Raw genomic sequence first — 71,852 nt, 5'->3', positions numbered from 1 at the left:
TGAAAACTCCAGAATTTTGTTCATTTCTCATTAGACCATCGGTTGATTTATTGATTGAGTGTCACAGTTGCTCAATTCAGTTTGGAAGTTTAATAAAAATTTTATTTTACTAAAATTTTCATCTGGAATTGTATTCCACGTGTTTTATTTTGCATTATTGTGTAACTCGCCTATATACCATTCACTAATTATCACTTGTTGTCTTTTGCAGTGTGCAGGTTTTTGTTATTGTGTGTGCCAATACTAGACTTTACAGGATGGGTCAAATTTTCTATAGTTTAACCAGACAATAGTCAAATTTTTAATATACTAGAGCTCCTAATTTATTTTCATGATTAAAAAAAAAAGCAGTGAAAATGTCAGATTTGATTGTTAATTAGTTTGTGAGATCGTCATATCATGTCACCTCAGATATTAATGTCCGAAAAAAACAAACAAACAAAACAAACAAATTTTTACCCATTATTTATTTAAAGAGAAAAAAAAGAAAATTAATTGATATATGAAGCTGAAATTTCATATGCATGCATTGAATTTTATGCAGATTTTACGCAAATTGGAGACTGTCGAGCAGAAAATGTTCTACAAATTTGCTGGTTTCATTTTGGACTGACCCTGCATCAACCACATGGTAATATTTCCCTCCTAGCTACCTTGAATAGTTTTGAGGCCTAAAACTTTAAAATAAATAGTGTAGAATGTTTTCAGTTTTTATAATCATATAATTCTTCACTTTTTACCTTTCATTCCCAGAGGAGGACCTTAATTCCTCTTTAAAAAATGAATTCTTTGGACGCAGACCTACCACCTTTCATTCCTCTGCTTGTTCCCTACATCCCCGCCTCACTCTCCCCCAAACGCTGACCTACAGTTTATCACATCAAGTATCACACCTCCAAAACTCGCTCTTCATGCATGCATGCACGCCTGCACACGGTGCATATGTATTTTCTCAAAACAAACTCCCGAACACCCGGAGCGAGCATGTGTTGTTAGGTTAGGTGACAAGTCACCGCCTCCGCCCTCTCTGTACGAAAATAAAAACACACAGAGAGGTGGTGGGAGCATGTACACCCCCTCGGTCCATCGCTCTCAGCAGGGGTTATTGATTGTGACGTGCGCTCGCAGTGCACCTTCGCAGTCGCCTGTCAGCCAGATGCATGCTGGCAGGTCCGGTCCCCCCCACCTCCTCTTGACAGCTCCCGCGTGGCAGGGAGGTTGTAAGGGTGGCAGTGCTGCTGGAGGAGGGAGCTGTTTGTCAGGAGAAGGACAGCTGGCGGGGCCCCAGACCTTGATTTCTCCCCTCCATACTGTCGCTGCAAAAGGTGAACCTCGACCCTGCTCAACCCCGGTCTCGTTCCCATCGTCCTGGTTGCTACAAGGTGAGCGTGGCTGCCTCGATGGCTTACCCTCCATTTGAGAATCCTCAGGTCTGTCAGAGTGGCTCTTTTCTGGGTTTTCACCACTCAAAAGCCCCTCAGGCGGCATTTTCCACAATAAACCCTCCCCTACCCTGTGACAACCAAAGCAACCCCCCCCCCATCCACCCACCCAACCATCCACCTGCGCAGCTTGTTTAACGCCAGCGTCTCCAGAAGGTGCATCCTGCAAGCGCCCGGCGGCTGAGGCAGGTAATGAGTTAGCTTGGGGGAGGCCGACATGACTGCACGCGTGTGAGAGTGTGAAATTACCTGACACAGCTTTCATCAGCGTAAGGTGTTTTACCCCCACTCCTTCCCATCCGTGTGCTCACAGCCGTGGGATTTATACACACAGATACAGAGAGACAGAGGAGGGGGAACGTAACATATGCCGTTTGGTGAACACTTTAATCCAAAGCGTCTAATGACACTGTGAGTTTATGGAGAGGCCTTGCTGGCAGCTTGAAAAAGGCCTCAGCGGTAAAATGAACAGATACCACGATTTCTGTTTGTTTGCACGTGTGGCTTTCTAAATATAGAGTCCAAGAGAAGAAATAAAGGAGTTTTTTTGTATCCTCAGCAGCAGAAACTACCTCAGTACAAAGTATGAATCACAGGGTGTAAATCAATGCCAAACATAGGGTCAGCTCCTTTAAATGTAGGTATTTATTATTATTATATCATAGATCACACATGGGCAAAACAGGGCCCAGAGGCCAGGACCAGTTTATTAAATGTGTGATCGCATCATGCCAAATATATATAATAAATAACAGAGCAAGCATCAGTGGAGAGACTTGAGGACTTTTCTTAGTAAAGTCCACTTCTGGATATCTTAAGCCAGTTTCTTTGTTTATCCGGTGTTTTGAGGATTTTAAACTCAGTGTTTTTGAGCTTCTTGGACTTAAAGTTCTACCCAGACATCTTCTCACCTAATTAAGGCTGCCAGGGCTGGGCTGGAGGCTATCCCAGCTGCCATAAGGCAGGAGGTGGAATACACCTGGACAGGTCTCCAGTCTTAAACTAACCCCACGAACTTAGGACTGTGAGATGAAGCTCGAGTATCCACGCAAGCTCAGGGAGGACAGAAACCTGTAAAAGACTCACCCACTTTACAGTTGTGATAAAGGGGGAACTAACACAGGCTGTAAACATGTTTATTTTTCCTGTAAAGTTGGACAAATTTAACATGGGAGTCTATGGCGTTGGCTCACTTTTGGAGACATTAGAAGTCCAATTTCTTCAGTTTTCACCCACTTGAAAAAGATAATCTCTGTCCTGTTATCTAAATTTGAAATGAAGTGTTCACATGGCTTACACTGACCTAATCTGCACATTTCACTAAATGTTGTCATTTCTTGCTGATCCTTTCCCAAGCAACACTGCATAGTGTTAAACAGCCTCCTGGTATCAAAGCGTTCTCAGATAGGTGGCCCGAGAGTTATAACCAGCATGTGTTGGGACAAGCCTGAAATACTAAATGGATCATAAGTAATAATCACCCCGGGGTTGTAGACAATAACCCCCACCCCCTCTCCTCTCAGTATCTCCATCCATTCATCTTGGAAAAGGAAATTACTAAATCCAATACAGTTCGATAAAAATCTGGCCTGTCTGGATCGGCTGGTGGAGGATAATGCAGCCTGATAAAGGCGCTCGTTTCCGGCCGCGCACCATCCGTCATCCGGGGGTCGCTCCCCTGGTCAAGTTGTCGGCCGCTCCAGTAGATGACTGCAGTGACTGCGGAGGCTCGGCCAACTCGTGGCCTCTGCGACCTTGAGGTTGCAAAGTTTGGATTGTTTTATAAGCTGCATGCTGAGCTGGACTAACTGTTGGAAGTACAAGTAAAATAGAAGTGTGTGAAGTGCCAGAAACACACAAACAGCCAGGATACTGCAGAAATTATAAAGCTGGAAAATTCGTATCCTAGTGATAGGTAGTGATCCTAATGTTGAAGGAGCAACAGCCTAGTTTACAGTTCTGTTCTCTGGAGAAGAATCTCACTTATCTACCTTAAGGTTTCATACAGCACACATTTCTTCTACAAGCCTTTAAAAGGTATGTTTCAAGTTGTATGTTCCCTTTTTGCCCACTGTTTTAGAATTTTTATTTATATCCTCCATTTCCAGGAAGTCTTTCCTTCTATAAAGCACTTGATTTCTTATGTGGAAAATTGCAGTACAGCTTACTTTCTGCTTTAAGTTGAAGCATCAAAACTCAAAGTCCAAAACCAGGGGCTAACCTTCAGACCTGAAAGCTGATGCTAAAATCCACAGCACCAAAACCTGCAAATCCTACAACTCTCATGGCCACTTGAACCCGCCTCTAAACACGAGTAAACTTAAAGTGTCCAAATTTACATGCATGACTTCTCTACAGTTGGGTTCCCCCTTCATAACAACTGTACATATTCACCTGGAAATGGACATTCTCCAAGTCATTTAACATGTCGTGTCCACTGGGTTTGCACCTTTTGGAGCGTTTTCAGGGATTATCTGACTTGCTGTTAACTGCAGATAATCTAAGTGTTTTATTTGGCAGCAATTAGTAGATGTAGGCCTTTGTGTCTGACAGAGACTGAGCAGGTCTGGCGGGCGGCCGCGAGGAAGACTGCAGCGGCCACTGAGCAGGTGACAAGGAGCAGCTGCAGGAGGCGGCGTGGGAGCCGGCGGAGACTGAGGAGCAGCTGTAGGACCAGGAGAAGCAGAGGCTGAGGCAGAGGCTGAGGCAGAGGCAGAGGCTGAAGCAGAGGCTGAAGCAGAGGCTGAAGCAGAGGCTGAGGCCGGGCCAGCGGGCGCGGAAACCCCTGGCTGGAGACAGGCCGGGCCAGCGGGCGCGGAAACCCCTGGCTGGAGACAGGCCGGGCCAGCGGGCGCGGAAACCCCTGGCTGAGGCGCAGGAGAGCTCAAAGCTGGCTCTGGGTGCTGTGGCTGCAGGTCCGGGAACTGAACAGGATGGCGGACGGGCGACTGGAGGAGACTGGAGGACAGGAGGAGACTGGAGGACAGGAGGAGACTGGAGGACAGGAGAATGGAGTGAAGGCTGAACAGCAGGTGAGGGAACTGACTGGGGTGGAGATGCTAAGGGCTGAACAGAAGTAGGTGAGGCTGACGACGGAGCTGAGGTTGGTGTGGCTAATGGCTGAGCTACAGACTGAGCTAGTGACGGAGATAAAGCTACAGCTTGCGCTAGTAAGGCTGGTGCCTGGGCAGGGGACAGGTCAGCTAATCTAACTAGGGATAGTGCGAGGGCGTGAAAGGCTGGGTCAGGAGGTGGATGAAGTGGTGAAGTAGTAGGTGGACCGGTTAGCTCTTCCGAGCCTCCAGGAAGGTCAGGCACGGGAGGTGGCTGGACACCAGTCACCCCCACCCGAGAAACAGAAGCGGGTGTGGAGGTAGACTGGGTCGCAGCTGCCCTCCTCCTGGGAGCTGGCACTGGTGTGGGTGTAGACTGGACCCTAGCCATCTGAGGAGGTGAAACGGCTGAAGGGGAAGGCCGAGTCTGGGCCGCCGTGCTGGTGGGAAATGGCTGAGTAATGGGTGTGGAAATAGTTAGTGGGTGTGTGATCCTGGCAGGTTTATTGGGGATTGTGCTGGTCCTTCTGCCACCACTATTTACAGTCTTTGAGGGAGCAGAGCAGAAAAACTCTTCCCAGTCCACATCCTCCAGGAGGGAAACATCCCAGGAATCAGAGATGGGTTTATTATTGGTTTTAAGTGGCGAGTCAAATGAGGGTGGAAAACAGTCGCTGGAACTCACCACCGGGAATTGCTGGAAATAGTCCATTTTATGGCGGCGTGTGCGCAGCTTTCTCCGGGAAGAGGAAGCGGCCGGGGTAAACAGCGGAGCCTCTGGCGCGGTAGCCTCCGTTGAGCCGAGGTGGGAGGCGTAGCCGCTGTGCCGTGGCGAAGGTGGAGGTCCGGCGAATGAGGCGGCGGGTGTGTGAGCGAGGAGCGGAGCGGCGAGAGAGGGAGCGGCCGAAGCGCGGCGTCTCCGAGGCCCGCCCAGAGCCAGACGAGTCCCCTCAAAGACGTGCTCACTCCCTGAGAAGAGCTGCTGTTTCCACCTGAGCTTCTCCGCCCAAATGGAAAGCGTTGCGTCCTGCCGCTCGAGAAGGTCGGAGTCCGCTGGGTCATGCTCGTGTCTTCGTGGCACGCGTCGTGTCATTCTGTCAGGCGTTGTGTGGAGGCGAGGAAGAAGGAACCCAAACGCAGGACTCGCAGGTAGGTGAAGACTGGTGAAGATTTATTATAAGGAGTGGATGAACAGAACAGAGGTAGGAAATGGCTGGCTGACTGAAGGACTGACTGGCTGGCTGGCTGAACGCAGGCGGAAACGACAACATAACATCAATGATACGACAAGGGCTGAAGGGAAGAGAGGGCTTAAATACATAGACTGATGAGGATGATAATGAGAGACCGGTGAGTACACAGCTGAACATAATCTGGCTAATGACACACGAGACGAGCTGACACAGGAAAAGCAGGAAGTGAGAACATGAAGTGGCAAAACAAACTGAACATGAATAAAACTGAAAACACTGGGTCACCGACCCAGGAACCCTGACAACAGACAGCCCAACTCATCTGTGAGACAGATGAGTTGGGCTCTTTGCTATAGGGAACTCAGCTCAAGTGGTTGCCAACTGGTTGCATTATATTCCTACATAAAAGTAACATTGTTATTGTGAATTTCTGACAGCACACAGTTATCACAGTTCATTGCCCCATTATGACAAGTGGACTGAATGGGGTCAAGCTAGCAATTCTATTCAATCACAGCCTGATCGAACATGACTCTGTCCTGTCGCCACCTTGATGCACCAAATTCACTTTGAAGAGGGCAACGTGCGAGTGTGTTTGCAAACCCGGTCGCTGCCTTTAGAATCAACCAAATCGAAAGCGATGAGACTGCAAGTTCATTGCAAACAGTCGCCACCCTCTCATCCAAATACAGTACCTCCTAGCTTAATATTATCCAAAATGCCAGTGCCCAAAACAGTCCAAACGTTAAACCATAAGCTCTTAACAAGAACAAAGAATCAGATAAAAGCCTGAAAAGGAAAATGCACTTTCAGGCTTCTGTGTAATATATTTTCGTACTTTTTAGGACAAGTCTGTCTCTATTTTGCATATACGTTCCCAACACGTGAGTGTTTTATTGCTGCAGTGATGTGAAAGTGAGAGCTTCAGAGCTGGAATACCTGAGATGTAATGTAATCGCAGGTCAAACTCCTCACAGCTGCAGGCATGTGTTGTTGGCAGGAGAGCTGAGAGAGCACAGACACACTCTGAGTGAGGACTGAGGGGCTGCAGACTCTGAAAAATGCAATTTAATCAGGGTTAACAGCCACTCGACACCTTGAATCCCTTAAATCATTGTGGAGTGACTCCTTAAGGCAGATCTGGATGTTGGAAGTATTGTCTCCTCTCAAAGTCCTTTTGCTTTCTTACAGTCCTGAGAAACCCGAAGCAGTAGGGAGCTACACCAGTGCGCTACTTCACTGTGCATAAATAGGGCACAGAAATGAATGCTAATCGCCTATTACGATGCAGATTTGCTTAACAAGTCTCTCTCTGCGGCCTGAGGGAGAACAGGATCTGTCGTCTTTTACTTAAGGTGCTACACGACCTCCACGCGACCTGCTATTAAAGAGGGACAAATGTTGCTGCTGTTAATGAGCAAAGAGCAGCGGAGCTCATAAAAAGATGTAAATATTGGGGCACTATGAGAGACGGAGAGGGGAAAGAGAAGAAAATGTTAGCAATGGAGATTTTAAGCAGCTCTGAAACGAGCGGATAAAGCAGCTCTGAGGTGTAAATGACGAAAGCAAGAAGTCAACATCTACATATAATTTTGTGCATTTTGGTCTTTGAGTAAAGACTTTATTTGTTCTGGGTCACTGGAGTAAAGTATTCATCTCTTAGCACAGCTGAAAAGGTTGACTTAGTTTTGCAGTTTACTGATGTGCATGAACATCAGGCTATACTGAATAATAAACATGGGCCAGTGCTCCAAGTTTCCAACATGGTGGGTTAAGTTTTAATAGCAGTGCCTGAGATGCATCCAATGGATCACAACAACTGTTTGTTGGCAAATTTTGTAATAACTCAATAAACCAATGAAATCAAAATGTGTCCAGAAGCAATGATGCCATTATGAACAGATTAGTAAAATACTAATGACTTTAATCATGAGTTAAATATGTCAAAAACAATGATGGAGCCAATCCCTCATTTCTTTATATGTTGCTAGGAAAATATGGAATAGGTGAAGCGATTTCAATAAGGAGTTGAACATGATTTATTGATATACTGAATTAAATTCTGAATTCTGAATGACAGGGATTTGGGCAGGACCGCCGGAATCTAGACGCTGGTGGTGGAGATGGAGACGGAGGCTTGGATGGGGACTGGCGACGGCTCCCGGGCCGGGCAGATCCCCATGTACTAAATAGAAGTGAAGAAGTTAAAGAATTGAGAACAAGGAGGGAGGGAGGGTGGGGCACGTAAACGAGAATGAACAGTTGCAGAACTGGGGGGCACCTATATAGATCGCAACCAGAAGGAGCGTGTTTAGAGGCGTGGTCACGCTCCTGAAATTCAGATACATAATCTCCAATTAAGTAGTCTTCAGGAATAGTTCTCCGGGCTTCTTGAAGGACATTCAAAGCTCTTCTTTGGATGTTTCTGCCTTTTGTTCTGTTCTCTGTCAACATGATCCCACACTGCTTCAGTAGTGTTGAGGTCCGGGCTCTGGGGAGGCCAATCCATGACTGATAGTGCTCCACTGTGTGTTTTTCTATCTAGGTATGATTTTACTGCTTTGGCAGTGTGTTTGGGATCATTGCCATGATAAAAAATTAAGCCGCTGCCAATCAGATGCTTTTCAGATGGTATTGGATGGTGAATCAAAATCTGATGGTACTTTTCTGCATTCACAATTCATCAGGTTTGACAAGATCTCCAACACCATTCACTGAAATGCAGCCCATGACAGAGCCTCCACCATGTTTTACAGATGGCTATAGACACTCACTGTCTCCTGATTGCCTCCGAACACATTGATGACAATTTAAAGCAAATAAAATGTCAAATCTTTAGTCATCACTTCATAAAACCAGTATTTGTTTCCATACCTCAGCCTTTTCTCCCTGTTTCAGCTCCTTAAAAACAGCTTCCTGAAAGACACTCTTCCACTAAGACCATTTCTGATGGGGCTTCACTGAACAGCAGATGGATCATCTGAAAGGCCAGTTGTATCTCCCAGGTCCTGGCTACATTAATATTGGAAGTAAAGTAATATGAGTATTTTTTTCCCACTTTGTCTGCACACCTAAACAGAAAAAATCAGTACAGTCTGGGGTTAACGTGGGTGGTAAGAATCACAGCTCACAATAATTTCTATCCTCCACTAAACTGTATTTTAATACCGCAAGTATAGACCTTGTTTGTTTAGCAGGACGTTTCACAACTTCACATCATATATTCCTTAAATATCTGATTTTAAAAATGAGGACATTACATGTAAGCATCAAATGTCCATTTATCAAATGTCCCTGAGCAGCCTTTGCCTTTAATTATAACCTTTCTTCTTCCTTCCTGTCCTTTCTTATCTTTCTCCATCTCTGAGTGAAGTAAGCTCTCATTCTTTTCTGTCTCTGTGAAATACAGCTGCTGCACCTTGAGATAGCAGTCACGCAAACAGTTTGTGTGCTCGCTGATATTTGTTGAGCTGACAGAAACATTTGAAATTACCTGCCACTTAAAAACGTTGCTCCTTTTCTGCATGCTCCTCTTCTATATCGCTAGATGCTAAAGTACCACGACCACAACCTATGGACATCCACACTCAATTAGGTCCACTTTAACTCCTGAACATAGCACTATACATGCCTCCATTTAGGCTCAGATCAGTTTGATTAGATTAGATTAGATTAGATTAGATAGAACTTTATTAATCCCTCGGGTGGGTTCCTCTGGGAAATTCGATTTCCAAAAAAGCACAGCACCGACAGAAGTTACAGAGTTATACACACACACATATATATAAATACAGAGACAATATAAATAAAATATACGAAGGGGATAAATAGAATAAATAGGAATAAAAATACAAGTGAATTGCACATTTCAAGTATTGAGTCTATTGCACCGTTGACTATTTACAAAAGTATTGCACAAAAGGTATTGCACAGTGAGGTGAAGAGGCACTACAGCTTAGTTGTTCCCTCCTCCTTTGTCCTCCTGTTTCCCCTCCCTCTCCCCTCCAGAGAGGAGTTAAACAGTTTGATGGCGTGTGGGACAAAGGAGTTTTTAAGTCTGTTAGTTCTTGTCTTTGGGAGAAGCAACCTGTCACTGAACAGACTCTTCTGGTTGTTAATGGCCGTGTGCAGAGGATGCCCAGCATTGTCCATAATGTCCATCAGTTTCTTTAATGTCCTTTTCTCTGCCACTGTCACCAGAGTGTCCAGCTTCATGCCGACCACAGAGCTAGCCCTCCTGATCAGTTTCTCCAGCCTGGATGAGTCCTTCTTTGCTGTGCTGCTCCCCCAGCACACCACAGCATAGAAAAGTACTCCAGCAACCACTGACTGGTAAAACATCCTCAGGAGCTTCCTGCAGATGTTAAAAGACCTCAGCCTCCTGAGGAAGTACAGTCGGCTTTGGGCTTTTTTATACAGGTGCTCTGTGTTGCATGACCAGTCCAGTTTATTGTCCACCCACAGCCCGAGGTACTTGTACTTGTTGACCACCTCCACCTCCTCCCCCTCTATCTGAACCGGCAGTGGACCTGATGTTTGAAGATGCGCAGTGATTTGAAATAAAAATGTCCCTCAGATGTGTAAATCTAAAGTAACAAGCCCGTTTTAAGGTGTGACAAGTAGAAAGTACAGATATTTATGTGGAAATGTAGGAAGTAAAAAAATAACATAAATACTTATACAGAAGTACAGATACTCCAAAATTCTAAGTACAGCAACAAAGTATTTGCACTTTGTTACTTCCCACTTCTGATGCAGAGCAATCATACAATCTTTAAGGAACATCGAACTGACTTAAGAAGTTGATGTCATAATCAGACTCGCAGGATAGGAGATGTGAAAGTTAAAAATCCATATTTTTCTTTTGCATTTGTCACAGAGCTGATCCTGTGGTCCTCTTTGTTTTAGTCAGCATCCTGAGCTATTTGACTCTAGAGGCCACTCTGGTCACCCGCAATAATGTGCGGCTCTCAATTCGATCCACGTCCCTGCCACAGCATTTCAAAAGACACTTAATTTCATACTTGTTTACAGCTCACTCTGGAGATCTAAAGTTCAAAATCGCATGCATTTTTAATTCCAAATTAAACCAGAGAAGAAGAAGAAAGAGGAGGAGGAGGGGGAAGGAAAATATTCCATGTTCACTTCACCACATTTTGACAAACATGACCTCCCCTCGCTGGGGTGGAGGGATTATGTGGAACAAAAGTTGGCCCACTCGCCGTACTAGGGCTTAAGGCTATTGGGGCGACAGATTAGAATATCTTTCACCCTCTCAAAGAGATAAGACAGACACGACCATCAGAAAATGGTGCAAAACATAATGAACCCGTGATCTCCCTCCACCAAGAGCACGTGTGAAGTTGAGATTCATAAACCTTCAAAACAGTAATGCAGATTTGTGGATTTTTCCCCCTCCACTTCTTATGCGTCTCCTAATGCTTAAAACATGATCTCGGTTATCAAAGGCTGGAGAAATCTTCCTGTTCATTGTCTTTTACTCGGAGTCCCAGCCAAATCTATCCGCTCGCTTGTTTTTGTTGCTGTATTCCATTTCTTATTATCCCAGATAATTACAAATATGTCAGATGTGTCACCGTGTGACGTCCACTGACGCCGGCAAGTCAGCTGGCGTTGTGGCTCAAATGACGCCGTGATAGATCTCACCCTCTCCCGCTCTCAATTAGCTCCTGGTGCTCCAGGTTAATGGAACTTTTGATTGGGGAAAACTCTGGACTTCCTGGATGCCCAGTTTCCTTGTAGATGGAACGTATGAGGGGGGTCGACCTCGTCCTTATCTACTGTTGCAGAAAGACGAGTTCCTCTGCTGCTCTTGAGTGTGATTTCCACTGTGGAGGAGCACCTAAATGCACCCAACATCACTGACTTTTTAGCTGGTTTCCTCTGCATTTTATGCTACAGCTCCAATATGGAAAACAGTGCCTGGAGACCGTAATTGTGTGGAATAAATTCTAATTTCTTGAAGATGGGGACCACATCTTCACATCTTCAAAGCACCCTTGTTGCATCAATATGTTGTTGAAATGGCAAAAAGATGGAGTGAGTCTCCTGTCGGTTTGTCTGCAATAACATGCAATCTATAATAAAACAGCGATTTACTGTAATAAATCGGTAAAACTGACATCTACATACACAAAAAGTCATACTACAGAGAAATTCACATTATCACTGACTAATAACCAGAATACAGCCAGCTGAGCCAAGGCCCTTGAAGATTAACTGCATTTACTGATGCAGCAACATGCTGGCAATCTGCCTGTTTATAAATCAAACGGCAAAATTATTTGCAAACCTTTGCTAATCTGTCTCAGAGTGATTGCAGTTAATCTGAGTTTATTTAGAGACATGGTTGCCTTGCATCAGGTGACCTTTGCAATTACCTTACGATTAAAAGTGACATCCTCAACTTCTGTTTGTCCAAGTTGGTTGCCAGAACTACGGTCGCGGCAAAAACAAAATACAGCCTCTGTCAATTCTAAGGTTTTATGTGTCAGGACATAATAAATGTGTTTCTCACAAAATTTTACCTCCTAGGACCCGAACTCTTCAGCAGCATGCATTTTTAATTTCTCTTTGATATTAACAAAGAATTACCAGATTTTTTTTACCTTATTTTTGTTTTTAAGAAAAATAAGAGCCACATATGAGGATATTCGTTAAAACGTTTGATAGAACAGTAGCAGTATAATGTCCTCGTAAAAGGATATCAGGCCCTTGTAGAGCAAAATTTAGTATTTTGGTCTAAATAACCCAAAATGTGGTCCTAGGAGGTTAAAAATATTTAAATGCACATTTCAGATGAACAAAATTAAGTCAAAAAGCAGAATAATATGAAAAAATAAGTACATCCTATGTAGGGATGGGAATTGATAAGATTTTCACGATTCCGATTCCATTTTTGATTCAGTTTAACAATTTGATTCTTTATCGATTCTTTTTTTTAAAAAGGAGAACACTAAGGTTGATTAGCTTGGAACTTTGTTTTATATCTTCTCTTTGAACAAGATAGAGATTTAGGAGTAACATGGCCTTACAAACCCAACAGTGAGATCTTAAGAGATCCACAGCCTATGGCTCTTCAATGGGGTGTCACAGGGACCCCAGGAAAAAAAATTGTAAATGTAAAATATTAATAAAATATTCTTCTGTAGCAATAACAAAGTATAACATAAATTATTCTGTACCAATAACACAAGAATATCCAGTAATGTCCCTGCCTACAATTAAACACATTCACTTACCGACAATCGGGGGCTTCTGCTGTGGCAAGCAACGTGGTGACGTCATTCGGGACGACTTTAATCAATAAAGGAATCGTTTGCAAAAATGGCAAACAATTCCAAGGAATTGAAACAGTGGAAACCGGTTCTTGTTTTTGATTCCCATCCTTAATCCTATGATTCAGGAGCTTGCAGAACCACCGTTAGCAGGAGCAACTTGTAGTAATCAGTTTCTGTATGACTTTATCAGTCTCACATTGATGTGGAGGAACTCTTTTTTTACAGCATTGCTTCGGTCCATTGAGGTTCATGCACAGCTCTCTTAAGGGCCCACCTCAGCATTTCAGTCAGGTTGAGGTCTGGACTCTGCCTGGGCCATTACATTATCTTAATTCTTCTCCTTTTGGCCATTCTGTTATAGATTTTCTGCTGTGCTTCAGATCATTGTCCTGCTGCACGACCCAGGTCACCACCATGCTTAACTGCTGTTATGAGGTGTTTGTCCTGACATGCTGTGTGGTTTTCGGTAAAATGTGTTCAGAGATCTTCACTTTGGTGTTCTCGAATACTTGTTGTCTGTTAACCTGTAACTGTAAAGTCTTAGAATTCAAAGAGGGTGTACTTTTTACCCTGACTGTATTTGAATCATTCTAGTCTTTTCCAGTATTTGAGTATTTATGAGGCTACTGTACGTCTCTGGGTCATTCTAGCATTGTAAAGATGGGTGCAACCAGTATGACGTCACCCACTGAGTTGAGCATTTTTCACCATCTTGGTGTTTTCAGAGATCTGACTTTTTGGAATGACCATAATTTGCACAAGGCCTTCATTAAATATCTTAAATGGCACTACTCTTAGGTTTCACCAAAACGACCAAAAAATGACATAAAATGCTTCCACTAAAGTACATTAATTAGTTGTTTTTGGGAGATTTTTATTTTATGATCCTGAGTGACCATTTAACTCTAAACACAGAGTTTAGAGGGTAAAATATGGATTCCGGTGTGTCCCAGCTTCGCCAAATGACTAGCAGAGAGAGGAAAACCTCAGCCTCACACTGTTTCCTCCTCGGCGGTTGGGCAGGGAGGTCAGCGAGATTACCGGACTCGCAGTCAGCCTCGCGTTCAACATCCCTTTGCACAAACCACCTCCGGCCAAACAAAACCCGCTATCAGAGGATGACACGAAACACCAACCCGCCGGGCATCCTCCTCCTCCTTTTCTTCCTCCTTCCTCCACTGCTCTGGAGCAAACGCATCAGTGAGTTTCACTGCAGCTTGTTTGCGGACATGTTGGAGGCAAGGTGACAAGAGCAGTACAAGAGAAACATTCCTGTAATTTCCAGAAAGAGCTTAAGGTGGAATTGTTCTCCAAGGAGGGGGAAAGCTGCCACCTCTCTTTCTTCATCCCCTCAGTTTACCTAACCTGCCAACAAAACAGGGGGAGATTTACCCACAAACACACACACATAGACAGACACACAAACACACACAGCTCTCCCGAGGAATAGCTGGCGAGCAGGGAAGAAATGCGCCCTGACAATCTCCCCTTCCCTCCGGCAGCTGGATGCCAGAAACGAGCGCTGTTTCTTCCGAGAGATCTTTTACCGAAGATGCCAGGGATTAAGAAAGAAAAGACTGCAGGACACTGCTGTGTCACCTAGCATTAAACAGTCCTAAACTCTCCGGTTATGAGATACTCTGCGCAAAATAGGTCAGGCTGGGCGAAATCACAAGGGAAAAGCAGAGGTTTAGATTTCTTTTCTGTCTTTTTTTTTTTTTTTGCTTTCCTTCGAGCCCTGCAGCCTCTGGACTTTTGTCTCAGTGGATGGTGAATTCACACACGCACATGCATGCTGCACACTGGCAAACGACACGATAAACAAATCACTCGTCTTCGATTTTAAACGCAGAGGAGCCGAATAAGTTTAATAAGTTTTATGTAAAATAATGAAAAGACTCTGGACTGAAGCCTTAAAAGATCACAGTGTTTTTCAGAATCACTGTAAACGTTAAATTTAAAGTTTTGAAGATGATCCAGAATGTTTTTGAGCATTTAAACAGTTTTTAAACAGAATTTAAAAAGATGAGTAAAGATGACTGAAGGATAAATTTTTTAAGTGTAAAATTTTATTAAATATTTGACATATTTACAGGTTTTAACTAAAGATCGGGACTAAACTGGGATCTTCTAATGCAGGGAAAAAAACACCACAAATCCTTGGATCTGATTAGAAGTGGTTCATCCATTAAATCGTTTCAATTTTAAGGTTTAAAAGGCTGTAGTTGGCAATTTGTTCATCATGTCAAAAGTGTTGTAATTTCTTACTTGCTGCTGAACCCCATTTGAAATGGACAACTTGCACTATTTTCTTTTAAAATATCAGCTACAACTTTTGTTTAAGTTTCAGAATTTGAAAGGAAAATCTGTGCCCTGTAATGCCTGCAGCAGTGGAATAACACAAAATCCCTCTACTGGATATTCTTTAAAATCTTTTGTGTAAATCTCCCGAAAATGTGGGCTGCAATCTCCTGCAATACAAATTAATCCTGTCACAAATCTGATCAACCACAGAGAAGCGAAAAAGATGAAGTAGGACAAGAAAAAAACATTTGTTTTTATTAAAATAGCATATGTAAATTTGCTTCTTTGATTTTTACATTTAATTCATGTGTAATAACAACAAATTTGGCCCTTCTATCAATATATACCCTAGTCTATTTCACAAACACGAGTTCTCAGCAAAAGTCTGCTTTCATTGACACGAAATGTTACATTTCTTCATATCTGTGAGTACGAAATACATTTTTTTCAGTGTTTTGGAAAGAAGGAAGGTGTCATCATGGGAAACCTGAAAACAAAGCTTTCAAAGATGAGGCAAATGCTGTGTTTTTTACAAAATGTGATCTTTTTCTATTATTTTTAATGACTGACCCTAAGGAAGTCATTTTTAATGCCTAAATCTCACCAAGCAACATATTTTGGATTAACAATTTATTTAAATATCATACAAGTAATCCACAAGCCAGTTTTAATGACCAGCGCCAGTCCCAAACCCAGATCAATTAGGAGAAGTGCGTCGAGAACGGTGTCTGGCATAAAATAAAACAAACATGCAGATCATAAAGACTTAAAATCGTATAAATGATGTGTGGAAAGTGGATTGAAGGACTCAAGTTTGTGTCAGTGGTATAAAAGCTGAAATAACTTACTTTACTGCCGCTGCTCCAACAGCTACATGTGGACTTATTTGTCTTTTAATTAACGAGAAAAGACTGATGAAAGATCATATTTTATATGTTGAGAAACATGACAAAAAAATAACTGTATTCATTAAATATTGTAATTATATGAGACCAGGTCGCATTTTAGGTTCAGGTTAAAATTACCAAATTTATGACGACATGTTCAAACGTTCTTTACCTTTTCATATACTGCCTTTACATGATGGTATATTGTGACCTATAAGACCAGGCACTTGTTAAAACAGCCATATGGTGTAATGGTATGGTGATTTTTTTTTGCTCAACTAAGTGTAAGGAAAGTGAGCCAAGTTGATGGAATTTTGTTGATTTATTTTTTGAGAACTTTACGTGGGCAAAATTAAATGTAAACCCTTTATATCTTACAGTGTATTGATTGAGGTATGTAAGACCTAAAGAATACCATTTGAAATGAAAGGAAAGCATAAAATGATACGTGCTTGGCCCATTGCTTGAATCAATTAGTTTTAAACATACTGTCAGGTCACGGGTCCTGTTGATGGCTGGATTTTCAACAGGTAACACTTGAGGTTTAAAAGTTTGATTTTCATCTTTCACCTGCTGATTTGTCAGATAGAGACGCATCAGTCTGGATGTTTTTCAGTGCACTTTATTCGCATTTTTATTCGATTTTTTTTTTTTTAACTCAGACATGCTAAAGAAAAATGAAGAACAATGGTTTTAGGATGCTCTAAAGAACATTTTTTAGATAAAACCATCCATTGTTGTTCTTTGTGGCTCTTTAAAGTAGCTTGTGGTCTTTGCTTTTTAAAAGAAAAGCAGCCCGAAGTTTCCTCTTTGCGTTCGGCCCACTTTGAATAATTCAGCGTCTGCCTGGTCGGATGCAAACAAACGGAATAAAACATAGATAGTTATCAGGCCTAAATATGAACAAACAGCATCTAAAAGCATTAAGGAAACAGAGTGTTGGGGCTTTGGAGCGACAGATGAGGACAGTGTGTTTGACTGTCTGGACAAAGCTTCCCCCACTGCATCTACTTCACCTCCCACTAATGATGTGAGGCCTGTCAGATACATGCAGCCAAATTACATTCAGGGCTACAAAGCCTTCGTCCGAGGTTTTCTCTCTGTGTGCAACACCCTGCAAAACAATAACTGGGATTCAGCAGCTGCAAATTGCACTAAAATTTCCCAGTCTCTTTCTGTGAATTATTAATGAGAGCCAAACCAAAAAAGACAAAAAAAAAGAAAAAAGAAAAAAGAGTGAGACAGAGAAGAAGGGAGGGGGTGATATCTACAGCATGCCCGAGCGGTGGAGAATGCTATAAAGCTGTAATTATGCCAGAGAATGAGAAATGGAACAAAGTTGTTGAAGCCAGAAAAAGGCGACGCAGAAACTGAAACTAAGAGCTAGAAATTTAGAGCTCAGGGGGTGAAAAGAAAAGTAGTTTTATTACATATGCAAAGAGCCAAAGCAGCAGGATCGACACAATTAAAACCCGGCACGAACAACAGCATTTGCATCCGTCAGGTTTTTCGATGAAGAATGTAAAGTGTAGAAAGAGGTCAAAATATACAGTCTCCCATAACTGCAAACAGTCCGTGTCCACTTTTTCGTAACGCAGAAGGAGTTTGAAAGCGCTCCCGAGACTGAAGCGTCGGATGATCAAAGCAAAAGAAGCAAAACACCATTTTGGTGACTAAAACGGAATACAGCAACTGGCAAAGTGTGTAGAACGGGATGAGTAAAACTGACGACTTTAACCCCCCCCCCTCCAAAAAAAAAAAACAGATTGTCAAACTCAAAAATTGTGATTCTAATAATTAGAAATTTAAGAGAAAAGTTGAGTGAAGCAGTAAATTTGACCTGATAAATAATCAATTGTGATAGAAGAGAGAATACAAATATTTCATTTTTAAAATAAATGTATCAATTGTATTTATTTTATTTTGCAGATATGAAAATGATATGTAACATTTGATTTCTCTGATTTTCTATAAGGAAAAAAAATACAGTTTTAAGAAAGCAGTGTAAATACCATACATTTTTTGTGCAGCTCTTCCATATATATCCTTGCAAACAGAAATTGGTTTTCAGTTTTATTGGTGTGTATGTCCATATGGAAAAGATATATATAACAGATATAACATCCCTTGAAAAATTAAATAAATGAAACTTGTATGTTTTGGATACTTACTAAAACAATATATGAAAGTAATGAGAAAGTGGTCACTTTCATGAGGAAATCATATAAGTTTTTACTATTTCTTTTCCATGTGGGTGGCTTTAAACATGATTTAAAGCAACACTGGGGAAAAAACAAGATAAATTAAATAAAGCTACTATTTAAACTCTCTTATCTCCATCAGAAGGTCTGTTTGTTTTTGTTTTGTTTTTTACCTATCGCACCACATCTCCTGTCATGAGCTACCATTTTATAGCATAAAAATATTAATCAAAATAGCCTAAGTGAGGTGCTAGTTCCCTCCCTTAGCTTGTAAAAATAAAAAATGCTAAAGGGTATTATGGATTTTTGCTTCTTCACACTCTGGAGCAGCTGCTGCATTGTTGTATTTGTATTTCCAGTCTAGAAGTGTAAACTAGCTAGCCTGTGTTGCTAATAGCCCTTAATTATGGTAATTGACTTTAATGCTTTCTACAGTTAGCACACTCTCTTTAATCATAATTTAACTCTGGTTAAGAATCACCAAAATCATCAAACTTCTGTATATGGCATCAGTTAAGTTTTGAAATTTGAAGATATGCAACAGCGCTAACGTTACTGTTAAAAAGTTCTGCACCATCACAGGAATGCAAAACACCTAGAAAACCACAAATATGTTATAATTGGTTTCTTTATTGAAAATCCGCAGGATTTGTCCCATAACATTTAACACTTTGGAAATCCAAAGCTTTCACATTCTTATTTTTAGAACTACCAGCCTGCCATGCTAATACTAGCACAGATTAATGCTAAGTTGTTGTTTAGCACTAAGTGATGTTAACCATCTCTTTCTGAATTGAGTCTGAGTGTCTGAAGATGGGTTCTTGAGAAATCTCGAAAGATTGAGTCTGTTCATCTGTTTTCTGTTTTCAGTGGGAGAAACGTTTCATCACTCATCCAAGCGACTTCTTCAGTCTCAGCTGACTGCAGGTTTCTCCAATCTTATAAACAGTACATTTGCATAATGACTGAAACCAGCCCACTGAAGGAACAATGGGCTGGGAGGTCAGTTCCTTCACCATGATTTTACAAATTCTCATTCTTTGTCCAGATAAACAGAATCAACCTTTGGAGATTTACTTACCTGGATTATTGAGAATGCATCAAGACATTCTTGAGAAATCTTTCACAGATTAATTTTTTATACTTTTATACCTAACATCATATTTTACATCAGGCGTACTAAGTTTGAATCACAATTTGTTGCTACTTCATCAGGTACACCTGTTCAGCCAAATGTGGCATTGTTGTTTTTGCTGCCAGACAAGCTAATCAAAGTTATTGAGAAACTGCTGGTCTACTGAGAATTTCCAATACAGCCATCATTTGGTTTTACAGACAATGGTCTGTAAAAGAGTAAAACTACAGTGAGTGTCAATTCTCTAGGATAAAAAATGGCTTATTCAGAGGTCAGAGAACAGTAGCCAGACTGCTTTAAACTGATATGAAAGCATCAGTAACTCAAGTAAGCACTTGTTGAAACCGAGGTATGCAGAAGAACATCTCGGTAGCAACAGAAGACCACAGCAGGTGGCACTGTCAACTCAGAGCACAAAAGAGAGGCTACAGTTCATACAGGCTAACCAAAACTGGACAATAGAAGACAGAAGGAACATTCCCTGAGTCTCAATGTTTGATGCAACATTAAGATGGTAGATGGGTCAGAATTTGGTGTAAACAATATGAAAGCATGGATCCATCCTGCCTTGTATCCATGGTTCAGGTTGATGCTGAGGGTATAATAGTGTGGGGGTTATTGCTACACTTTGGGCCCTTTAGTACCAACTAAACAAGTTTAAACACCACAGCCTGCGTGAGCAATGTTGCTGACCAAGTAACATGGTGTCACAAGGCTTTCCACACTTAACATAATGTCACATTTCAAACATGACAATGAGTTCACTGTACTCAAATGGCCTCCACAGTCACCAGATGTCAATGGTGGAACGGGAGATTCACATCATCGATGTGCAGCCGACAAATCTGCAGCAACTGTGTGCTGTCGTGTCAACATGGGCCAAAATCTCTGAGGAGTTTTTCCACCACCTTGTTGAATCTATGCCAAAGAATTAAGACAGAATTAACTCTTAATTCTGTCTTAATTAATGAAGAAGCAAGTCAGGTCTGCAGGCAAAAAGGGGGTTCAAACCAGTACTAGTCTCTTTATTTTAAAATACAGAAGCATTAAAAAATAAACACAGTCTCTATGAGAATAACACATTCTTATTTTTGAGCTTTAAAATGTTCAGATTTGCAGACAATTAGCATTAGTTTTGGCCTTTTAAAAGTCGTGTTGTGCAGCATGAAAGCTGAACTCTCCTTGCATTGTGTTTGCATGAGCGCATCTCCACACACTAACAGACACGCTTGCTGTTTGGTCGTCTTTTGGCACATGTTTGAGAAAGTGCCAGCCAGAGTTACGTCTGCACAAACACACACACACACACATCTACACACAGGGTTCGACCGAGGGCCTGGCATGGATCCCCCACTCACAGGAGGCAGCGGCGTCCCTCAGGGATCCATAACCAACCAAATAGCTCTCAGAGAGAGAGAAAGAGCAGGAGCAGCTCGCTCACCCAGCTGGGCCTCAGCACTTTCTCACTCTGTGTGTGTGTGTGAGGGGAGGAGGAGGAGGATGGTGGACCAGATGACGCAGGCGACTCTTAGAATACAGTGGATGAAATGAGGTCGATCAGCTGATCTGTGGATAGAATATGGAGTCTCTACTGTATGGCATTTGCACTATATGACATGTTAATAGTAATGCTTCCAGGTACAGTCTTAAAGCCTCTTTATTGTCCCACTTTATTTGTAGTCCTAATCTCCCAGTTCCATAAATTGATGCTAGTTAACAAGCTACAGTTCCTTCTTAAACCACAAGCGCTAAAGTATGTTAAAAGGTTATTAAAGATTTTTTTTCCTCTTTCTTTTTGTGGTCCTTCAATAGAATTCTTATTCTCTAGCAACCCCTGTGCTGATACACCTGTGTTTTCAGTCTGAAGGTGGAATCTAGTTTGCCTACTTTGCTAATATCAGTTACTCACTACCTACCATTAACCATCTTCTTCTAATTTGAGTGTAACTTTATCAGGAGAGGTTCTTGTGCTTTAAAAACTTGTTTCAAGAATAAAATCTCATACACGTAATATCAGCCCACCCTTAAAATCTAAAAGCTTTTATTCCTTCACAATATTAAAAGGTTTCAGTAAACTGCTGCACCATTAGGTTTGAATCTTCAGTCTAGAAATGGAAACTGTCTCATATATTTATGCTACAACTTTGCATTACCTATCCTATCACTTTCCAGTATTAGGTTTACTGTCAGGAAGAGTATTTATTCCTCCTTTATACAGTTAAAAAGGTGCTATTACTTTTAAAATTCCAGTCCAATAGAGTAATCTAGGTGGCCTGCTTTGTTAATAGTAGTGCTGATTTATACTTTAGCGCGACCTTAAGTATTTTTAAAACTTGTTTTAAGTATAAAATCTTTTACACTTAAAATCACCCAAACTTTAAAATGATACATTTTACTACAGAACTAGCATGCACATCAAAAAATCTAAACAAAGCTACATAACACAGTAAGAAAACTTAGTATTTGATTAATACTTAAAATATATTTATTTAAAAAAAGAGTGGCTGGTGGCTTGTTCCTTTGAAACATTCAAAGGTCTGTAGAAATCATTGCGTTGTTTTTAGTCTAAAAGTAGTCACTGGCTAGTATCCCTTACTAATATTAGCACAAATCAATGCTAGAAGATATTTAGCACTACCTAGCATTAACTCTCTCATTCTGATTTTAGTTTAACTCTGTCAAGTGCAGTCATTGTATTTTAAAAACGTATTTGAAGTATCAGGTCTTATACACTTAATCAAAGAGGTGCAGTTAAGTTTAAATTTTCAGTCTAACAGTGGAAGCTTGTGCGCATACCTTAGCGCACATCTATGCTAGGTGACGTTTAGCACTACCGAGAGTTAACCAAATTGTTCTCATTTTTGTTTGACCTTTTGTAAGAGGCGTTATTGTTGATATTCAGCATTACTTTAAATGGCAGCTAGACCTTAAAAACTTTGAATTTAAATATTTTTTATTTTATCCCTTGCAGAATATAAATAACATTTTACAAGGGCTTGGGCTGAGGTATTTTCAGACTGTTTAATGCTTTTTTAGCTAAGCTAATTTCCTAAATTTTGCCTTTGTTAATAAGAACATGTTTTTTATGACTTGCCTGGTTAAAAGTCACATTGATTCATTGTGCTATTATTTGGGACAAAGTGCTATAACATGAAAGTATAACCAAGGTCTGCTTCAACTTTAATTGATACCTCTTCAACACATTAAACAGATTTTAGTAAATAAAGCCATAACAGTTTTTTTCTTTCTGTTGATAGGTTCAATTAATTTGGAAAGGTTTTTGCTATTATTTTTAACACTAGATTTTCTGATTAAGGACCTTTAAATAAATTAAACGGGTAAAATAACCAAATGTAGAAAGCAGTGCTTAAAGACTGTAAGTCAATAAAAAGAAATGAAGCTTTCAGTTTGCTTTGAAAAAAAGTAAAATCCTCCAGAGTGAAGATGCCGAACCTGACTAATTTGTGTGTGTTTTTGGAGTCTGGCATATCAAAATCTCAGAATACCTCTGAGCTTTAGTAACACTTTTTGCCCCAGATGCAAATCCAGCCCAGTGACAGTCAACCTCACAGACATAAACATGTTTGGTATGTGAGCATACCAAAGTCCCTGATGTATGAGGGTTTGTGCAGTTGTCTACCTCCTTTATTTACCCAGTCACAGGATTTAATGTTCCTGGGGGTTTCAGCTAGTCATCACTTTTCTCCAAACTAAATATCTTTGGAAGGGTGTCTGCAAACTTTTTTGTCATATAACGTAAGTAAGTAAGTTAATTAATAAATGCCTTTGGAAGGTTGCTGTATATAGATTGCTGAGTTGAGGTATGTTGAGATTAAGATAAACAGTGCATAAATAGGAGCATAAACATAAAAGAATAAAGAAAACTGGCACTCGTTTTTCAAATCAAAATGATTTAAATGACAGATTTAATTTTAATGCCGAGCAACTTGCTTCTTTCTGTCTTTCTTTTTCTTTTTTTTTAATCAAACAAGGACACCAGGGTTTAAAAGAAAGGACTGACCTCCACAGTCAGGCTTTCATTTCCTTTTAAGAGAAAGTGACTTTTAACAGTTCAAACTGAGCTGTTTCTGCAGTTTTTTTATGGAGGCTACAGAGATCTGGACTCATGTGAAGTGTCTTTGTGAATCAAAATGTGATATTTGATCATTGTAATGTTATCTCCAGGAGTCTGAGGCTTCTGATATTGTTTTTATTACAGCTGGGTGTTTTTAACGTGAGAAAAATCTGAAAGTTAAAAAATCAGCAGCACAAAGTTCAAAGCTTTTTTTGTTTTTTTTGGATTTTTTTTAGGAAGGATAGAGCATCTTTAATAACAGAGTAAAGGTAACGGTTCTGAGACCAACAGGTTCCAGCTGATTGGGGTCAAAGGTCACATAGAGCCCCTGTGAGACTCCACTTTGAAAAAGGTTGCTGCTGCTGGTTAGAGTTGTGTGTTTCCCGGTGTTGTCCTGCCCTCTACTGGCTGCTTGGTGGAAGTGTTGCACATGAACTTCAGAGGGAAACTGCTGATTTAAAGCTGCATGTTTTTGCTTTCCTTCAGCCCTTTACTGCAGCATTTTGCATGCTTTTAATTCAGTTTTGTGTATTTTTGCATCATTCTTTCCTTTTCATACTGCTTGCTGTCCTCTTCAGAAACATTTAGAAAAAGACAGCCTTTAAAGAGGGTTAAAGGGTCACTGCAAAACATGTAAACCTTCACGCCCAGAATATGTGTCAGGATGTAAAAACTTTGGGAAAAGTTTTCAATCCATTTAGTTGATTTAAAGTAGCATTAACATATTACGAAATACTCCACATCTTAAACTATGTAAAAGATATATTTGTGTAAAACTATGGTGAGAACAGGTAAAAGTGCTCATTTCTTGCACATATGTATAATTTATATATGTTTATATGTAAAATAAGCACTGTGCAGCTTTAGGTAATTGTAAAATATTTTGTATAATTTCCCAGTCAGATGTTCCCCATTTCTGTGAGTATAGTGGAGTAATATTCAAGTAAAAGCATCAGCACTGAAAAGTTACTTTGGATCTTGATATTTGTAACAACTCAACTTTATAAAATGTGCTACGGGTATAAAAGAAAAGGTTCTTTTAACTGCTGGACCTGACATCTGGATTTGTTATAATAAGCTTGAACCAAATATTTTCTTTATCTATCTGGGTACTCCAGCTTCCTCCCACAGTCCAAAGACATGCATGTTACGTTCACTGATGACTGTAAATCATATGTAAGTGAGCATGAATTGTTGTCTAGGGTGTACCTTGAGGGCTCCAGCCACACAAGGTTCAGTCAAGCTTAGCTGTGTAGTACAAAGCAATTCAGAGTGATTTACAGAGGCACAGAAAAAAACTAAGCAGCTGAGATTTTACTTTACAGCAGTTTAAATGATGATGGCTTTAATAAGGACACTAATGCGAATAATATACAGCACATAGTTAACTCAGTATGTTGGTGTCTGCAGCTCCAGTTAAGGATGGGTATCGAAACCCGGTTCTTGTTGAGAACCGGTTCCCACCGTTTCGGTTCCTTGGAATTGTTTGCCATTTTTGCAAACGATTCCCGTATCGATTCCAGTCGCCCCGAATGACGTCACCATGTTGCGGAGCGTTATTTACCTGGCAGGAAACACGGCGGCTCAAACGCTCAAAAGTTTGGTTATACTTGCAAAAGGGCAACTTGCAATACTTGCAAAGTAGATATTTCATTTAAGGGAGGAAACACTACGAATATGCAAAAGCATTTGCTCACAAAACACGTGATGACCTTAGATGAATGTCGTGTTTTTAATTCCGCTCTCCGGACTCGTGAATCTCAACCCAGCAGCAGCGGTAACGTTTGCACGTCCTCTCCCGTTAATGCGGCAGGTAAATAATCAACTAACAGTGCATGTTATGTTAGCGCGATCTGCCTTATTACAAAACCTGCCATTACTGTGCATTTAGGTGACCATGATGAGAGAGACAGAGTCTGGCTCAGATGCTGGCAGTTCTCGCTGCAGTCTACCGGTAGCGTCTCCTTTCAGGCCAGGATAGACGAATGTCACCGAGCAGTGACTAAGTTTGTGGTCAAAGGTTTGCACCCATTTGCCACAGCAGATGCCCCCGATTTCACTTTGGTAAGTGAATGTGTTTAATTGTAGGCAGGGACATTACTGGATATTCTTGTGCAATTGCTACAGAATAATTTATGTTACAATTTGTTATTGCTACAGAAGAATATTTATTTTATTATTTTACATTTACAATTTTTTTTCCTGGGGACTCTGTGACCCCCCATTGAAGAGCCGTAGGCTGGATTAGGGTTGAGGGTTAGGATGCTAGTAAAGGTTACAAACTGTGTTACCTAATCTGTCATCTTATCTTTTAAGAGTACATCCTAGTCTTCTTTATTGCTTTGCCTCTATGATGTGGCTAGTGTATATTGCTAACTTAGAGAACATGAACAAATAGCTTTTCGTGAAAGTTTCACGTTTTGCTCTGAGACAAGTTTGACAATTCACTCAAATCCTTACGTGAAAGCACCGTGGTATCACTATTTTTATATTAATTCAAACTGCATGATCTTTTCTTGTAAAACAAAAAAAATCTCCTGGAGTAAACAGAGAAAATCTTACAAGAAAATACAGGCTTCAGACTGTAATAAAAAAAAGTTGTGCTCACTATTACAACACACGAGACTTTTTTTCATGACTTTTTTCACGTGTTGCTTCAAGACCGGTTTAAGTTTTTACTCTCAAATAAACCCCTTAATTAAAAGTACTGTGGTATCACTACTTTTACATATTGGACATTGCTGAGTCGTCCATATTGATTTAAAGCTGGACTTTAAGTAAGTTTAATAATGTAGCACATTTAAGCACAACAGACACTGGCCTAAGTGCTGCAGCACAAGTAAAACAATCAATGATAATACAATAACAGATGAAGACAATACAACTTTTTACCATGAAAATAATGATAAAAAGTAAAATAACAGTAGTAAAAAGAGATGAACTGGGGAAATTGATACAACAAACTGAAAATAATCTGAAAATGAAAAAGTTAATAAAAAGATGTTTCCAGTTCAGATTTGAATACTGTGACGTGAGCAAGAGGACCTAATGTGAGGAGGAAGATAGTTCCAGAGTTTCGGAGGTACGCCTGGGGATTCCCAGTCACCTGTAAAAGTAAATCTGGAATTTGGAATCTGGGACTAGAAGTTGCTGATAAGTGGGCCAAAGTGAGCGGCATGGGCCTTAGGATTGTAAAAGATCTGATAGATTAATGTGAAGAAGTCTGTGCATCATACTGAAACTGATCCTGTACTTCACAGGAAGCCAGTGAAACGATTCAAGAATGGATGAAATTCAATCACACTTCCGTGTAGCTGTCAGCAGCACCATTTTGAACCAGCTGCAATCGAGATGTGAGTGTTTTGCTCAGTCCAGTATATGATTAATTTCAGAAATCCAGTCTGCATGTAATAAAAGCCTTAACTGTACTTAAAAGTCTTAACATTTATTTATATTAACGTGAATAATAGGAGTGATTTTTTATGCTGTACATAAGTAAGTAAGTAAAATTTTATTTATATTGCTAGATAAAAGATCACAAAGTGCTTTACAAGGTATATCATATATATATATATATATATATATATATATATATATATATATATATATATATATATATATATATATATATATATATATATATATATATATATCTATCTATCTATCTATCTATCTATCTATCTATCTATCTATCTATATATATATATATATATATATATATATATATATATATATATATATATATATATACATACATACACACACACACACACACATACATACATACACACACACACACACACACACACACACACACACACACATATATCTTTGATTATCAATTGTAAATTTGAGGCAGAACGCGTTCAGAAAGATTAAGTTTTACCGATAACTCAGACTTGTTTGGTCAGTCAGGCTCTGATGAAACACAAAGTCACATGTGTGAATACCAGTGACTCCAAATATCACTGGTTATAAGCTTTAAAAAATGGTGATGTATATTGAGCTCACTGTTCTACCCTGAAGGGAGGGAGTTTGTAATTGGGTCCATTTTTTGTTTGTTAGCGGTGTAGCATCCACAGTTTTCAAGATATCATGTTCAAATTTCGTGTGATGGTAGATACCAATAACAGTCCGAGCTGATTTAATTTAGGTGAAAATTGGGTTAAGGTTGTACCAAATGTGAAAATCATTAAAAGTTTTATATTACCCACGATGTTTTATGGATCATTTTCAACCTTTATAGGCCTTGGAGGATATGACTACCTAGGTTAGCTAAGTATTTGAATCTGACCTTCACTTTTAGCGCCCAAGGTCAAAGCTGGCCTCGAAAAAACTTTTTAAAAAAACACAGTAATAGATCATATGAAAGCGCACGGAGGCGTCATCGCAGTGTAATAAAAACATCATAAATAAATCAAAGTTGTAGTACAGCCCTTGACGTGTGCTCACTTTTAGTTGGAAACTGTTGCTTGAAATCTGAACTGAACCTCTGCCCTGGCACTCACATCTCCTCCTCCTTCCACCGCTTCCTCCAAGAGTTCAAGGTCGTCGTGTGGCTATTTCCAGCTCGTCTCCGCTTTGATCCGTGTCGCAAAATGACAAGGTAACGCAACTCGGGGGGTCAGCTGTGTTACAGGAACGTGTCCACGGATCGAGAGAGAGGAAATCAATCCTGCCTGACAGTGTCTTCAGGATACACTGACCTGACTGAACCATCGCGCACACACTCATGCTCGGATAAACGCGCGAGCTCACGCAGATGTACACAAACAAACACTCGCAGTTTAAATATAGCGCTCACGCTCTCTCCAGCTGTCTGTCAGCGTGACACAGACGACCTCTGTCAGCTCCGGTTTGTCTGTCGTCTTGTAAAGGTGCATCGGAGAGACAAGGTGTCTGCACAACAAGTTGATCTCAGACTAACCGTGTCTGAAAAGATGTTTTCAGGGATGAAGGGGGGCAAAAAAAGGAGAAAAAAAACAGAACAGCTGAGATTTAATATAATTTCAGGCTCAGATTAGAGACACTAAGCTTATTTTTTATACCAGGCTGATGATATCAGATGAACTGGTAACAGGGGACTTCCCCTCACTACTTGTTCTGATTGGTCCCTACATGTTTTCTACAGAGGTGGTACTATATGGTATTATTTTGTTTATTTTTACCACCTGATGTGACAAAACAACCATAGATTTATTCTTTCTTTCTGTTGTCTTTTCATTTATCCTGTCACCTTGTCTTTGTTTCTTTTTCTTGACTATCTTTCTCTCCTTTGTATTTCTCTTTCACTTTCTCTTTTACATTCCTACACTTTCTTTTCTGTTTAGTTTTTGTTTTACTTTGTGTCTTTATCGCTTTCATTTTGTGTCACGGTCCGTGGAGATAGACCGTGTGGGAATGTGTGTGTTGGACCCAGACGCGAACACAAGCGAAGATGCAGGAGTGGATTAAACAAAAGCGAGCCTTTTATTATGGCTGATAACAGAACAAACCAGAGCGAGGGCAGTATAAGGGTAATAGTTCAAACAGAAAACCTAAACTGGACATAAACTAAGAAAAAGCTATGGCTGGAGATACGGAACACAGGGGGTGGTAACACAGACGACGCGACACAGACTACATGAAACACAGAGACTAAATACACAAGAGGGATGATCAGGGGAAGTGGCCACACATGGGAACACAGCTGACACAGATAAACATAACAAGACATGGCAGGAGTAAACAACACTGACGGGAGACTGTCAAAGTAAAACAGGAAGTACACAGGTGCAAACAGGAGGAGAGAGAGAGCACGGGCATAGTGGGCTGGGGAAACATGGAATGAAACAAGGAGGGGAGATGAGGGCTCACAGATACATAGAGGGGCACACAGGGGATAAAAGTCACAAGGGGAAGTCAAATAAGGAACACCACAACAGGACAACTTAGGAAACATGGCCTAAATAAGGAACGAAATACAAAAATACAAGAAACTAAGAATACTGGGCCCACATGGCCCAGGACCATGACATTGTCTTTGTTGCACTCACGCTTTCTTTTTCTACTTTTCCTGTGTTCTTTCTTCCTTTCTATCTCTTTCCCCATATCTATTTTTATCTCTTTTATTCTTTTTATCTTTTTCTCTACTTGTCTTTTTTCTAATTTTTCTCACATTTTCTCTTTTTATTTCTTTTTTTCTCCATTATTCTTTGTTCTTTTAACCTCTTTTCCTTCTAACTTCATCTTTTTCACTTACTGCTTGTCCCTGCTTTTCTCATTTCTGTACTTTTTCTTTGCTGATTTTTTTCTCTCCTCGTGTTTTGATTTTTCTTTCCTTTTCTGTCTTTCTTCGTCTTTCTTACATTCTTACTTTTTTTACTCTTTATGTTCTTGAACTTTCTTCCTTTCTTGTTCTTTTCACCCCTTTTCTCTTCCATCTATCCCTTTCCTTCTTTGTTTCTCTCTCTTTCTTTATTGTTTTTTCCTCCTGGCTGTTCTTACTTTCTTCTTCAGTCAGTCTGCAACATGGGACCCTCCAACTCTCACATGCTCAATACATGGTAGTAAAAAATCTGCAGTAAACAGAGAGCAGCCTCGGGTCACCTGGTTGACAAACATAAAATCCACCGACAGGTGAGGCAGACAGCTTCTTCTTAAACTCCAATGTTCTGCTGGGAAACCTTGTGAAGGTCTTACTTTGACAGCTATACCAAACTCCCCAACAGAGCATAAGAATCCTCCAAGGCCTCAACCAAAAACTCCACCCTCCTGGTGCTACCCACTGCTGGCGACCCCCAGAGGTCCCATGTGGGGGTTAACACAATATAAGGCTATATTTTGTTTTAGTTCTTTTCAACAAGCGATCTTTTGTGATTAAAACAAATGCAGTGAGTCTAATCTAGAAAGGTCTGCACAGACGTTACAATCAAAACATTGCTGAAGTCTGACAAGGTTGCACAACCCCATCAAGGAAAAGTGGTGCGAAAAGCCTTTCATGTACCTTTGTACTTGCATTCCCACTCTCTACCTTTCCATTTTGTTGCACACACACACCCCATCAGCAGAGCTTCTGTTGTGTCTGCAGCCAAAACAATACCCGTGAGCAGCGGACGCCATTCGACTCCCCTCACAGGTCGCCGAGCACTCCCTGCTAGCTAATTACAACAGGGTGCGTGTGTCTGTCTGCACCCCTCCCTCCTGCCTGAAAACACAGGGCATCTGCAGAGGACGGCGGGAGGGTTGCGCCAGGGTTGCGAGGGGGACGTATTTCTGACAAATGTGCCATCTCCATAATTAGCTGGAAAGCAACATATGAAACATTAAACACGCCGGGCGCTGACGACAATCAAAACATTTCATTTGTTGTCAATTATTCATTACTTTGAAGGTTCTGAAGGGGTCGTTAATATGGAAATAAGCTTGCGATGCTAACAAGGTTGTAGTATCTGATTCCAAATCATCTGAGCACAGAGCGCCCCTTCCCTTGCTTCCTTTCTTTTTTCCTTTTTTCTTTTCGGCTAATATTTTGCCTTTTTTTTTTTGTCTCTATTGTGATTTCGTCTCTTATTCATGAAGCCTGCTCTTCAAACAAAACCCTTGAACAACAAGCTGCTTTTATCCACTTTAAACTCCATTTGATGGAATTCTTTGATAGCTCCGAGTTCAGCTCTGCCTCAAATGAAGTTAAACCACCCAAAACTAATCTAGTCCCATTTTTTAAAAAAAATTTTATTTCACCATTTTCATTCTTTACCTGACTCTATTAGTGGGTGCTTCCCCTCGGCGGCTGTCACAGCAGACCTGCCAAGAGAGCGGTCAGTAAAGTTCCCGTCTGTAGCTTTTCACGGTTTAGTTGCTCTACAATTAATTAATGGGATGAAAAAGTCCCACACAGCACCTCGCCGCCTCTGGAGCAGCAGCAGCTACCTTTGCCAGCTGTCAAATTGGAGAGACGTGGACTGGAAAAATAAGCCCGAGGCTGTGGCTATTTAAGGTAATTAGTTCTGATTCATGCAGCTCTCAATCCCTATTACCTGTTAACTGCTGCCACCATCAACCAGCGTTCAGCCTGGGGAGTTCAGCTTTGCGTGTGCGTTCATGTGAAGACTGAAGGCACGGAAAGCAGAAGGATGCCAGAATCCAATCAAAGGTTTGGGTTATTAAAATATGACCAGTGATGTTGTCTGGGCGAGGCAGAAGTACAGTCAACCTGAAATAAAGGTCGATTGTGTTTGAGTGAACTTTTAGGAAGCTCTTTTGTTGAGTGCTCTTAATCAAATTGGATTCTGAAGCTTCCTGTTCCTAAAAATCTGACATTTATGGGATAAAACAGCCGAACATCACGGTTTAAGTTTATTTTCTGCTTAACCAACCCGTCAGGAGACATTATAAAGTGTTGTTTCTTCTTCGTTTCATTCATGGCATGTAGTACTGTGCAAAACTCTTGAGCCACCCCACATTTCTTTATATTTTGAGATTTTCTTGTCATTTATTTAGTTCTCCAAGCTTTTGTTGTGTTTAACAAGTAGGCCAATCCAGAGAGAGTTGACAGGAAAGCAGGATATTAGTGAGGGGGGAATGACACACAGGACATGGGTGAACTTCAAACTGGGTCATTGTAGTAGTTTTTGGCATATGGGTCACCTTCTCAATCGGGGAGCAATAGTGGCAACCTGTTTTCCAGACTTCTTCAAAGACATTCAAAGCTCTTTTGTGGGTGTTTCTGCTTTTTGTCCTGTTCTTTGCTGCTTCAACAATGGCCCATGTAAGATGCTGGATTTTTTCCTGTGTCTTAAGGACTTGGCTTATCAGCTGTAGATACATTTTTTTAAGAAAGCACAGCACGTCATGCTGAGATATGCCAAGTTTTCAGCTAATAGTGCTTTGAGAATCACCTTGTTGGTGCAAAAATACTATTTTATGTCTGAAGAAATGGGAACAAATGATGCGTTTTTGTGACTGGCTACAACACCTAAAGATCTAATTACGTGTAGACACAACATTGGTTCTTTCTTTGAGTTAGTTTCCAGTTTAACTTAAAAGAGATTAACATTTGGGGATATCGGACTCTTTTACATCTGCTTTGACTGGAATCCATAAAATATCTTTGTATGTGATAACCAATATTAGTTTGTGCTGCAATTTTAATCATTTGGCAAGATTTTTTTATGCGTTCCTACTCTTAGTATTGGAAGTACTATTCAAACTCACAACACTGTATGTTGATATAATCGACATACAGTATACTGCTGTATAATCAATGTGTTTGCAAAGATTTAGAAAATATATGCATTTACCCATTTACTCATACTGGGTACCGGGTAGGACATCTCTTCCACTTTGGAAACTTTAAAACAGCCAATCCGTCCTCTGTACTTTGTCACACTTGGTATAGTCCTGCGCCCTGAATACAACTGCCACTTCCTGTTTGCCAGCCTGGCCTTTTACCTGGATTTGTTTGGGTGAAGCACAAAGAAACAAAACAATTTGGGTAAGTATGAATGTGAATCTGAAGTCGGTTTGACTGAATGTGCAGCTCTTTCATTAACTTGTGAAATTTATTAGAAACTTAAATGTTTAAAAGGTTTGCTAGAATAAATGCTACCCTACAAGTTCTGTTGTTCAGCTGAAGATAGCAAATGAAGTATTTCTTTCACATCTGAACCTACTTCTGCCTCTAACACTCATCTACATCCGCTCCACCCTGCCTGCACTCTCTTCTTCACCTCTCTTGCACTGCAATGTCTGTTGCTTCGAGTGGTTGACCCCTAGTATTTAACCTCATCCACCTTCAACTTTCCACCTGTCTGCCTCTCATTCACCCACATGTATTCTGTCTTGATTCTACCGACTTTCATTTCTCTTCTCTCCAGAGGATACCTCCACCTCCCCAGTCTTTCTTCCACCTGCTCCCTACACTCACTGCAGATCACAGTGTCATCATATTCCATGGAGACTCCTGTCGGACCTCATCTGTCAACCTGTCCGTCACCTTTGATGGGCAATGTATTAATATGTCATCAGCTACATCGCCACGGGATAATGTAATGTTTTTTTAAGTACAGCATTTGCAAACAATGTTAATAGTTAATCTACGGCTTCAGTACTTGGCAAAGTAATTTTATTAAAAGTCATCCACAAGTAATAGTAATAGTTGTGTGTTTGCAGACAACCATGTTCCATCAGGTCAGAGGTTTGATCTGATTTCTGGCCAGCTTGCAGTCTTTCTTTTGGATGTTAAACTCCAAAGTTCACTTTTGTCTCTAAAAGCCGAAACTATCTTTTTGCTCTCTGACCTACTAAGCCACACGCAAGCAGCTTTTGGAGCATTTTTTACTTTGGATATTGGACTTAAAAAGTTATGTTTTAACTGTCAGTTGATCACACAACCTTGAACTCCTGCCAGACCACACCATGCCCAAGCTTTTCTTGGAGCCGTGTAATTTTCACAGAGTTGAGCAGTACACAGAATTCACTGGCTCATGGTGACATATTCATTGAGAAACTGAGACTTCATAGTGCGAGTCTTTCTATCTTTTTAGTGCTGGACATTACAGTTTAGAAACCAAATTTTAACAACAAGTTTAAAACTAACTCGGGAGATATTTTTGTCTTGGTGCTACCCAAGCTAAGCAGTTTTTTGCCCCCTACAGCTTTCAGTCTTTTTCTGAAGCTCATCTAAGAAAACATGTTAAAAACAAAGAGTACTGAAGTATCTTGACTAAAACTCTGACCTGAATTGGAGTATTTAGAGGTGTAAATATCTCACTGTAATAGCAAAAAAGCTCTGTAACCATTGGAGCAGTTTCATAAATGTATTTTAGAACAACATTGCATCTCTTTATTTTATGTTCATTCTCCTGAAAATACTTCCTGATCTTAACTTAAATACTTACATTTGAAACTTTCATATGTAAGTCACTGTAAGTTAGTTATACACTGCCCTTCCTCTGGGGCAATTTATTTTAGCAACAAATTACAATCTACTGCAATAATTTTAACTTTTTTTAATTTTAGGAAAGCTCAATAACATGTTGGAAATACTACTTCTATTACACCCATGTTTTGATGTTTAAAAATGTTTTAATCTACCCATAAGTGCTTAGATCTGGGGTATATTTCTAATCCTCCTCTACTGATCATGAAAAACCTTTCAAAAGTGCCACAGTTTGTTTTGCCTAACTAAACCTTACTTTGCCAATTCTTTGATCAAAACTGTCCACTTCCCTCAGCAAAGACGGAGCTACTTTGTATTTTTTTTTTCCCCTGCATGTGTGTGTGAACCCAGCAAGCCGGCGGTCATCATTAAGACAGTAAATCTGCATATTCCTTCTCTCGCTCTCTCTTTTTTTTTCTCCATTTTACAGTACAGTCACTGTAAGGTTAAGTAGCCCCAGGAAAGACAATACCAGCCACTCTTCAATTATTTATTCTCACATCATCCCAAAAAGATGACAAATGCTAATTTTGGTCCATTCCCCAGCTGGGCATCCAAGTGCTCATTAGTTTTAAAGAAGGTTAATCCATTTAGGTTTTGCATATTGATATGCCAATTATGTCTAATCGTGGAAGAGGCATCCGTCAAGGTAATAGTGCATAAACACATGCAAGAACATTAGGGAGAAGTCAACGTTATAATAAAGTAGGTGTTAATTGGTAAGGGGAGGACTGTCGGCTAACTCATGTGTGTAATGTACAGACGGGTGAGGAAGAGAGAGGGGGAGAAAAAAAGGGTTTCATTAGATTCCTCCCTCACAGCCCAAATGAAAAAAAAAATGCTGTAATTTGCAAACCTCATGCTGTGAGCTCGCTGGGTGTCGTGCCCAAATGCTCCACCGAAGAGGAGGGTCACAGGGGTGAGGGGAGTGAGAGCTACGGCAGCATTCTGATACGGGCTGTTCAAAGAAAGTGTTTTTGCAATCATAATGTGGGATCTAACTTTTGTTCAATATAACTGCATCATCGTGTTTCCCCATGTGCTGTTGCGTTAAGCCATGACAATAAGAAAAATGTCCTCCAAATTAAAAAAAACTAAATTTTAATTTGCCTTTTGACATAGAAATCACTCATCAATCATTAATTATTAATAAATTATATATAAGTGTACAATAAACAACCATGGGGTTGTTTCTTAGTTTTCTCCTACTTATACAAATAGTTCATTATTTGAATAGCATTGAACTTTTGAGAATTGTCACTTTTTTAATGAGATGTTTATGATCATTTATATAGAAGAAATATACAGAAATATAATTGGTGTGACACCGGTGTTAACACCTTAACACTAATAGTCTGTTTAGATGTGATAAATACTACGAGAAAAGACTTGTATAACCAGCAGGTAAAAATAGCAATAATAATAATAACTAAGAAAAAATCATTACTGATGTTTTTAAATGTACTTTTTCACACAGGGCCAGGTACTTGAGTTATCCTTGTCTAATATTACATTTTATTTGATCAAATAGCAACAAGCTAATAAATCAAGAATGGTTCAAATACTTTTTCACACTTTTTCACATCACCATATGTATAAGAAAATATATTAAATATCTATTAAAATCAAAGGATTTATATCCAATTCGCTATTTTAAATGCAAGCGATACATTTCACATCGCTGTGGTGTCATAGAATTGTGTAAATAGTTTTCTTACCATTACTTAAAGCCACAGCTTTAAAACTGAAGGTTAGTTGTCTCGTAGCATTTGGTCACATACCGATTTCATGGTGTAGTCTTTGGTTGATAACATGGTAACTGTGCCAACCTGCAGGTTGAAGAAGTATGTGAAGCACTGATGTACTACTGATGTACTAGTAGTCACAGTTAGAGTGTATCTCCTGTCAGAATCAGCTTTATTGGCTGAAAACCACAACGGCAATGGATAAAATTGCGAATTTGGGACTTTCCAAAGTAGTGGGTCGTGCTTTGGTGAGTACATCCATCTTTTATTTTACTGCAGCTAGTCATGTATTCAGTTACTGTTCATGCAAAAGCCCTGTGTCATATTACATTAATATAATTTATTAAATAATAAAAAATAATTTTCAAAAAAACAATAAGATTGCAAAAATTTGCAATAAGGCTTTAAGTACTGGTGTGTTAGGTAGGTATGCAAAACAAGCCATATTTTATGTGCAATTTCAAAGAGAGACCTAGAGAACAAAACAAAGACCAAGGGAACGTCAGGGTTCTCTCTCAATCTGAAGGCTGTTCTCAGCTTTATTTTAAACTGTCACCAAAAATATTTTACTTCTGAGAATTTATGACAAATATCTCTGCAACAGATAAAAAAAAGTTTAAAAATACAGTGAAGATAATGAGGCTCAAATGGTTCCAAAAGGCACAAAATGAGAGACCTGAGGCGTTTAAAGAAAGCATGATGCTTTACAACCTTCCTAATAACCATGAAAAAACACAGGAGTTTGTAGCAGTCAGTTCCTCTCCCAATCTTGCTTGCTGGCGGCCAGAGCCTCTCCCAGCGCTCTGATGAAGCGATGGACATCACTGAAGGAGTTGTACATTGGCACCGGAGCAACTCGCAGCACGGTGGGCTCCCTCATGTCACACTATGAGACAGGAAATGACAAAAGAGTTCAAAATTGTTCAGGTGGTCATTTTTTGAAGCACAAGGAATTAAAGTGCCAAAAACTGGAGCTCCTCCAATGGCCACTGTAGGCAAGTTACAAAAGCGAGCATGTCCCTATAGTTGTTTTTATGAAGTTAGTTGCTAAGATCCTCCACCAGTCTGTGCTCTGGTTTTAGTGAGTTAAATGCTAATGTTTTATTTGTATGTACTTGGCACTAATGATCAGGTATCGGTTTATAAAAACAAGCTGAATTCACAAACTTTGGACACTTCTGGCTCCAAAAAAGAAAACAAATACAAAACTGAACTGGCTAAGATGCCAAATACGTGACCAACCCCTTTTCTAAACTTTTGATGATAACAACACAGAACTTAAAAAGACAAAATTTACATTTGATGTTAAAATTAATTACATTCTTGTATTTTTACCTGATTAGGCTTGTACTAGAAACAGATATCGGGGTTTATACTCACAGCGACGCCCCTCTTCTCCAGCTCCTCGAAGACTCTTTTGATGGGAACAGAGAAGGAGAGCGAAAGCTGGCAGCCTCTCTGCTGAGGGTCCGACGGTGTGATGATGTGGACGTGAGGTTTGTGAGGCTGAGCCGGGTCCTTAGTGTAGTAGTGCTTAATCAGATACTCCAGGTAGCCCGTCAGTAGGAGGGACTTCTTGCGCAGAGCCTGCATGGTGGTCATGTTAAACACCTGGCAAGATTTAAATCGTGTATGAGGAAAGAAAATGAAAAATAGATGTTACTTCAGGCAAATGTTTTTTTTTTTCGTGTACAAGACTATGCTGATATATTAAGGAAGCCTGAAAACAGCATTTTTCCCTTCCATAAGACATGATTTTAGATTACTCTCTCAAATTTTAAAAAAGGAATTTTCTCAATTTTTCAGTTATTTCCATAAGTTTGAGCAATTAAGGCGAGATAATAACCCAAATTTTGAACTTATGTATGGCAAAAAATGCTTGTTTTCAGTGGCAGAAACAAGTTTCCATAATAAATAATAAACTGCTGAAATAAGCAAACACTAAATAACCATTAAATAGACATGTACAACAATTAAACAATGAAAGAGATGAATAATGAACACATATAGTTTTTTCAAGCTGTGTATTCAACTTGTAATCGACTACAGGCACTATTAGCATCACTGTTTGATAAACACTTACTTACAGATATGCATGACAACAATTCCAGTTACCCCAAAGTGTCAGTGCACTACATACATACATTACATACACGTAATGACAAAAACATACACATAACACTTGTAATGTTAATAACGGACATGTAACTTCAATAACCTGCACATAACACACATGTAATGTCAATGGTTTGCATATAATGTCCACAACATACGTGTAATTTCAATGGCGCGCATATATTGTACACGTAATATAGTTGTCGTTTTGAGATCATTTACTACACAAACTACATATAATTTGTAACGATTCACAATTCCCGAACACTAAATAGATGCTAATAATCCTTGAACCCTAGCAAGCTTATGAAATACGTTTCATTCAGGTTGATTAACATGTCTAGAAGGAGTACCTCCAGACTGGCCTGCAGTGGACAGACCAGCAGGATTGGTTGGTTCGACAGCCTGAAGCCGCTCACTCCAGGCTGCAGCTCCATCACTAAAAACAGAAGGAAAAAGTCAAGAACCCTTTCAAAGCTTCAGGATCCATTCAGTTCATTCAGAGCCTGAGAGGTGTGCTCTTTACACTCTAAACATAAAGGTCTCCAAATAGGCAGAACTGCAGGTGTAATGTTCACATGAGACCACAAGATGGAAGCAAATAGCAACTCTAAAAGCACACAGCAGGCTTGAGAGAGGTACTGAGGAGGCAGAGGTCAGTGAGGAATCTGTGATGAGTTTTACCGTTAGTCATCTGAAACCGAGACTTCAGGTCATGTCCCCACCATCCCATCAGCCTGAAGGACACGGGAACAGAGAGCTGTGTTACTTTATTTAATCCAATCTTTAATCCTATGTCTATTAACATATTTTGACTAATTTAAGAGAAAGATACTTGAGTTTGATATATTTTATCATTTGATATTAGTTTCACTATCCTAGATGTCCCACATCTGGCTGTGACTGACTCAAGGTGTCACTTGCCAGTGCTGTGACTGAACCAAGAGTGTCAAAATTAGGCCAAGGATATCTGGGATACCCTACCAACAAAAATCCCCACCAGCTAAAATGTCTGTGAGGAGTGTTTCTTACGTTGGTTTGATGGTATGTTTGTGTTTCTCATGGATAAACGCCCCAGCGAGACCACCAGCACCTGAGTTTATATACTGCAAACAAAAAAGCCACAGTCATCACAAAGCATTTCTCATTTATACTTTTATCTGATAATTGTACTGAAATCGCCTGCAGTTCATTAACAGGGCAGTTAGTGAGCAAGGTAGTCCTCAGTAAGCTGGAGTGAATGGTGATAAGGAGATAAGTATTTACCGCTGCCTTTATGATACATGAATAAAAAAGTCTGTGAAATTTGTCTGAAATTAAGATAATCTCGGACATTTTCACATGCCCCGTTCTGTCCTTTTAGGCTGTTCGCTCTGCTCTTACATCAATTTCTCTTTCAAACTGTCCTGGATTACATGTGAAGGATTATGGCAGTTAACAAGCAGTTTTCAGTTTAAATGATCCATAGTTTTCAGCGATGGCGCTAAGGTAGATGTAACATCACTGCTGCACAGAGATCAGAAAGTAGCACTACAGAAGTTATTGAATGGGAGATCAGCTGAATTACCTAAGGCTTTTGATCTTTAAAGGCCCCTTCCATTGGTTTTTGATAAAGACATCCCCCATGGTCATTCATAAACCAAAATAAATAAGTAATAAACTGTTAAATGACAGGTAGTTCCAGTTTTTTCAGTATCTGTTATAGAATTGCATGATTTCTTACTCTTGAGTTCAGAAAAATCTAACCCTGATAGGTTTGTGTGCTTAATTTCTCTCATGAGCTGCTTTGTGCATCCTGGCAAAACAAAGAAATATTCTGTATATTAACAACAAAACTTTGATTTTATAATAATTACATAATTACAGGACAGTGTGGACAATGAGACACCAGAAATTTTCTGTAATTCATTTCTTAAACTTTAAGCCCAAAGAGTCATGCTGCCACACTTCTTTCCTTTACTACAGCACCATTTCTTTATCAAATAGAAAAACAGATCTATTGTTGAAGTTCTTTTTCTTACATTAAAATATCTCAGGGATTAAATGGGAGTTTTGCTGGTCCGGCTCACTTGAGATCAAAGTGAACTGTATGTGAGCCACGATGTAAAATGAGTTTGACACCCTGGTATAAGCGTCTAAAATCGGAACTGGTTGTGTTGTCTCAACCTTTGCCAGAAAGAACATTAATATTCCTCAGAAAGGACATTTGTCCTACAGCTCCACAGAGTCTCATTCACTCTGGACTGTGTCTGGATGAAACAGTGAGCAGGACTTTAGAAGTCTCCTGTCAGCTGACCTTGTAGGAGCACCAGCAGGCGAAGTCGACACCCCAGTCGTGCAGTTCCAACTCGACGTTTCCTGCCGCGTGGGCGCAGTCGAAGCCGACATAACAGCCCTGACAGACAAACAGAGGACACAGTAACAACTTAATATACAGCACAAAGCAAAAGTCTCGAGAAGGCCCTGATTAATTTTTCTTTTGCTTCCAAGATAACAGACTTTCTTCACATTTTTGTAAGTGGTCTTGAGCAATAGCTTTCCAGGACTTCTAGAGACTTCTAAGTTTTCTTTGGACATTGACTCTTTCCACAATTCAAGGAAACATTTGGTCAGGCCGGAAAGTTTCACAACTGAAGAGTTGCATCAAAAAATATGGGATTTATTGCAAATAACACCAATATTTCATAAAATGATGGCGAGATGCGGTGAAAATTTGAGATGAAAATGGGTAAAAGATTTGGGTGTAAACACACAATTGGAAAAAGGGAATAGCGTTGTTGTTAACGTTGGTCAGTCAGAGTCACAGTGGGCAAAACTCACTCAGTTAAAAAATTGTGCATCAGTATTATTGTTGGCCCATCAAACTTCGCACAGTGGGTGTGATACCCACCAACTCTAGCTGGAAATGCAGATCTGCGATTGGTACTTTTCTCCATCTGTTCTGTTCTTTTGAACTTTTTTGGAAATAAATAATGAAAGCACCGGGAGAAATCATATACATGCTTCTTTATGTAAGTGTCAACTCTCATTTAAGTAATACAAGAAAATCGGAAAGTTCTGGTGACTGGAAGGCCTCATTGAAACATCATTAAAGACTTTTATCTGAGTATTTTTTGCTTACAGTGGTTTCTCTTTTTGCTAGGCCCCCCTTTGTTTTACAAGAAAATCTGTAGCTTTACTGTATAAAGAGCTAACATCTCCAAAATTTCAGGAGTAGTTAGTCATTATAAGACGTGTTTGTGAACTAATCAAGAATGTGGGATACTGTTTGTCCGTGATTTGGACAGCCCAGCGCGTGTTCCCGATGCAGGGGAAACAAACTCTGCCGGGGAGACCTACCTTGGCACTTGTGCAGGTAAAGCCAAAGGCAAGATATGCTTCACCATATTTTCAAGTCTTTGGCTTGGAAGGGAGTTGGTTTGGAAACATATTTGGCGATGCTTCATCTTCTGCTTTGCGTTTGTGTGGGAGCCCCGTCAAAAACTTGTTCATTGTGCTAGCAGTGTTCAAGCATTTTTTTTTTATTCATACTGCGCCCCCCAGTAATGTGCCCCCCACTTTGGGAACCACTGGGTTACAGTATCCTCTCCTCACCTTCCTCTGGCCAGCCTCAGTGATGCGGGCCATGTCGAACAGCTGGCCGGTGTAATACTGAACCCCGCTAAACATTACCACTGCGATAGAGTCGCCCTGCTTCTCGATCACCTCCAGGATGTCCTCGGTTTTCAGGGTCTCTTCTCCCTGAACACACAGAAAGTGCTCAGCATTGTCATTTAAACGGTGTTTAGTTTCTAACTGACACAGAGCTACAGACACGTTTGTTCATATAACAGCATGAAATGCACTCAATAGGTCGGCAACTGCTCTTCATCTTTGAAAGTTAAGATGCTGTGAAAGTTTTAGTAGTGATATGCTAACACGTGACGTGAAGTAGATGACCTGAGGATTTGCTTTGGGGAGGAAAACTATCCATCAATTGTTCCTCCATGGAGAAATTAGTTTAGATAAAAGTGTGCAGTGTGTTACCGGCTTGGGTGACAGCAACAGCATGCTGTCCTTAGGATCGAGTCCTCGCAGACGGATCTGCGACTCCACAGCGTACTGAGGAAAGAGATTCAAGAAGGACACTGAAGATTTAACCCTCCTGTTATATTGCAAGTCAAATTGAACCATTTTAAATTGTAAAAATCTAAAATAAATAGTTTAAAGTATTTTTTCAGTATGAAACTTCTTGTGCTTGGCTTCATAAAGGTAATCAACATATAAAATAAAAATTGTGCATTTTCACATATGTACAACCCATGTGTTACCCACATGTCCCAGGACAAGTGGGTAGGACAGGAACCTTTTACGGGCAGCATGTGATGCAAACACCAGCTATACACTGAACATGCAGGTTAACACTGGGAAGCTGGCTGGAAGAGCCCCAGAGAAGAATCATGTCACAAAGGTTGTGCTTGATATGGCACAAGGTCTCAGGGGCACAACATAACCTGTGACTACAACTTGGTTCAGGAGCTTCTAAAGAGAAAGCTCACAATGGTTAGAACAGTCCGAAAGAACAGAACTCTCTGCTGAGCTGCTGAAAACCAAGAACAGGGCCCCTCAGTCTTCCATATTTGCCTTCACAGACACTACAGCCCTGGTACCTTATTGCCACCAAAAGGGGAAAAAAGTTGTGCTCATGAGCACTTTGTACAAAAATGCTGAAATCAGCACACGAGAGGACCAGAAATGACTCTAGACTGCAGTGCCACCAAAGGGTGGGTTGACAACTTGGACAAAGTCACAGGGTCCTACAGCACCAAGTGAATGACTGCACGCTGGCCACTTGTCATCTTTTACAACATCGATGTATCAGCCTACAACACATTTGTCATTTGGGCGGAGATCTTTCCTGAGTGATGAAATGTCCCTCATGTGCTGTGTAGACACATGCACCTTGTTCATTTCCACCTATTAATTTTTGTGTATTTCTGGTTCTAAACACTGGATAGTGTTTACTATTGCAACATGTAACGACATGTCACTTGTGTGCTGTGGAGACTCACAGACACACACACTGTGTTCATATTGCTATCCCTTATTTTGTTCTTTTGTTTCTTTCTAGAGTTTACTTTCAGTACAAATCCTCTTGAGTCATTAGTCTTGATTTTAAGTCAGTTTGACCCAGAACAGAAGAGATGTCACATGTTACTTTCTCTACATCACTACATACAAAGAAAAAAAATGTAAATTATAAAACAAAATTTTAAAATAATCAATGTCATGTAAAACTATTGTGTTTTATATGCAGGTCTTTCTAATGTGCATTAAAAATGTTTTAAAATGCATTTTTTATGAAAAACAAGTGAATTACCCTCATTGAACCACGATCTGTGAGAGGTAAAAATAAACACCATTTACACCAATTATTGTTTGAAATGGTTAATAATGGAGTTAATAATCAGGTATAAACATAGTAAACATGCCCTGGGTCAAGTTGACCTACAAACAGTGTTCCTGAGAAACGAACATAACAGGGCGGTTAATGACCAACTTGAACTGAGGAGACAAGAGATTATTTACACTATAGACAAGTAAGAGAAACACTGAGTGCAGGAAAAGACTCCGTTTAAGCCCTTTTAGGACCCTTTAGGTCCAGTCTGCATGCAAAAGTATTGATGGGCAAGATACTGAACCCCAAGTTCCTCTCTGATGCATCCATTAGATTATGAATGTTAGATAGAAAACACCTAGCTGTAGAAAACATGTGCTGGTATGGCATATTGCATAAAGCACTTTGAGTAGAAAGTTGAGTGGAAAAGTGCTGTATGAGAACCAGTCCATATGTTCAACTATAAATAAAATATGGGTTTATGAGATTTGCAAATCCCTGCATTCTGTTTTTATTCATATTTTACACAGCTTTTTCAGAATTGGTATTGTACTTAACAAACATAGGGTCAAGGGTATCTCTAATGTACACTCTGGACAGATCTCAAAAACCTTCCTCCTTCAATTAATGTCAGTTCTTTGGGCTAGAAATGTTTCTCGAGTGTTAAAACTGGTGCGAAACACAAGATCAGACCCCAACTAATCATCCAGTGAAGTTTAATTTTTCTTTTGAGTTAGACAAAACTAGTAAAGCTGAATTCATGGATCAGGGAAAGAAAAATCCCCAAAGGGAGGATTTGAGAGAAAAATGTGATCATGTGTGGATGTACTCACGTGATCAGATGGAAAGGCCTTGTCCTCTAGAAGGATTTTGTGTCGAGTTTTAGTGGGTTTGTAGAAGGAAAGCTGCCGAATAATTGAAGGACATTACTGTTCAGTTTGAAAGTTGTTGAACTATGTGTGTTATGTTTGTATATCTCATCATTTAAATGGGGTGAAACAGTAAGTGATTGTATCATACCAGCAGAAGATGTAAATTTACTGTCAGACCATTCATCAGTGCCACTTCCTCAGTTTTAGCTCCTGTCAAAAACAAAAGAAGAAAGACAATATGAGTCATGTTCTTAATTAATATGTGAATGTTTGAGAAATTTCCCCAAGGCTTTCATTTCATTTCAGTAACAGCAGAAATGAGGAAATCCAGGTTATTTAAAGCATAGTAGCTTTTGTTGAAACCTTCAGTTCACAAAATGGTCAAACTATCCGGTCGTTAAGTGATGACGTGACAAATCCTACTTCCGGGCCTAAAGTAGTCTGCGTTTAATATGGCTTTTGTGTTGTTAACATGTTTAATGTTATGTATTTTCTTCTATTTAATCTCAAAAAGCTCCTAAAACAGTCAGTGATCACTGTTGACCTCCCTCGGCTTTTATTACGCTAATCATTTATTTAAGCTCAGTTTTTAAAACCTTAGGATGTAACTACAGCCCAGCCCATGCAGCAGTATATGAATGACTAACCTCGTATTGTGGATGGATTATCTCAGTTGTTCTCCTGGCTGAAGTTTGGTCCTTTTACAGCATCCTGCCATGCGATTACATTTGTTCCTGACCACCGAGAACACTCACGTTAACTTTTATCGAGTGGAAAAAAAGTTAGCTTGTTTATATTATGCTAACATAGCTGTGTCGCTAGCGGTCACATAGCACATCATTATATACCAGCTAGCCAAACTTCAGTAACCCTACAAACATCACTGCTGTTTAGTTTTCTGTCTTCATTTATGTTGGAAGTGAAAGCAGAGCTGTACGTTTTAATTTGTTTCCAAAACCCCGCAGTTAGGACATGCTATATTGTATTTAGATAGAAGCTAGCGAGCTAACTTCCTGCTAACTTCTAACTCCGTTAAATGTCATAAATTCCGTTTTCATGGATGCCTGGATGTTAAACTCAATTGTTACACCTGGTAGAGCAGAACGCTGATCATTTTATTAAAGATGAAAGACTTTAGACAGTTTTTCAACTCTCAGTAATGACATAGTGATCGTTTGATATATGGACCTGCAGCAAGTTTAGGCCCAGACACGGTTAGTGACGTCAGACTTAACGACCGGATAGTCATCTTTATCTGAAGGACTCAAATGATCACATGTATTCTTGTCATTGTCTTCCTCATCCAGAACTTGTGAATGAAATCACAGATGGACTTTGCACTCTTCAAAACAGGCCTGGATGGAAAAGTGCAGTGACTACCAGCTAAGGTAAATGGGACAGACTGTTTTAAAACTACAGCTGTGTGTGAGCATCACAGAAGAACACACAAATGTGAAACTCTAGATTGAACCACCCAACACTTAGCTCAAGTTAAAATGGAAGCTTTAGAAAACATTTTTATTAGGACCACTATGAGTATTTTCAGTGAAAAGGAGACTTATTTCCAACTAAAATCGTTGGAAATAACCATCTTTCCTTTGGCAGGTTCTGCTCTTGGACCTCTCAAGTCCTTTCAAAGACGCAGAAATGACTGTTGAACAAAACAGAGCAAATTGGGAAAAATAGTCGTGGGTGTAAAGCTACTTGCAGAAGAGCTCCAACGGTGGGCAGGCTAAAGCAGCTTAGGTCCTAGTCACACGGGCCTAGAGACTTGTCAGTGACCATCTTTGAAATCCCTGGTTGCTAGGAAAAAACGTTATTCCTCAGCTGTTTGCTGGCTGTTGCTGTGAAAGTATTTGCTAAAGCTGCAATCACACAGGCCTATAGACCAGTTTGTGAACCCCTGGTAACCACCAGTTGCTAGGGCAATATGTGTACCCCATGACCGTGGTAGCTTGCATGGATGATGGCAAGTTGTCTGCAAATTATGGTCTTCCATAATTTCCTTAGGGATTAACAAAGTACTCTGATTCTAAATTTACTCAACGGTATCAAAACTGTGAGAAGTGCAGTGCTAGAAAGTTCCCAAACTCCTTCAAAAACGCCAATTGCCTTTTGGGTTTTCTTAATCAGTCAACTGTTACAGCCATTGTCAGACTAGTTCAGGTGAGCCAAAATTTGCAGCTTTGGAAAACATCGTGTTCTCCAAAAATCCTGACCTACTTTAGAGGGACCAGCCAAGCGTCAGTGTTTCTTACCTACAACTTTGGCCATCAGTTCCTCAATGTTGTTTTCAGCCCATGCCCAAGGTCTCGCACCCATTGTGTGTCCATGGATAGCACTGTAAAAGAATACATCAATACATGCCACTGTGCCTCATCCTTTGGTTAAATATCAAATGTAAGCATTAACATACATCTTGGCCCACGTGTCCAGTTCCTCTTCCAGGTACTTCTTGACATTTTTAGGCTGCAGCCCCAACGAGTTGCCCGAAAAGTAGATGCAGTCCTTGGCACCATTGACCAGTGAGAGATCAGCTAAAGAAACATCAACAGAATTAAACAACTGCTAATAACAAATATTCTTCTCCATCAACCTTAATGAAACATTTTTCACTCACAAGGCGGCAGCTCTGTAATTTTCGGCACCAGAAATTCCTCCCTGAAGTGTCGCAGTTTGTCATGTTTATCGAAGTAAGCAGCCACTTCTGCAGAGGTTGGACTGCAGCCCAGAGAGTCAGACACTCGTTTCACAGTTTCGCTGGGAGTCGAGCCGTCAAACTCATCCATTGTGGAGGGATCGGTGGGCTGCTGACCTGCAGGAAAAGCATCAGTTAGGGAAGACATTTTATCTTTATTAGGAATAGGGTTGCAGTCTCTGGGTGCGTAGACTTCCAGATCTGTTTTTTAGGTGTTTACTGACATTGTCTGACCTTCCTCCCCTTAAAGCTAAAAGTCTGCCTTCAGGGTTTAATTTAAAATCCTCTGTGGTGGTGTTACAGATACATGTAAAGGAACAACAACAAAAAAAACAACAAAAACCCAAGTCTGGTGTTTCTGGTAGTTAAGCTCACATGTAGACAGACACTGTGTGATTCCTTGTTTGACCAAATGTCCCGAAAACAGCACTAACTCTAAGGGCAAGTTAAAGTTTAGTCACAGGTCTCTTAGTTTAACATCATCTGTGGTCTGAAATACACCCAAAGTAAACTTTAAGTGTTCTTAGCAGAACAGGTCGTTTGTTTTGTTTTTTCTTAGAGCTCATGTCAAAGGTCCAGGTGCAAACTTTAGGATTCGTCCACCTTTATAGGGGCTTATTATTAGCTACTCTTTAGAGTGGCTAGTAATAAAGGAATAAACTGTTTCAAGGGTCCTTTTTTTTTTTTTTTTAGATCTGATTGCTGTAGAATTGTGTAAAGATACAAATTAGTTTGGGTTGTCCTATAATCACAACACTGTTACTCTGGAAAGATTCATTATCCACATGGGATCATTTGTGTTGTAAAGGACATTTTCAGTCTTTCTTTTAAATCTCTTTCTCTGCATCATTTTAATATCATACGAACCCCAAACCTGTTCTGTTGAAATGTGAATGTTATGTTTTAGTCATAGGTCTGATTGGTTATTTACCTTTGTACACCTCTATATTCAATGCACATGCTACAAGTGACTGACGCTGGCCAAGGCAGGGCTGCTGGCATGCTGGATTCAATTCTGAGCTGTTCCTGCAGCCATTAGAGTACCGTCTCTGATCTGACTGCTCTTAGTGGAAATCTGACTGGACAGAGGCACTGAGATGAGGTGCTCCAACCTAGTGCCATTCTTGCAGCAGCACTCCACCCTGTCTGTACCTACCCCCACATATCCTCTGGATTCTGGGCATATCCAGACATTTCCCTGGCCTAAATTTAGCCCCAATATGTCTCCTATGGAACACAACGGGGTTATGCTGGGTTAATGTGTGACCACTGGCCAGTAATGGAGAGTCAACAGCAGATCAGGACAGAAGATCCATGCAAAGACTGGTGACTACTTGCACATCCACGAAGCAACCATATTAAATGTTGTATGTTCATATTTTAAAGTGTTGGTCTGTCAAATCAATTTAAAATACAAACTCGTATTTCCTTCTGTTTTTCTCTTTGTTTTCCTCTGTCTATAATCAACATCCATCAGCTGAATCACTAAGATCTTTTCAGAGGGCTTGTCTGCAATATCCTCCTAAGCTAACATAGACAGAGACTTTTGATCAAAGCTGAGATCATTAGGCTCCAAGAGTCCTCAAAAGAACAAACTAGACAATATATAGAAAGAAATTTAATTTTTGATTTTCCAGAGTTGGTTTCTTCATTTTTAAACCACAAATTTTTAAAAAACCTTTACCAGGATTTTTCTGTAACATGACATTCTGCAAGATTAGTACACCCAAACACCTTTAAAATGTTTTGTTTCACACTGTCTAAGCACAAGGCAGCTTCCTTTTAATATGCCTGATAAGTCTCTGCGTTCCTTATCAATAACACTGCAGTTCTTTTACAATTAAACACTGAGTTTAGAGGCTTTTCTGCTGACAATTGTTCTTGTTAAAGCATTGCATGCCTCATTATTTATTCATTCTGCTGTAAAGTGGAAGTTTTCGAGCTCTGAAAGCTGTAACTCACAGTTGGATCAGTTGGTCTGCAGATGAGCTTCCTCTATGCATTCAGCAGTCAGACTGAGTGAATCGTGTCCTCTGCAAACGCTCTTTGAGCTCTTTGTTTGCACTATCAGGTTAATCATTGTTTTCATGAACTATGACACATACTCAAACACGCTCTTTAATATCCTGTCATAAGTTCGCCTGTGCGCACACACACAAGGCAGAGCAGGAAAGACTTCCTCATTTTGTGGTTTCTGTTTCATGTATGAAAATGGAACAAACTTACAGAGCGAAGTTCCACGTGAAAACAGAGCTGGCCATGTGATCAAAAGACGTTATTCTGTAGCTGCATCAGTGTCCGCTCTTCTGCTTTGAGACTTTCCAACGGATGCTAAGCCAGGCTGTGTGAGGATTTACTCCCATCCAGCGCCGGAATCAAACTGTAAACATTCCTTTATTGATTTTGTGTCCATGCAAAAAAAGATTTTTTTTTTATTTCTTCCTTCAGCATGCTCTCAAACTGCTGATTTATACAAGTATAAACACCACCAAGTTTGACTTGAGTTGCACGGTGATGAGCTGGAGGCTGTCATTCCTTTTCTTTCAGGCTTCTGCCATTTGTCCACTAGATGGCAGCAAATCATTATTAACAATATGTCCCATGTCTGGTCCATTCCCTTCAAACTCTGACAGTGGTGAAAGTTTAGTCACAGGTCACTTAGTTTGGCTACAGCAGCGTCCTTCACAGCCACTGTATTCAAATATGGTGGAGCAACGTGGCTGCTTCCACAAAGTGCAAACCTGCTCCTGTGTATTATTCATACATTGATTATAAGTATTATGAGAACTCAGTTGTTGGGAGACATCATTAAACATTAATCTGTGTGTATATCTGAGTACAGAATTACTGACTGTACCTTTAAGATGCCATAAACCATTTTTAAAAAGTGTGTGTGTGTGTGTGTGTGTGTGTGTGTGTGTGTGTGTGTGTGTGTGTGTGTGTGTGTGTGTGTGTGAGTTCAAAACTTCTGCTTTTCTTTATGCTGCCTCAGGCCAATGTTGTGCAGTGTTGGGAATTTTTCCAAACATGCTTGCTACCACTGTTTTTGAATGTTATCGCGTGCATGTAAAAACTATAAACTCTTTTAAAGTTTTATTGGTTTTAACGAATTTTGATAGAATAAAATGGACACAAGATTTTTGTCTGGGAGAAAGGAGCAGACAAATCCCCTCTGAAAGTGAGGACAGTGAGCAGAAGTGAAAAAGCAATCAGGGTTTTAATTACTGATTCTCTGGCTTTGTTAACTAAATCAAATCCGTTGACTGATTTTCTGTAACAGACATTCTGCCAGCATGTTCAGAAGTCTTTCAAATGATAGATTCATTGAGCAGAAGGAGTTTTTTAAACATCTCTTATAGGCACTACACTAGTCAAAGTCACCTTGCAGTGGCCCGTGTGTCACAGGAAGGGTGCTGGCTGGACAACACTAAGTCATGTTTTAAAGGTGTTAAGTTGTACACCTCTGTTTCACTGCAAGACGCAACTTTATTCTTGAATCAAATCCAACATGTGAAGATGTTTGAGGTGGGTTTTTCCTTTTCACCTAACAATCAGTTGGTACTTTTAGAAGATTTTATGATTTTGTACACCTTGTCAATACTGGCGTGAATTTTCCGTCAGAACTGTTTTAATTCTTCATTATAGATTCAATGAGGTGCTGGAAAACACTTTAGAGATTTTGTCTCTAATTATGTGATGACATTACAAAGTTGCTGCATATTTGTCAGCTGCACATCAATCATATGAATCTCCTTTTCCACTCCCAGATGTGCTGTATTGGATTGAGATCTGGTGACTGTGGAGTACAGGAAGCAGCCATCAGAAGATGGGTACACTGTAGTCACAAAGGTATTGACATGCCCCTTCTGAGCCTGGCTCTACTGGAGGTTTCCTCCTGTTAAAAGGGAAAAAGGGTCTGAACTGTTGATGCAAGGCAGGATGGATCTATGCTTTCATGTTGTTTACATCAGCGGTCCCCAACCTTTTTTGCGCCACAGACCGGTTTAATGTCAGACAATATTTTTCACGGACTGGCCTTTAAGGTGTTGCAGATAAATACAACAAAATAAAATGATACGACCAAGAAAAAACCTGTGGTGTTTTGTAAATATAATAATAAACACGAATTCACTGTGTAATTGTGTAACTTTATTAGCAGCGTCCTCCTGAAATGTGCCAACAACAATGAGAGTAACATCCTCCTCTCTGTCCCTTAATGCGCTCTGGTCGCTATGGTAATGCGTAAATATTTCTTGCAAAACAAGACACACAACTACAACACGGGAAAAGACCCAGGGAAACTGAGTTAACGATAAAAACCCTGAAAACCATACATTTCACAACCGAGCCCCAACTCTCGTAGGCCGGTACCAAACGACTCACGGACCGGTACTGCTCCATGCCCCAGGGGTTGGGGACCACTGATTTACACCAAATTCTGACCTACCACACAAATATTACACCAGAAATCAAGACTCATTAGGCGAGGCAACGCTTTTCAATCTTCTATTATCCAGTTTTGGTCAGCCTGTGTGAATTATAGCCTCAATTTCCTGTTTTTAGCTGACAGGAGTGGCACCCAGCTTGCTCTTCTGCTGTTATTGAGATGCTCTTCTGCGCTGGTTTTAACAAGTGTTATTTAAGTTACCTGTTATTTAAGCAGTCTAGCCATTCTCCTCCAACATATCCAAGGCAATTTCTCCCACAGAACTGCTGTTCACTGGGTAGGTTCTCTCTTTCAGATCATTCCCTGTAAACTCTGGAGATAGCTGTATGGGAAAATTCCAGCAGATCAGTAGTTTCTGAAATACTCAGACCAACAACCATGACACGGTCAAAGTCACCTAAATCACTTAACATTGTATCCTTGAAAATCTGTTACAATCTCTTGGCGGCTTAAAAATCACATCAGTTCAACTCAGACAACACCTATCTCAAGCTGATTGACCTCTGACCTGAGATGCTGAACAATAACTTTCTAGTTGTGATCGTTTCCCCCAGCGCTACAATGAAACGCTTTAGAAAACGAGCTCCTCATTTGTGTTTCCCACAAGGGCTGGAGGCAATAATTGCCAATTAGCTTGTCGTAACTCCTCTAACAGATGTAAACAAAGCAATCAGTGATCACATTTTCCTCTCACTGCGCTCTTAAAAATGATGTAAAGCTTTTGATTCTTTCCCCAACAGAAAAGATGTAATCTGGTGTGAAAAACATGCCATGTTTAGAAGTAGCCAAGCTTGAGTTTATAAAAGTCAGACTAGCAGACATGTCGAGAATGACTCACGTTTTTTTAAGAGTGCAAAAGCGGTATGGTTGCAAGATGTTTGGGAGCACTGTAGCTCCAGACAGGCCTCCAGTATGTTCTTCCCTTGTTTTTCTCACAGTAAAAGAGGATTTGTGACATCTGGAAGTGCTCAGGAGGCAGGAGCTCGAATCCCCCCGCTCTTGTCCTTTCTCAGGGCACAAACATCAAAGGAGGCGGCAGATAATGTTTTCTAACCCGCCAGGAGTTAGCCACCACCGGTCTGCAGTCTAATTTGGATGAAATGTCTCCAGGACAGGTGTGAAAAAGATGACTTACCAAACAAAAACTGTGTACAGTATGTTTGACAACATGCTGTACACAGTGATATTACTGGTACTTTAAATGTACTTATGTCCTATCTTGTTTTAAAAATACATAAAGACCTGTAAAAAAATGCCTATAACAGAATTTGAAGAAAGCACTGAGACGTCTTCATGTCTAAAACATCTACGTGCTGCAAATTAGTGCCAGGCTGCACTTTTATGCAATACCAATTTCTGCCACAAGATGGTGCAGCGACTTACTGTTGTATTTATTTAATCAGGCAAGTCGCTGGAAGGCGAAAGAAAACATCAACTGGTCGTACTATGGAAGATTTTTTTGGGCACTGGAAAAAAAAAGTCATCCATAGCTCAGAATTTCAAATTAATGAGTCAAAATTTCGACTTATTGCCACCAATCAGATGAATAAATGTATATTATTTCCTTTTTTTTTTTATATATATATATTATATTATTTCCTTGTTACCTGAAAGCAGAAGGCGGAAGGATTCAACTGTTCAACAGTTTAGCATTCAATACATCTCGACAAACATGCTGGTAAAATGCTGCCCCCTGGTGGATGTTAATGTATTTTGCCATAAGCATTAAAATATTGAAAACACCTGTTTGGGCACATTGTGACGTTAAATGTATTTTTCGAGTTTCTTTGTCTTTTTTCTTCTTTAAATTGGCGTCACACAAATGAGGCAGGATAAACAGAAAATAACAGGCAGAAAGACCTCAACAAATTTCCTCTTAAAGCAGGTTTTGTGTTGAAGGAACATTGTTGGGTTGAATCTCAGCAACCATTTTTAAAAGGTTACTAAGTTAAATGTAATACTTCACTGCTGCAGCACCATATATCAAATAATACGTTCTTTCGCCATCTACACAGAGACACAAATTATACAGTTTTCACAATGTTTCTGCTACAAACATCCACCCCTGTGAGTCTGAAAGCTAAAGATCTGAGATTCTCTCACAGAGCTGAAGTCTCAATGAAAGGGGGACTGCAGAACACCTGCTGCTCCTCTCAGCTCTTTGATTTAGTGGAAAGGTATGTCGTTCTGTCTCCACGGGCTCCAGCACCTGATATTTACTCTAAACTCAGGAGGGCAACCTTCTATGTTTCTGCTCTCCGGGTTCATGCTTCCCCCCCGCGGCGAAATCATCTCAGTCACAAACTGTTTTTAGTCACATGAAGAGATAATGAACAGAGGCTTTCCAATGGCTGCTATTCAGAAGGGCTTTCCTATCATGTGGCACACCAGAAGAAGTTGAAGGCTTTTCCCACATAATTCAATCCCTTTCGTCTGATATGTGTTTATGGGAAAGAGAATGAAGAAAATACTAAGTAAAAAGAGAATCCGAGAGAGTCTAGGGGTTTCAGAATAACGTAATTCAGTGCATGAGCTCCACATCCACAGATGCAAAGGTAAAACTCAAAACAAAGAAAGAAAAGAAAAAGAATCCAGGAAAGTCACCAACTTCTCTGAGTGTTTCCTACATTCAAATAAAGAGCCTTCCAACAAAGGAAAATCACCAGCAATGATTAGGATTTTTTTTTTCTTATATTTTATTTAAAACAATTATTTACACAATTTACTCAGGCATAAAATACAAATTTATGTATTTTGATTTTTTAAATGGTTTAGTTAGTTACATTGTGACTACTTTGCTTGCCATAAGACTGTCCGCCGTAAATTTCATGAAACTACTTTCTAAGATGTAGAGGAACTGTGACGTGTCTGACGCCTATGAAGTAAAAGTTCCACCTTTTGAAAGTTGTTGATTTCACACTTTTTCAAGATGCATTAGTTCAAAATCCGAATAAAGAGTGTTTCCTCGGTATGCAACAATAGACCAGGCTTTCCTTACAGACAGCATGGTGATACAGCTTATCCAATGAAGTTCGTTGGTGACCAAAAATCTTTCTGGTACTTCTGACAATCCTGTTGAGAACTGCCTGTTTGTTCCTAATCGCCACAGTCAGGTTACCATAGGAGACTGGGATTTTAAATGCTTTCAGTCAAGCCGAGTTAAACTCTTTCCAAAACGTTGTGGGTAACTCCAGAGCCTCTAAACGTCCTGATAAGAAATGATCTCTGATTCGTTTTCTTGTTGAAGGAATCAGTGTTATCCATAATCTGTGGCATCTACCAGCGAACTCCAAAACTTTGGAAATACAAATTTTTCCCTAGCGACCAAACGTTGCTAAGAGGTTGCCAAACTGTCTCTAGACCTGCATGACTGGTCTAAGCTAACATTGAGTTGTTAGCTGTAAACTCTATGCAGACTAGGATTGCTTTGGTATGAACGTCAACGGACGATCTGATATCCTCGTGTTGGCGTTGTTCCCACATCATCATAATTAATGTTTTTCCAGGGTCCACATTACAAGTGACCAATCACCTTCTTGTGACGTCATACTTTTGCGACTTCGAAAAATACCCGCCTTCAGAAACAAATGTTCTTCGAGAAACCGCCTTTTGTCCGCCGATCCAGCAGTTTGAATTCCACTCAAGATACTTTTCTTTAATAAACGGTAAGCATTATACATATATTTTCCTTGAAATGGCTGAAATGGATAGCTGTTTGTTTGCTAGTGATAGGCTACTTGCGAACCAGTGTTCTCCAGACAGAATTGCATGTCAATGTATTATGATATATAATAAATGTACAGGTGAATATAGCTGTCATAAAAATGTTGTCAGGCAAAAATGCAGTAGCTTCCCTGATCATTTTACAAACATAAGTGAATAGAATTTGAACTAAAAGGCCTAGACTAATGGTTGTGTGCTGAATCTATGAATCAAAATATCACCTGGAAACGTAATTAACTGGGACACCGCGTAAATGTCGTCCCTGGGACAACAATTACACGATGGCCCAGGACAAATTTGTTAATTTCTGGATTACTGTTAATCTCCATGGAATCAAGAACTCATGTCCAGTTTCACAGCTGTGGACCAGTTAATTATGTTTCCAGGTGATATTTTGATTCATAGATTCAGCACGCAACCATTAGTCTAGCCCTTTTAGTTCAAATTCTATTCACTTATGTTTGTAAAATGATCAGGGAAGCTACTGCAATTTTGCCTGACCCAACCCCTGCGCCACGAAACACCAAAAAAGTTGGGGAACGCTGGTCTAGAGAACACTGGTTAGCTAATGCTGTCGTCAAGTAGCCTATCACTAGCAAACAAACAGCAAGCCAAGTGAGGAACATATGTATAATGCTTACCGTTTAAAAACTATCCTAAAAGGACTTCAAATTCGGCGGACAGGCGGCGGTTTCTCGCAAGTGAAGTGGAGCGCTGGATTGACAGACAGAGGCGGGCACAAGTGAAGAAAATTTGTTTTAAGGTCGAGAAGTCGCAGAAGTATGACGTCACAAGAAGGTGATTGGTCACTTGCAATGTTGAACCTGGAACAACATTTATTATCATGATGTGGGAACAACGCCAACAGGAGGATCGTCCGTAAGTCAACCCCAAAGACCCACTCTGAGCCAGGAAACCCCTTATTTAGGTGGACTGAGCTGATTGCTGTGAAGTGGGAAACTAATAAGACGAGAGGGATGATCTGACTTGTCATCAGGTCACACTTCAAAGCTACCGTCCATGTTGGTATGTGGGTGTGTCATTAGCGCGCATGCCAGACGTAACATGCACATCTGCGAAGGCACCATTAAAGCTGAACGACACTTATCCAGGTTTGAAGCAATATGCGCCGTCATCCTGAGGTTTTGTTTTTTAACAGAAGGTCTTTCTTAGTCCAGCATATTTCCTGCCAAACCTCTTGCAGTCCAGACTCAGGGAACAATGTAAACATTGCAAAACAAGAAACATGACAAAACAGGTCCTAAAATCTGATATCAATTAAGAATGAGAAAACATTTTGGGGCTCTCATGTGCCCCCTGTGCCAACAGTTTTGAAGCATTTGCTTGGATATATGCTTCTAAATCAGTGCATTCTTTGTTTATCTGCAGTGTCCCAACCGATGCTAACAACCTATGAGTTATGAGTAACTCTGTTCATTTCTCGTGCATCATTTTATAATCCTGTTCCTCTAAAGTAAAGCCTGACTGGACGTTCACTTCCTCCGCAGCTTCACTCGTGCTCTCACTGCATGCGCTGAGTACATACAGCTGCACAGGAGCGCACATATGCACTGCAGTTACACAGTGTGCGCGGTCTGCTGCAGAGATATTGTCTCTGCGAAAATTTGTGATGTTTTTGCTCAAAAATGCGTGTTTATTTCATTCATGTGCAGAAAGCGGCAAAACACATAAAATGGGATTTAAAGACTTAAAAGTAATTGCGCTGTGGTTGAGGAGGGGAACGTTACGAAACATGCACATGTTCTCCCTGGTGGGCTTCTGTGACCCTTTTTAAACTGTTGTTTTAGTTTCACTTTGCTCACACTGACTCACAGCTTTGCGTCCCCAGGCTCTCCAGCCGTAGGTCTAAACAGCCTGCAAGGAGCACGGCGTGTTTGTGCAGCTCTGACGAAGACGAATGGGATGGATGATTAATTTATTTGTGGCCACGTGATGTTTCGGGGGATTACAGAGAAGAGGACCCACCTACCATCTCCGTGATTTACTCTCACCCCCCTCCCCTCCTCTTCTTATTCTCTCTCAGTGATCTGAAAGCCAGTCTCCCGCGAGCGGAGCGCAAGCTTTCCTCTAATCACCAAAACGCGAATGCGCGGAGGAGAGACAAAGTGCACTTTGCCCCAAATTCGCCACATTTCTCCAAACTTTCAATGGGACCCGTGGACTGGTCCGAGCCTGCTGCATCTGTTTAACCTGGAGCCGCAGTCATGGTCTGTTGCGCATTTGGTTCAGTGCGCCTGTCGTTCTTTGGATTTTTACGCATCGCTCTGCTGCTGGGGGTCGTGCAATTAGCGGCAATAGCGCAACATGGTAAGTGCATGCCTTGTTTAAACGCACCGGGTCTTTTTAAAGACTAGTTTGAAGACTTTGCCGTGATCTGAGCTGAAATAGAAGCAGATGCAAAAAGCGAGACTGAGAGCGGACTTCGAAATGTGTTCTTAAATGGAATGCAGAGATAAGAAAGTGTTACGTGTAAAAAGAAAGAAAGAAAAGAAAAGAAATCTGCGTGACTTGGACTGCATTCCCATCACTCAGCTCCAAAGGGTTAAATGCATCCTTCAAAGGCACCAGAACACAGCCAAGCCAATCACAAAGAAACAGAGAGAAACAATAATTAGATGTTTGAATCTGGAGAAAAGATTTTTTTTCTCTCCTTCTGATCTAAAGATGTTTTTAAAAGATTCTTAATTGGTGCAGAAATTATTATCTGATCACAAGTTTATTTTCCCTTTCATGCAATGGGGTTCTTTTCCCATCATTTAGAGATAAAGTCATGCATGTGTGGGCTTTAATTCACCAACATGGAGCTGATTATCATTTGGAAAAAATGTGGCAAGTTGAACCCAAATGGAAATAAAAATGTCAAACTGGTGAAGAGAGCAGGAAGTTAAGTGGTCATAATTGAAACAAGATCAGAACACAGAGTTATGACTCATTAAAGAGTATAATTCACTGTTACTTAATATTATACAGTAATTTCAAGGGATTGTTGCTCTCCCTGGTCTTCTTCCCTTGCTGGGATTTCAAAGAGGACTGTAAAAAGGTGCGCATAAAGGTCAGATTTGGTGAGCTGCTGTTTTCCCAGCTGTCAGGATTTAGGATGGGAGTGAATGCAATGACCAAAACAAAGAAAATCTTGGAGCTGCAATTGTGCCGATTACGAGTCCTGACTGTAACAAAAATGCGCTCAGTTTACTCCAACCTGTCACCCTGTCTTGATCTCGCTCACATCTTTGTCTGCAGGGCGTCCAGCAGCAGATCAAAGCACACCATTGTAAACTTTAAGTCATAAAATGAAACACTGTGGGGTCTTCCCAGAGGTTTCCAGACATTACTGTGCCAAAGCAAAGTTTACCACAATTTGAGCACATTTTGTCCTGTTGACAGCAGCCTTCTATTGATTTGTACGTGACATTCAGTAGTAAAGAAAAGAAAAAGCTTATCAAGTAAAAAACCTGCATTTAACCTGCTGACCTTGCAGATGTACCATGAACAAAAAGTGTTAAAACCAGCTGAACCTCCAACAACCATGCCACATTTAAAGTCACTTAAATCTCATGCTCATACTGAACTTTAACCGTTCATCTTGACTTGGCTACATACCGAAGTGCATTAAGTTGCTGCTATGTAATTAGTTAAAACGATGTGCCTAATAAAGTTATCATTAGGTATATATGTGAATTATAAGTCTCAAGGTTTTTAGCGTGTGTGTGTGTGTGTGTGTGTGTGTGTGTGTGTGTGTGTGTGTGTGTGTGTGTGTGTGTGTGTGTGACAGAGAGAGAGATTGGTCCCCTTTATGAACACAACAGCATCACTGTCCAGTGATAAAAAGGTTTTACAGGTGTGCTGCTCAGAACAAATGAAGGTTGGGTTCAAAGACAGGTGAAGGCCGACCTGTGAGTACAGAGGACTCATGTTGTCATGTAATAATGTCCTAATAACTACCTGTTCTTTACACAACCACTTGTCCTCATCCTCTTCCTGAAACATCCTGTTGAAATTCCTGTCTTTTAAAGTTCTTCCTCCCCAAGACTAACTAGAGATTAACAATCCAACACAATGCGAGACTTCTTCACTTTCCCTGAAGTCTGAGGTTTTATTAAAGAGTTTCGGGGTCTGTCAGTAGTATAAATGCCACTTTCCAACCTCTTTAAGGAACTTGTGGCAAAATATGTATTTTCTGGTTATCTATCATTACTGCTTCAAACCGTGTTTTTAAATAAAGACAATGAAGCATTATAAGTGTTACCCTTCACAAAAAATGCTTTCATCAGTGAGAGTAACTCATCATCATCCTATCATTTTAGTATTTTCACAATTCATTCAGGCTCTTTGCCCTTTCCCTGGTGGTCTGACTGTGTAGTTTCTGACTGTGGGCCCTCTGGGAAAAAGGCCAACAACTCCCTTGGTGATAACACAACACTTTTGCTGAGAAACTGGAGTAACTGGAGTATTCCCAGTTAAGTCCCTGCACATCTGGGCTCCTGAGGGTCTTCTCTCCCAGTGGGATAACTCTAAACCCCCCAGGGGGGCTACTCATTTACCTCCCCCACTTCTTTGTAAACTCATTAAGACGCCAATTGGAACAGTTTAGCCAGCAGCACCTCCTTCCTGAAGCCCTAGTTGTTTGGACAACCTGTGACCTCGAATCTTGTCAGCGGAGCTTCCAGACGAGGTGGACGCTCAGACAGGCGACAGTGTAAACAAAAGCATTTGGTTTCAAGAGGCTGTCAGCACGCAGACCAGCCGGTAAGCCCTTGTTTAGGCTTGGGATCACTGGCGGCAACTTTACCCTGCCCAATCATGACTTTGTGGCTCCTAAAACATCCTAAATACCCTGAACATTTGTTTTCCCTGATGTGACTTTACTCATCTGCCTCTAAGGTTTGTTAACAAAGACCTCTGCTGACAAGTTTGACCTATTTCACTCCACAGATGTAGAGCTTTTGGGAGTGTGGCGGTGTGGAAAAGTACGTGTTTGGTGGAAATAATTCCTCCGGTCTTCTCAGCTTCCAGCTGCAGGCGGTGTTCAGAGGCCTGTCATGTGCCGTCGGTTTTAGCGTCCTTTCCTGGGGCGAGTTAAGAGAAGCGAGAGGCTCACTGGAATTTCTGTTATTCTAGGCAATTTAGATAACCTGTGGCGGTGAGATGTTCAACACCCTAACACAAAACAGCAAATTGTTTCTGTTTGTCACCTTTTCCTTTAGACAGCTTTGAGTTTTGGTCACTTACTGGTTCGTCACATAATTCTTCTGTTATAATAAACACACTGTTTTCTCACTCCTGGGTTTAGAGATCAAATCAGAAGGTCATACTGAAGTTAAAACTAAAGCCTGCTCAGTTAAATCCTTCATCCTCAACTTTAAACCGAGGCTTATGTCCGTTTAGTGTATAACTGATTGTTTTTTCACCTTTTTCTGGCTTTGCAAGACTGAGAATTAATTAACTTTGATATTGAGTGTACTTTAGTGTGCAAAAGTCTTGAGTTCGCTAGTTCTCCAGGCTTCTTGAAGGACATTCAAAGCTCTTCTTTGGATGTTTCTGCCTTTTGTTCTGTTCTCTGTCAACATGATCCCACATTGCTTCAATAATGTTGAGGTTCAGGATCTGAGAAGGCCGATCCATGACTGATAGTGCTCCACTGTGTGTTTTTCTATACAGATATGATTTTACTGCATTGGCAGTGTGTTTGGGAACATTGTCATGATGAAAAAAGAAGCTGTTACCAATCAGATGATTTCCAGATGGTATTAGATGGTGGATCAAAATCTGATGGCACTGTTTCTGTGTTCATATTCCATCAATTTTGACAAGATCTCCAACACCACAGACTGAAATGCAGCATCAACAATGACATAGACTCCACCGTGTTTAACAGTTCCCTGTAAACACTCACTGTTGAACATTTGCATTTTTTTATAGATCCAACTAAAAAAATGGGAACAAACGATGTGTTTTTCTGAAAGGCTGCTAGTAACATAGTGCCTAAAGATACATTTTAAATCAGTTTCTTTTTTTTAAATTGTCTATTATGTGTAGATACAACGCTGGTGCATCACTTGAGGTGGGGCCTTTTTTATCCTTGAGTGATTCATAGGTCAGTGTGAAGTGGCGTAGGAAACAAAAAAAGAGTAAAAGTTAAAAGTTTTCACCCAAAGTCTTGTGATTTTGTTTTGTCTACCTCTGCAATGTCTGTCTTTTACACAACTAAACAGCAGGACTCTGACACAGATAAAGACCTGATCTAATCATGTCCAGTTTTCATTTAATTTAGCTCAAAGCAGATGGATTGAGAGGAAGGGGTTTAAGGTTTGAAAACACTGCTTTTTCCTGCAGAGGCAAGCTTCCAAGAGAACATCATCAACTTAAGGTTCTCATAACATACGCTCTCTGTAGCTTTTTGTTTAAGGCATATGAACAAATTCTTTTCCACATTATTTTGCCGTCTTTACCCCTTTCACGAGTTCTCAGTTTGACATCTTTGTCGTTCTTGTTCTCAGCTCCAGAGTGTTACCCGGGAGGTCATCGGAGTTTGAGCAATCCTTATCGAAGTGTTGACTTTGACTCCACTGAAATCCAGAACACCGCCATCCAGGATCTGATCTGTGACCACTCGCTGTCACCAGGCTGGTACAGGTTCTGGATCAACAACAAGCCAGCAGAGATGCCGACCGCCTGTGTTGAGGTAAAATGGTCAAAATGACAAGCAAGTTCTGTCACAGAGGTGTCTGTGCTCACATTCCTTCAAGTCTCTACACTGACTGCTTCCTTCACTGCCAAAAAGCACCATTAAATATCTATCATTCAAACAAGTGATATAATAGACACCTCCAGTACAGGTGCAGGGTATAATAACCACCTCTATAAAGGTAATGACTGTTTCTGTTTGCGGCCTCTTGCAGATGAACCGCTGTGGTACCCAGGCTCCGGTGTGGCTGTCACTGAAAGACACCTCACTGCCACGTCCTGGCGAGATCCGCCAGCTCTCCGCCTGTGCCACCTGGCAGTTCTTCCACGGAAGTTCCAAAGACTGCTGCCTTTTCCGTATCCCTGTCAAGGTGCGAAACTGTGGAGAGTTCATGGTTTACTACCTGCAGCCAACGCAGGGGTGCATGGGATACTGTGCAAAAGGTGAGCATTCATCTGCTTTATTTTTGCTGTAGAAGTTCAAAGTTTAATGAAAGTGTTGGAGCTGATGTAGATGGAAATATCAGCAAGACCCTAATAAAGGAAACCTGAGGTTGGATGGTTTGGCCAAGCCACTCTAAGGGATTCATTTGGATGAGAAAACGAAAACCTCACTGAATTAACTTTATTCTTAGATTACAGAGATGAATTATGGTATATGTTTTTAGCCTAATAGTAGAAAGATATTTGATGAATCTCATCTTTCAGTTGCTTCAGATTTGGGGCCCAGGCTATGCCCAGCAGGGGAGGTGGAAAACAACGGTCAATGCAAAGGTACAAGACTCTTAAAATATGTGTTCATCTCTGTATAAAGAAGGTCCCTGCATCCTCAATTTACTGTAAAAAATTAAAAAGAAAACCAATTATTGTGACTTCAGCAACTGCCCAAATCTGCTTTCAGAGGCCGTCCCGTCCCTGCCCTCCCGACCGGTGATCACTGCGGAGCTCATCGGCCACAGCGTCCACCTGAGGTGCTCCTTCGTCTCGCCACCATGGAGCCAGACGCTGGGCTTCCAGGTGGTTTGGGCCAGACACATCAGCAATAGCATGAAGGCCGAGATCAGACAGGAAGCCACGCTGAAGCCCTTCTCTGTGGTGGAGATGGATGGCGTTCGCTTCAGGCTTGGAGAAACGGTAATTCCTGCCAGACTGTGTTGAAAGTTTTGGGGAGCACATGTGGTGGGTTTGACCTCCTCGAGTGGCCCATGATCATGCTGAACTGATTTTTTTTTTTTCATGAGTTCAGGCTCACAGAGAAAACGCAGAGAAGCAACATGTGTCATATGCAGTCGAGAGAATGCAAGAAAAGGGTGGGGAAGTTAAATCAGTTGCAGTTTGGAAAAGCCTTGCTCCATATGTGTCCCATTTAAGCCGATCTCCATTCACATCTTCACAGTGAATTCTAGGAAGTTATTTTTACATGAACCGACGCACGTATATAAAATAAAGCTGTTTCTTACGTTAAAATCTTGGCAACTCTTCATTCATGCAGTAGTGTAGCTGTTCTTGCACAACGATAAAGGAAGTGTTTGGGTTATATTAAATATAGACATTAAATATGGATATTTCTTGTGAGATACCATCTTGTCAGCTGTTTGGATGATGCCTTCTTGCAGACGAAGAGAAGTTTTGCACGTTATCATTTGCCTAAATCCCAAAATGTGTATTTTTTCTGGTTCCAGAGTTGTCCATGTGGCTTTCCTTTTTCAAAATTCTCGAGTACTTGGGTTTTGGGGCTGCCAAAGTTTTCCTTTGTTTGTTTTTTTATCCAGTTTCAGCAGAAAGATTGCATTATTAGGAGGCCCACAAAATGTGTTTATGCAGATGTTCCAAAAAGCAAAGGGAAAAATAGCCCAACACTTAATTATCTTGAGAAGGGAAAAATGGCTTTGAAAAATATCACACAGAGGCAGACCTTACAGTATCATTGCACACCAACGCAGGGTACCCACTGGCTTGTCTGCATCTTGTAATCTGGTCATTTCTTGGGGTTTGCGACATAGCCACCAGATAGGTGGGTCAAGATGTCCTCCTGGTCATTGTTTAAAAATGTAGATTTTTTTTAACAGGCAACAAAAAGCCAAATGAAAGTTTATGATTTCAAGATTGAATTAAGCAAATGCAAACCCTGTTTTGTCCTTCGCAGGTAGTGTTTGCTATTTTGCTACCAACACCTTCTCAACTGTGACTCCTCAGCAAAACTCTACAAAAAACAAAAAGTGTCCAGCACCAAGAACCATCTGCATTCAGGGCTTAGGAGAGAGCAGATTCACAGTAGCACGAAAATACCAGATACATTTTATGGTTTGTTGTAGTTCTGGGTTATTTTCAGAATGCTCCAAATTATTATTAATAATCAAATCAGAATGCCAGCAGCTTTATTTCTTTACCAGGTTGCCTTTAGGGCGATGGAAAGAGTTTATTCAATAAACCTTAGCACGTGGATGTTCTTTGACGTCATCTTTGTGTCCTAGGAGGATCGAATTTAGCTTTGTTTTGAAAGCTCAGTATGCAAGACAATAATCAGAAGAACTGAAGATTTACTAGGAAGAATAATTGCTAATAGCACTAAAACCAGACAGCAGCAAAAGAATAAAGAAATCCGAAGATTGGTTAAAATGACAACTAAATATGAGTAGCTGTCGACAAGATTGCCTTCTTGCAGCTGAAGCTGACGCTGAGTCGCTGCACTCCTGCCCTGCACTGGAGTAAAAACTGTTATGATTGACCTTTGTCTTTCCAGGATGTCAACACGCTGCTGCACAGCCTCATTTCCATACAGCCAGACTGTGCAGGCTGCTGATAGCTTTCATTTCCTTGAGAAGTGATATGTTGCTAGGAAACACAAAGTTATTTGATTTTTCAGCGTGATACCATTTGACACCGAGGTGATGTCACTCCCAGTTTTTGTCATCTTGCAGCTGTGGACCACGTTGCTCCCATGTCTGTACACCGGGGTTATGTTAGTTTGGTCTAGCAGATGTTATGCAGGGCTGGGTTTGCTCATGGGGCTCGTCTTTAGCGTGTGTTGATATAGCAGCTGGGCAGGGTCAGAGGTCATCTTCATTTCTTTTAAACCATGAAAGAGAGTTAAATATTAGTGCTTTTGGAGCATTGGTTTGTTGTGTTATGAGCTATATCTGGAAACATTTTGATGAATCACCAATACAGTGACAGTTGCACACTGCTGGTCTTTTTCATAACACAGTGTGAAAAGGTAATGCACTCTTCCACTCTCGTTTATCCACATCAGTTGACAGTTACATAGCTCAAGTTTGTTTGAGCAATCAAAATGTGAAAGGTGGTTTCAAACTCCAGTATACCTTCATCTTTTACTTCTCTTAGATCAGTGATTCACAGAAAGGGCTACAAGTACCCCAGTGTGTACTTCTGTAGCAGAAGTAGATTAGCTCAACTGATCTGAAAAAAGACAACAAGAAAAAAGTATATGAAGGACAAATGTGATGATGGGACTTGAACAGCAGAAACTGCAACTGAAAGAAAATAAATGCATACATGAGTTAAATGAAAACAATTATAAAATGAAAATACGTTGGACTTGGTCACTAAAAGAATGCTAACAGCTGATATTGCTGGCTAAAAATATGAAACTAGTAAGTGTGTAAAAAAACTAAAAGCAGTGGAAATCAGCGGCGCATTTAGATTTTGAGCCAAACATGCACGATAAACAACTGAAAAACTAGTTAAAATGTATAAAATGTTAGACATTATTAGGTAAACCGACTGCTGTAGCTAACAGTAAAGAATTGGATAAATGATTTATTTAAACATCCAGATTTAGTGTTTCTCAGTTTTCAGATTCATAGTTTAACAAGCGATGTTTGCTGATGCTAACACAAAGCTAGCCAAGAAGCCAGACTGAGGTTAAAGTTTGAGTGAATGCCGACCTCTACGTAGACTCACTGTAGCCATCGCTTTAAAGTCTCTTTGTTTTTTTGTTGTCCATTATCAGTATCTAGCATGTTTAGGTTTAGAGACATAGTCCAACCACTTTTGCTCATTGTTTGGTTATTTATCTATTTGATGCATGCGTTTATTTGTAGCTACAGTTTCTGCTGTTCATGTCCCATCATCATGCTTGTTCTTCAGTAGCCACTAAAGGTAGTGGATAAATGGTTTAGATAAGAAACCAATAGTTATGGATAAAGAGATGAGATGGTTTTCTAACCATAAAGGGGTTTTGGGGTCTGGCTTTGTTGTTAAGTCGGATGAAAAAATGATTTAAAAGCAGCTGATTCAGACTTCATGCTTCAGCTGATATTTCCCCTGTAGTTCTCCTGCAGTGTGTCGACTTTCAGAGCCAACTCCAGCCACACAAGATCGACTTCAAAAGACAGTGAGAGTTTCTACGCTGGGCTGAAGGTAAAGCCTCCTCTGACTGTTTTAAAACCCCAGTTTGGTTTCATTTCTCAGTGAGAACCTCATAGACTCTTATTCCTTTCTCCTCAGTTCTCTCCAGATGTGCTCCACATAGCAGAGAACAGTAAGGAGCACGAGGTGACTGTCCACAGTACCGTCCCCATCCCCTGCTTCACCTCCAACATCGGCCACCAGTGTGGAGTCCCTCTGGCTCTGACTGTCAACAATCCAGGTCAGACCTGTGGGAAAACAGGAGATAGAGTCTGTGTCATCACCTTTATCTGCAAGGACATAATAAATCTACAACTTGAGTATATTTAAGGTTAACCTGCAATTTAGTTAAGTACTGCCTGCAGCAACCACTACAGTTGGACAAATATTGCCCCCATTTAAGCATTAATGTACCCGTTATTGGGTAATTAACAAAAATCACCAAACACAAATTAGAGCAGCTGAATTAACTACTGAGGCCACAGTCGCGCATTAATAAAACAATCAAAACAATTTCAAGCATTTCTCATTTCCTCTGGGATCTTATTATTGTTATTCCCAGACTCACCTTGTACATCATCGCATTGAAGCCGGCTAAGAAAGACATCATTACAGTTGTGCAGGCAGCTGTGTGCTGTCTGTTAACATTAATTTACTGCTGTGTTGACATCCACAGACAGCCTGGGCCATGAGGTCTCCAACGTGGTGCTGTCCGCCTGCCAGGTGCAGCTCCAGCCAAACACCTGCAGTGAAGGCAGCTGCGGTTGGGCAAAGTTTTTTGTCACTGCTGTGACTGATTTCACACGTGATGGGAACCGCATGAGCCTGATCGGTGCTTCGCCTGGACCCTCTGCACCACGCCTTTGGAGAAGCTACGTCCCGACATCCCTCAAAGTGAGTGAGGTCATTTAGAACGACAGATTGTTCTTGTGGATAAAAACAGAATAAAATATGATTATATGAAGTTTTCAAGTCATTGCATTCTGTTTTTATTTACATTTTATGTGTACAAAGTTTTGGAAATGGGTTTGTTTGTGTGGTGAATACAGAGTCTGCTGGGATCTGAAGAGCTAGAAATTGCAGCTACAGTTGTCCTACACAATATCCTTGAGGCAGATTGAGAGATGCTTGACGATTTTTCCACTTTTGAAATAAATTTCAAACCATTCGTGAGGATCTTGGAAGGAAACCCTGAGGAGGTTTGGGCGACAGCTGGAATCTGAGGCATGCAAGTTAAATGTGGCATGTGGAGCAACCTTAAGAGGACTTTCTTTTTTGGAAAAACTGTCACACAAAGGCTCTCCTCTGGCCCTTGAGGAGCTTTTAATAAGATCTATAGGGTCACTAGTGGGTAAAAGCTGGGTTTGTGGCACCATGGATGCTTTGTGCTAGGGTCCTACAATAAACACAGTCCTTAAATGGGTTCCTGGACTTATTCAGGATAAATAGAGGGTCTTCAAGTGGCATTTCAATGGATTCCATTATGCCTAACAGGAAGAGAGGACCAGCTTCTAAAGCTAAATGTCGAATGAAAGTATTACTTTAATTAAAGAGAAGTACTACAATGGCTCCAAATAGCAGGTTTTTCCATCATACTGTTTACACATACACACAATTATACAGTTCTTTTTAACACTGAAGGAGAGGTTGTGGTTCAGGACCAAACATGCACTTGTTTGATGGTTTGACATAATACTTAAAGAGCGCCTCTCTAAGCGGTCATTAGTTGTGTCCATACAAGCGGTGACATTATGTAAGATGTGATGTCAGCCCTCCAGACACTCTGTCTCTGAGGAGCTTTTTCATCTGTGTTCAGTGAAAACATCAAAGCCTAAGACCACAGGGTCAGAGGGTATAGCCCCCTTAATCTTTCTTCTGGTGACCTCTACCTCCCACCCCCAGGTCACGGTCCAGGATATTCCCACTTCCACGTGCTACTCTTTGACTGACCCGCATATCATTACACTAGATGGCAGGTAACTTACCTCCAGCTTTTGTTAAATGAATCCATTTATAGGGCAGTTAGTGCAACAGTTAAAGTCTTCAAATTCTTATTAAAAAATCTGCATTTCCTTTTCAGGCGTTACGAGAACCACCAGACTGGCACATTTGTCCTTTACCAGAGCCTCTCCAGGGAATTCGAAGTCCATTCTCGCCAGTGGGACTGCAGCAGTCGACACTACTCCGTTGCATGTAACTGCGGCGTTGTAGTGCGAGAGGGGAACGAGCTTGCCATCTTTGACATGTGCAATGGGCAACCGCAGGAAACGAGGCCACAGCTTGATCTTAAGAACCTCGGTGACAGTGAGGGGAGTCGGGTCAGGGTGCTGGAGTCCCACCAAGGGAAGAAGGTCACCGTAGGTATCTGGACATTTGGAAACTGGTGTCTAGTTATTTGGCTAAATTCATGGTAAAATCATGCAAGAATGATCTGTCCTTCATTCAGATCTGTCATATAAGTTGAATTTTTAATGCATGAGGAGACTATGTTAACTAGCTGTTGGATGTGACTCTCCTCTTGTAGTTGATCTTTCCTTCCGGGGCCTTTGTTAGGGCTGATGTTGGTGATTGGGGGATGAGCCTGTCTGTCCGGGCACCCAGCGTAGACTATGGAAACACTCAAGGCCTCTGTGGCACCTTCGACCGGAACGGCAACAATGACTTCCAGGCCTCTGATGGTGGGTTCTATGGCCCTGATGACTTGCACAGCTTCATAGAAACCTGGAGGTCAGTCTGGGACACAGTGTAGATTTCTAATTTTCAGAATTCTAATCTTTCCTTATTGCCACCATAATTCAGCTGAAGTCTCCACAACGTTATTTGTTTTCCTTTACTTTGTGTGTGTTAGGATAGCTCCTGGTGAGAGTTTATTTGACAAAACACCTCCTGGTATGACACAGGACCTCAGGAGGCCTTTCTGTCGGTGCCAAACAGGATCCAGCACTTCTCAAGAAGCTGGAAGGGGGACGAGAAACTTGTACAATCCCTCTGCTCACTCAGACTGCATAGCATATGATAATGTGGATTACACATCTGTGTTCCCCTCAATGGACACAACAGTCGAATACATCAAGAGCCTGGAAAAAGAGGAAAGCATTCTGGATATATCTGCCTTCAGCAGTCACCCTGTCGAGAGGCGGCACCTCTGGTTTCACGGCAAGAATAATCAGAACAGTGACAGGGATCCTGAACTGGACGATGAGTTCAGAAAGGATCTTCTGCTTTCTGTTGACAGGCCAAAGAGACAGGCGTCATTCCAGCCTGTGTTAATGGCACAGAGCCTAAGCCAGGCTGATCTGGAAAGCTACGCCTACTTTTTCCCAGAGGATCACCAGGTGGAAGCTCAACCAGAGGTGCAACCCCAGTGGCCCACGCCAAGTGGTCTCACCTCAGCCAAAGCCCTTGAAGTATGCCAACTGGCTTTGGTCAACTCCACTGTTGGAGCAGTGTGCCGGGAGCTGCTGGGACGCCGCCTTGGTGAGGCAGTGGATCTCTGCATGCTAGACCTACAGCTTAAAGATGACCTGGGATGGGAAGAGGCGCTGTTGCCATACCTGGAGAATGAATGTGAGAGAAAGCTGCTGGAAAATCTGACCCACAGAGCCTTGGAGGTGGCCAGTACACCGGGAACGCATGGGGAAGTGATTACTGCGCTGCGATGCCCCAATTTCTGCAATGGAAATGGAGAGTGTACAGAGTGGGGCTGCCAGTGTTTTCCCAACTACAGCTTCCATGACTGCAGCCTGGCTGTCAGTGAGTATCAGGAACAGTTATACATATACCAAACATACAACTACAGAGTAAAGTAGATTAAAAGTCACACTGATACTAATCTCTTAAAACTTGAAATTAGTTATATCAAGTCAAAAAAAACTTGCCTTTGAGCAGTCTCTCTTCTAATAGGCCAACCGGTTGAGATAACCGATTTGGAGAACAGTGGCCTCTGTGATATTCGAGTTTTCGACTGTCGCAGCATTCGGGTCTTTGGCCTCGGTTTCATTGACTCTCCTGACCTAAGCTGCTATGCCACTAGACTGAAGGTGAGATGAGGCTAAGGCTAAAATCAATTAAGAGAGTTCAAGTGCTGTTTTGTTCACCTTTCCTTTGAATTCCTTCTGCAGTACATAAACAAAGCGTGGGTTCCAGGGGAAAAACAGCGAACAAAAGCCACCTTCCTCAGCTCCAAGGTTTTAGACTGTGCTGTACCATCTCTGAGCACTGCTGCCATCAATACAGAAGACTTTATGATGGATGACAAACCATACGCACGCTGGGAGATTAAGGCAAGGCTCATTCTCATTTTCACTTGGAATTAAAATCTCTTTTGTTAGGTGTTGACTGCTTTGTCTAAAGGTCTTTGCGTTATCGCCTTCCTCTTTTTCTGTACTAGGTCAGCAATGACGGCTCTCAGTACAGCCAGGCAAAGACGCTGACAATCTACGATGGTATTTGTCAGGTCTGTGAGGCCTCACGCTCTGGACTCTGTAAGTTAAAGGTAACTCGCATGCAAGACGGAGCAATGTTTTTGTTCTTGGGAAGCTAATAAAAATACTTTTCATTAAGATGGATAACATCTTAATGAAAAGTATTATTTTTATTATTATTCATTATTAAAATTGGCATCATTTGTTTGCCATCTTTATTTTTTGTTTGTAAAGCACTCAGAAAAGGGTAGGGAAGTCGAAAAAATGCCAAAATATGGATGTTTGTCCATCTGGAGCCCTTAATTTGAGAAATCCCATTTGCTACTTTTCACAATTTTAAAATTCTTTATTTGCCCTGATGTCGATCATAGGAAACAGTTGCTTTATTGTAACGTTTCAGTCACTATATACATTTCAGAAGTTTTAATCTTGGTTTATATGCTTTTCTACGGTGGCCCCTAGAGACAAAGCACATACAAATTCCAAAGCACATACAAGCTCCGAAGCACGTGCAAGCTTTTGTTACCTAGTAGCTACACAAGCCAGGAAGTACCAACGACCGGATTTGGTGCGTGGTAGTAACAGGTAAATGAACTTTTTTTTTTTAATTATTTGAATATACATGAGTGTGGTTGTTCTTTCCTTGCAGGTGTTTTCCAGCAACTCCATGTGTTTGCAACAAACTTGCCGGGTTTTTTTTTTTGCAAATCGAGCTCAACACTGCCCCTAGCGTCCTGGAGCACTTCCTTTGTGTTTTGGAGTTTGTACGTACTTTGTCTCTAGGGGCCACCGTACTTTTATTGTAATTGAGTTACATTTATAATTTAAAAACTTCTTGTTATTATCTTGTTATTGTTATCTTG

General features: G+C 40.7%; 2 protein-coding genes and 1 long non-coding RNA gene across 3 annotated transcripts in view; 2 read left to right on the top strand and 1 right to left on the bottom strand.

Annotated features, from left to right (window-relative positions):
- Positions 1-25,157: 25,157 nt before the first annotated feature.
- On the top strand, positions 25,158-34,893 carry LOC146681058 (uncharacterized). Its single transcript, XR_014918209.1, has 5 exons — positions 25,158-25,404; positions 25,483-25,655; positions 26,852-26,944; positions 32,971-33,066; positions 33,449-34,893. It is a non-coding gene; the product is annotated as an uncharacterized LOC146681058 (long non-coding RNA).
- Positions 34,894-36,765: 1,872 nt separating this feature from the next.
- kynu (kynureninase) lies at positions 36,766-49,363 on the bottom strand. The gene is made up of 14 exons (XM_085448577.1): positions 49,282-49,363; positions 47,242-47,436; positions 47,038-47,158; positions 46,880-46,962; positions 44,770-44,831; positions 44,583-44,654; positions 42,399-42,473; positions 41,967-42,113; positions 40,669-40,767; positions 39,405-39,478; positions 39,057-39,109; positions 38,726-38,811; positions 37,638-37,868; positions 36,766-37,143 (listed from the first exon to the last, which is right to left on the bottom strand). Exons 2-14 carry the CDS (start codon positions 47,408-47,410, stop codon positions 37,009-37,011), a joined length of 1,407 nt encoding a protein of 468 aa, XP_085304703.1. The 5' UTR covers positions 47,411-47,436; positions 49,282-49,363; the 3' UTR covers positions 36,766-37,008.
- Positions 49,364-57,456: 8,093 nt separating this feature from the next.
- LOC146681056 (von Willebrand factor D and EGF domain-containing protein) overlaps positions 57,457-71,852 on the top strand; it is a 39,323-nt gene continuing 24,927 nt past the window's right edge. The window contains exons 1-15 of the mRNA XM_085447677.1: positions 57,457-57,817; positions 62,008-62,192; positions 62,410-62,638; positions 62,903-62,968; positions 63,096-63,328; positions 66,488-66,577; positions 66,665-66,806; positions 67,242-67,459; positions 68,468-68,541; positions 68,646-68,922; positions 69,090-69,292; positions 69,414-70,318; positions 70,469-70,605; positions 70,687-70,848; positions 70,956-71,060. Of these exons, the coding sequence (XP_085303803.1) occupies positions 57,715-57,817; positions 62,008-62,192; positions 62,410-62,638; positions 62,903-62,968; positions 63,096-63,328; positions 66,488-66,577; positions 66,665-66,806; positions 67,242-67,459; positions 68,468-68,541; positions 68,646-68,922; positions 69,090-69,292; positions 69,414-70,318; positions 70,469-70,605; positions 70,687-70,848; positions 70,956-71,060 (3,129 nt within the window). The 5' untranslated portion in view covers positions 57,457-57,714. The remainder of the gene's footprint in view (positions 57,818-62,007; positions 62,193-62,409; positions 62,639-62,902; positions 62,969-63,095; positions 63,329-66,487; positions 66,578-66,664; positions 66,807-67,241; positions 67,460-68,467; positions 68,542-68,645; positions 68,923-69,089; positions 69,293-69,413; positions 70,319-70,468; positions 70,606-70,686; positions 70,849-70,955; positions 71,061-71,852) is intronic.

Source organism: Copadichromis virginalis, linkage group LG23 (assembly GCF_057382275.1).
Source record: "Copadichromis virginalis isolate Kocher_CV1m ecotype Utaka linkage group LG23, C_Virginalis_male_GT1.1, whole genome shotgun sequence".
Lineage (NCBI taxonomy): Eukaryota > Metazoa > Chordata > Actinopteri > Cichliformes > Cichlidae > Copadichromis > Copadichromis virginalis.
Note: the sequence above shows the minus strand (reverse complement) of the source record. Positions and strands in the feature narration are given on the sequence as shown.

Bases quoted from the DNA above. Each gene is read 5' to 3' on its own strand.
- kynu (XM_085448577.1), bottom strand. From the start codon at position 47,410: ATGGATGAGTTTGACGGCTCGACTCCCAGCGAAACTGTGAAACGAGTG. The intron at 42,114-42,398 runs GTAACACACTGC...CTGTGTGTTCAG, and splicing joins TGTTGCTGTCACCCAAGCCG to GGAGAAGAGACCCTGAAAAC. The intron at 39,479-40,668 runs GTCAGCTGACAG...TTTTGTTTGCAG, and splicing joins CCTGCTGGTGCTCCTACAAG to TATATAAACTCAGGTGCTGG.